Source organism: Chinchilla lanigera, unplaced genomic scaffold (assembly GCF_000276665.1).
Source record: "Chinchilla lanigera isolate Chin_1 unplaced genomic scaffold, ChiLan1.0 scaffold00002, whole genome shotgun sequence".
NCBI classification, from domain to species: Eukaryota; Metazoa; Chordata; class Mammalia; order Rodentia; family Chinchillidae; genus Chinchilla; species Chinchilla lanigera.
Genome location: NW_004955403.1, coordinates 12,373,459 through 12,445,547, shown reverse-complemented (window position 1 = coordinate 12,445,547; position 72,089 = coordinate 12,373,459).

The following is a 72,089-nucleotide window of genomic DNA, read 5'->3' as shown; positions in this document are numbered from 1 at the left end:
ATCAACGCTTTGTACACCTCAAGATCATGTAATTTTTTTTGTTCATTATAATTCAATACACCTTGAACGAAGAACTCAGATAACAGAAAACTAAAACAAAACGGGAGAGGTTTCTTGTGACACTGGTGAACCTGATGACATAATGTTGAGTGAAATGAACCAGTTACTGAAAGACAAAAACCACGTAATCTTTTCAACAAAGAATTCAAAACAGTGATCTCAGGGAAGTACATAAAATAGTGGCTACCAAGGGCTACAGCAGTGTTGGAAGTGAATACTAGGGAAATGTTACAGAGGTTAAGGTATTTAGCCATGCACACATTAAAGACATCTACTGCATGGCATAGTGGCTTTAGTTAACAGCTAAATACTGTATTCTTTACAATACTGAGAGTAGATTTTAGGTATTTGGACCACAAAAATATCAGCAAATTTTATTTTATTTTTTCATAAAAGTGAGCAGAGTTTTTAAAAATATTTTATTTAGTAATATATAATTGCATTACATTAAATAAAAAATTTAAAAAGAAAATAAAGAGAGCACCAGAACATAAAGAATAGTAAAGTTTAAAAGTCTTTTTAAGAAGTGACAACCATGTGAGGTAATGAATATTTGAATTAAATTCAGCCAATCTGCTAGGGGTGCATGGGTTCAATTATATAGCTATTTCCAAATGTCATATATTATGTGATAGACTTACTCACAATTTTACCTGTCAGTTAAAAATAAAAATAATGTTTAAATGAGAAGAAAAATTAAAATGTAATTTTGATTAAAGAAATGTTAAAAACATGTTCACTTAGTTGTTTAAAAATCAGTCTCAGAATTGAGCATTACATTTGATATTAAACACCTGAATTCACTAAATACACATGTCACATTAATGCTACTTAGCTTTAATAGCCATATTAATTTGGGAAAAGCAGTAGTTCTGAGTGAAATATTTCTCATAGAATAATAAAAATTTATCTTTTATTAAGGATTATAAGCAGAATAAAAACTGTGAAGTTTTACTACTTGATGTAATTTCCTTTAAAATACAGTATTTGAAATTTATTTGCTATCATTTTTGTTAAACATCCTTTAACAATATTTTCTATCATTAGAGTAAATTAATCTAAAACAAAATCTATTCAAATGTAACATAGTGTTTAACTAAACACATCTATAATGTTTTATCCCAACATAAACAAACACACACTCAAACAAAAATGTAAGGTAATTGTTGAACTTTACAGTGTAGAACATAACCTTTGAAATCAGTAGAATCATACTCCAATTGACACACATATCACCTTTTCACATACTCTAAATTAACACACATGAGCACTAGGGAGTGATTTCATTTTAAGCCAGACTTGGTGGGTTATGCCTGTAGTCCCAGCACTCTGGGAGCCTAGGGAAAAAGGATCATAATTTCAAGGCCATCCTGGGCAATTTAGCACTTTACTAAGTTATTATCTCAAAATGAACATATAAAATAATGGTGGGAGGACACAGCTGAGAGCAAAGGCCCTGAATTCAATCTTCACTACTGTTAAACAAACAGTTAATCATCTTTTAATTAGCAAAGCCTATGTCCTCAGATGGACGTGTAAAAGTAAAGGAAATTCAGTTATACAATTTTGATCATTATTTCATTTCTGTGTTTATTTAGCTATAATGTGTCTCATGTAAACAGCAATAGCTTTTCTGTTTATTATATTATAATTTCTCTGTATTTCACCTTTTACTTGCTTTTCAGAGCTTCTGTTCTTTCTTCTCTAGGAAAATCTGTTTGTAAGGAGATCTGTTTCTAGAGAAAGAACAGTATTACTAGGAGGTTTACAGTTCATTTTTATTGATTTAGTAGTCCTCCCTTAATTTCTCCTAGAGATTCAGATTAACAACACTTTGGGTCTGTAAATTAATATCATGCTCATCTTTCTCAGCAGGTTATATAGTTGAAGTTCTTAATTCCATTTTCTTCCCTGTGCTCCCCTTGTCCCTCCACAACTTTCAGTTATTGTGATGTGCAATTTGAGTCCCGTCTTTTGCTAAAGAGCCCTTCATTAGCGCTAATTATTACTAACGTTGTTTATACTGCACACATGCTTCGACTTAATGAGTTTTGTAATATTGTTAGGCAACTCTTTCCTGCTAGTCTCCACGTTGTTTTCTGGAATCCACTTCTTTGTACTTCTGTCTTTTTAACATTTATATATATATATATATATATATATATATATATATGCCTGAAATATCTTTATTTAGCCTCTGTCTTCAAATTGAATTTATCTGGTTTTAGAGGTTAAAAGATATTTTCTGTCATGTTCTGTGGCTAAGGGAAAGCTGGCTATAAAGTCAAATGTCATATTTCTGTAAGCAATGTGTTCTCCCCAACAACTGTTTGCATTTTCTCTTTTTAAATATTAATGCATGTTAACTATACAGAAAAATGAGCCTCACCATAGCATCTCCATACATTCCTGTAACATACATTGAGCATGTCTACATTTCTGGAGGGCACAGTAAGAGAGGATAACTGCTTACATTTTCTATTTGTGTTGCGGTTTTTGTCTAGATGATCCCCGCACCAAAGCTTCATGTAGTCATGGGGCAAGCTCCTAGAGCTTTTGACTGAGTCATGGTCCAATGCTGGGATTATGGGTGTGAGGGCTACACTCTCCCTGGGGCAGGTATCTTGTGTACAGTATAAGGGAGGGACAGAGGTTTGCTCACTCCTGCTGCTCCTCCCTTTGGCTCGTACTGCTTTTGCTGTTTTCTGCTTCCATGAACTACTCCCTTCTGTCATGTGCCACTCTGCCTTGGAGCCAGCTGAGTATGGACTGAAACCTCCACAAACTGTGAGCTAAATTTCCTTCTTTAATACTGGGTGCCAGGTATTTTGTCTTAGCAATGACAGAAAAGTAACCAAGACAATTTGTTTTTATATCCTGCAGTTGTACTGCAATGTACTGAATGGTGTCTGTCTCTGTTGTTTGAGAGAATATGCATTCTTTCTGCCTGAGAAGTTAAATCTCCATTCTGTCACAAATAAAAAATATACATCTCTGAATGTTGTGTTTGCACTTACTACTTTCCCTAAATATTCTACTTTCTCCTCTTGTTATTTCTTTGAGACAGATTCTGGGTCTTCTTTCTTCATCCTTCATGGATTTTAAACCATATTTAATTCCCTTTTCATTCATATCCTTCTTTCCTTCCTCTCTTCCTCTTTCTTTGCCTACCTGACTGCCTTCTTTCTTCATTTATTCCCATTATTTTATACCCTATATTATGAGGTATGTCTTTGTAGTTAAATTCCAATATATTAATTTTTTTGTCACTTGTTCAATTACATTTAAACAATAAGTTTTACAATTCTTTTTAGAATTCATTATATATGCATATGGGATTTCTTTCATATCCTTCTTTCTATTTTTAATATTTTTTATTTTTTCTTTATTTTACATTTAACTGTTTAATTATTCTTTCAGAGTATAATCTTATATTTCTCTTGGAGAATTTGGTTTCTTATCTTCTTTGCTTTGACCTCATCTTTCATTGAGGAGAGCTTAATTTAACTTAGGGAATCCATGTACCGGTTATCTTGGACATTATGCCACAAACTAGATTTGATTTTTCTTCCATTTTTAACCTGTTGATTTGCTGCTCATGAACAAGAGTTTATAATACTTTTTCAACATTCCATCTTGGTCTCAAAGAATTAGTGTGACCTTCTCATTTATATGCACAGTAATGACATTCAAATCTTTGTGAGTGACCATTTTCTACTACATTTTACATCAAAAGTATAAATTTTTAAGAGATTTTACCACTAGCTGTTTTTGTAGGGGATTTGCTTCCAACATCCCACATATACAGAAACTCCAGATTTACCTCGTCCCATCCACCAGACCTTGACAGAGGCGTCAGATGCTCAGGCCCTGAGAACTCTCCTGTCTGTAGGTTTTACTCACTACTGCGAATTTTTGCCCCCTTTCCCTTTCACCACTAAATACTTTGCTTCCGTGGGAACTCGCTTTGCAATGGTTAATGCTTTGGAAATGCAGAGCTGCTTGGTCTGCCATACACAGCAGGGACAGGGAAGTGGTGAGTGAGCAGCCTTCACACAGTCCTCAGTGTCTTTCATACAGCACACTATTTTGACACATTTGAAAAATGTACAGAAACTATTTACTCCTTGAGAGATATTGTTCTTTCTTGTTGTTTTTATTTAATTTTAATGGTACACGTTTGTAATACATAATGAACACACTCACCATGGGAAACTGGTACATGTACCCACTGAGTCTAAGTCCCTTTTACCGCTCCTTCCCCTCCTCTTGCTGTCTCTCCTTTAATACCTAGATCCCTCCCGCCTCTGTGGAAGGTCTTCCCTCCCTGCTCCCTGTAATACGTCTCTGTTTCACTCTTAAATTATTTATGTTTTGAGTCTCTATCCAATAGTTAACCTTCTCTGTCTGACTGCTTTGACTTAGCATTATGTTCTCAAGGTATATCCATTTTCCTATGACAGATCAAGTTTTTCTTTGTAGCATATATATATATATATATATATATATTGCATTCTCTTTATCCATTCATCTGTTGATGGGCACATATAGGCCACTTTCAAGATTTGAATACTAGACGTTGTGCTGCTATATACACAGGTACGCAATAAGCATGCATGTGTTGTTGTAATATGATGTGCTTTACTCCTTCTGGGAGACACCAGGAAGGGGAAGAGCTGCATCAAATGGGAACTGCTATTTATAGTTTTTTGAGGCATATTCATACTAATTATCCCAGTATCTTAGTAGCTTACATTCCTGACAACAGTGTAAAAGGTTTCCTTTTTCCCATATCTTCATCAGGATTGGTTGGGTTTTATTCCTTGATAATAGCTGTTCTTTCTGGAATAAGATAGAATCTTAATTTTGTTTCAATCTGTATTTCTTTAATGGCCAAAGACTGCGCGTATTTTCATGTATTTACTGGCCATCTGCACTTCTTCTGAGAAGCGCCTCCTCTTTGTGCCCAGTTCTTTATTATGTCTTTTATTTTGAGGAATCCAAGTTCTTTGTTCTAAATTCTAGAAATCTAATAGTGAGTGGATAACAGAAACAATTCCTGACCTCAGAAAGTTCGTATTTATTGTGAAATGTGAAAATAAAGAACATAAATGGACTTGTGGGAAGGGATACTCTCCCCACAGTAAGTAAACAAGGATTGCATTTGCTTTTGGTTTCTAGAAACACAACTTCTCCCTTATCCAGTGATCACCAGCATCACAGTGCCCCCAGACAATGGCTCAGCAGCTGACCACAGTTCCTCTCCCACCTGACTGTGGAGTTTGCTGCTCCACTGTGATGATAATAAACTTCCCAAAAGAAATGCCTGCTGCTCGAACTCATCAAGACATAGAAAAATGAGGGAATATTAGCCCAGCCACCCAGTGAGCAGAAGCATTAACTACTGACTCATAGGGTTTCTTCTCATAGCCCCTAATTTGCCAGATGAGATTACGTGTCTTTCCTCTTTCAGAAAGTCATCTCTGAGCTACCACCCCAGGCTCATTACCACAAATGACAGAAGAACAGATTGATAAAACTGTTATCCTAAAATAGTTTTAGAGATGTTTACAGAAGACACAAGACTTAGGTTGGAGACTAATGAATGTATTACTCTTGGATGAACATGTAACAGGAGTATCACCATCTTTCTTTGGAGCCCAAGCCTACTGAGTTGAGAGGAGTCTTAATCCCTGTTTTCAGTGGTCTGTGACATAACTAATGTACACTGAGTTTGGAGAATACAAAAGAAAGTTCATGGAGGCTAGGGATTTAGCTCAGCGGCACACTGCCTGCTAGACAAGCCGAAACTCCTAAGTTCTATTTCCGGTACCGGAAAAAGAAAAAAAAAAACAAAGAAAGTTCACGTCCTGCACTGGGAAGATGCTACATGGTAAGATAATTGATTATCCCTAAACACTCAATTTTATGCTGAAAAGATTACACCAGGAAAATGCTAAATAATTAGAGAACTGATTACCACTAAACAGTTTTCTCAGGACACTGGCAGTAAAAGAGGAGAGAGAGTTCACTTCTGATTAATGAAATACGCTTTCCTCTTATATCTGCCCTTTGTATACTTATCACAGGAAACAACATTATATAATTCATGTGTCACTTTTATGTAATTGTTAGCAAATACATCTTTCATTTAATTTGCTATAATTAATTACAAAATAAAACATTTTTTTTTTTTTAGACCAAGCGTTGGCAAAATAAGAAGCCACATACAAAATGTTTTAAGTTTTGCAGGGCGTGCAGTCTGTGCTGAAGCTACTCAACTTCTCTGTGGTTGTGGGAAAGCAATTATAGAAAAAATAAAGTGTTTAGCAAGATTAAGTCTGTGGGTCATAGTGGCTGACCTCAGCTCAAGAGGGTTACTCTCAAAATAACTTGAGTGACCTGCTCCCTGAAACCTAAGGCTGAATGTCATTGTGGTATAGAAGAAACAGGCCTAAAGGAAGCCCAGGAACCCCAAGGTTAAATGGACAGCATCCTTGGCAACTTATAAAGAAAATGAGTTCTTTGGTTAACCAGCCCCGTGCATGCTTGTTGTCATCTAATTCATTTGTACAGGAAAATAGAAAAAGGTACAATGAGTGAGGGAATCTGCAGTATAAAAACATGGGTAAGAAGAAAGAAAATGAAATTTCAAATTGAGCAAAGGGAATTTTGGCAACAGAGGTACAATTAAAATGACTTTATTTATCTCATATTTTAAAGAAGATACTACAATTACACACAAAATAGAATTCTAAAACAATTAGCCAGAACTAGAAGAAATACATGTAGATATTACTGGCCATTGCTAAAATTTTAAAAAATCAATGTTTGGAACATAATTTGGGCTGGGAATATAGCTCAGCAACACAAGCACCTGCCTGGCAAGCCCACGGTCCTAAGTTTGACTCCCAGTACCAAAAAAGTAAAAAAAAAAAAAAAAGAAAGAACATAATTAGGGTAAAAGTCTCATAAAAAACACAAGAGACATATACCATCAAAGAAAACTAAAATGACACTATCTATCCAGAAAAAAACAATGGAGAAAATTAGTAGGATAAATTTTTAAATAAAATATAGAAGAAAATTTCTCATACATGAATTTATATTTTTATGTAAAGAAGGATCTCTGAAAACACATTGTTAAAAAATAAATATTTTACTTAATCTATGCTTAGACAAGTCACCAATCAAGTGAGTCAATGAAATAAAGTCAATAGAATTCATTTATTTTTAATTAATATGGCCCTTCCTAGAAAATTATTTTAAAATATGCTACTAAAAAGGGGTGGGCACAGTAAAAAGTAACAATGGATTACACCAAAAAGATGTGAAATGTAGTTCCCACAAGCTAGCAAAAAAATGTTAAAGTTATAAAGGACTACATCTTTTGTACTATTTTAAAGAGAAAAAATAAAAGAGTTTCAAAATAGGCTAGTAGAAGCATAACAATAACTAATACATTGCATATTTTGTTATCTTCATAGTAGTTATTCAGATAGCAAAATATAGCAATGAAATATTGTCTAAACAAGAATTAGCACAAACCTTTCTTTGTAATGAACTAAGAAAAACTAGTTATATAAGTATCTTAACTGTCATATACATATATAATTTTTCTTCTCCCTTTCACCCTTTCCCCTTTTCCCCACTAAAGTTTCAGTTTTCTTTTGTACAGTTTCTTCCCAATTCACAATATCTATTGTACACTTTGGAGCTTATTTACTCATTCAGTTTCTCACACTAGTGAGACAATATGTGTAAACATATGGCTCTGATTTATTTCACTTATGAGTATGGTCTCAAGTTGTATCCATTTACCTATGAAAGCCTCCAGTTTATCCTTCTTTATGACTGAGTATCAATCCATTACACTGAAAAAAAATACATCTTTTTTATCTATCCCTAAGTGTATGGGCATTTGGGTTGTTTCCAAGATTTTGCTGTAACAAACTGCTGCTGTAAACATGGATGCACATGTATCCCTGTGGTATGATTTTTTATTTCTTCTGGGAAGATAACCAGAAGGGGAAGAGCTAGGTTGAATAAGACCCCAAACCCTAGTTTTCTGAGGAATCTCCACATCGATTTCCACAGTGACTGCACCAAGCTATACTACCACCAACAGTAGAGAAGGGCTCCTTTTGCCCCACAGCACCTCCAGCATTTGTTATTGGTTGATTTCTTGATGATAATCATTCTTTCTGGAGTGAGGTGGTATCTCAGGGTTGTTTTAATTTGCAGTCCTTGATAACCAATAATGTTGAACATTTTCTCATATATTTACTTGCCATTTGTATTTCTTCATCTGAGAAGAGTGTATTCATCTCAGATGCTCATTTTTGGATTGGTCTTTGAATTTGGGGGTCTGATTTTTTCAATGCTTTATATGTTCTAAATATAAGTCCTTTGTCTGGGGGACAACTGGTTATAATTTTTTCCCATTCTGTGGATAGTCTTTTCACTCTGTTGGTGATTTCTTTTGTTGTGTAAAAGCTTTTTTAATAAAGTAAGATCCCACGTGTTGATTGTTTGCTGTATTTTCCCTGTGGTCTGTGTTATGTTAATGAAGTCTGTGCCTACACCTATGTCTTCAGGATTTCCACCTATTTTCTCTTCTAGTAAATCACATGATCATCTCAATAAATGCAGAAAAAACATTTGACAAAGTCCTACATCTATTCAGAAAAAAAAATAAGAGAAAATGGGAATAGATGCTTTTTACCATCTATTAAAAAAGTCATCTATGATAAACTAACAACCTGCATCATACTGAACAGTCAAAAACTGAACACTTTCACTCTAAAATGGAGAGCAAGACAAGGATTCCACTATCACTCTTATTCTATATAGTTCTGGAAACATTAGCCAGAACAATTAGACAAGAGAAAGAAATAAAAAGAATAAGGATAGGAAAGAAAGATGTTAAGTTATCATGATTTGCAGATGACATGGTACTCTGCATAGAAGACCCCTAAAACTCTGCCAGAAGACTTGCAGATTAAATAATCAAATTCAAAAATGTGGATGGATACAAAGGCAATATTCAAAAATCAATAACATTCCAGGACACAAATAACAGACTGACCAGAAGAGAGAAATTAGAGAAACAAGCCCTTTACAATAGCATTGAAAAAAATAAATAAATACTTAGGAATCAGTTTAACCAAGGAAGGAAAAGATCTCTACTCTGAAAACTACAATACTCTGAAAAAAGGAGATCAAAGTGGATATCAGAAAATGGAAAGATACCCTTTGCTCTTGTGTACAAAGAACCAACATAGTTAAAATGGCAATACTTCCAAAATTGCAATACAGATTTAATGCAATCCCTCAAAATACCATTAGCATACCTCACAGAACAAGAGAAAATATTCCTCAAATTCATTTGCAAACAGAAGAGACCTATAATAGCAAAAGCAATTGTGGACAACAAAGGCAAGTCAAGGGGCATCACAGTTCCTGACCTGAAATTGTACTAGAAAGCAGCTGTGATAAAATCAGCATAGTACTGGCCAAAACATAGACCCGAGGGCCAGTGGAACAGAATAGAAGATGCAGACACAACTCCAATCACACTCAACCACCTCATCTTCTACAAAGCAGCTAAGCGTGTTCACTGGAAGAAAGATAGTCTCTTTAATAAATGGTGCTGGATAAACTGGCTGTCCACATATTGAAGACTAAAATTAGACTTAGGCCTATCATCATGCATTAAACTAAAGTAAAAATGGTCAAAGTTCTAAATATTAAAACAGAGGACTGCAATCTTTAATGAGTGTGGTGGTTTAATAAAGTTAATTGTACTCACAAACTCATAAGAATTACAAATAACTGATGGACATTAAAAAGAAAAATCTTGTAAGTTTTACTTAGAATCTTGTGTCTTAAAAGGAACCTAGGAAACCAGATCCAGGGGTTATTAAATTCTTCATTAGCAATAGCAAATCAATTTTAAAATGTGTTTGATAATAATGATAAATATTTTTGCAGTATGTGTGTGCGGTACACATCTACAGATCATCCTTGACAGAGTAACATAATTACTCTTTGGCATGTGCTGCTGTATGTAAAATGTTTCTGACACTCATAATCAAAGACCATGTAAACATTTTTTGATAATAAACAAACATACCTTACCCAGCAAATTATTCCAACAATACTAGTTGAAGCTTAAAGTGTGTATAAATCTCTTCAATGTTTTGCTTACTAATATAATACTGCTTTCTGACCAAAAATCATATAGTTCTGTCCAAAATATGGCCTAGAAACATGTTTTAATACACTGATCTCACTGCCTTAGTTTTCGAGCCTATCTTTGTTACATGTATCTATGTCCAATAATTGACTTTTCTTAAACAGGAGAGTAATTGCAACGTTGGCTGGTCTTGGCGTTTACTCATCCAAGTATATCAAGAGCATCATTTTTTCCATTAGTACACAAATTGCTGACAGTTTGGGGATATGTACAGCACTTCTTGCTAAATTTCATTATTTGTTCAGGTTTGATGAAGGAAAGTTGTTTTACTAGTATGCCAACAAGCTGACAAACCCTGCTTCTGCTCCTACGACTTTTTAATCAGTGCCGTAGTTAATATTCATGCAGCGTTCCTCAGCCATGGGCCATAGGAGGGCACACAACTCATTACACTTAACTGAGAAATTACCATGATGATTTAGACACATATTGGAAGAGATGTGTTGATGGTAGGAATGCATGAATTGATCCAAATTAGGAAGAATCTGCCACTCTTCCTCCTGAGGAATATGTAAGTGTGACAAAAAGTATTGGGTTGTTGTAGACTTTCACATTGTGTTCAATTGTTCTATTTTATTTACTTTTATTCTCTTATTCTCTCACTTTTACACACTGTTTTTGTAATTTCATGCTGAAACACAAAAATAATGAAACATTAAAAGATAATCTATGTAAAAACTTTAGGAATGAACACTGAATAACCTCATAGCAGTTAATTACGTTCCTGTATTCTGTCAATGTAAATATATGCAGTGAAGATTTCTACCATGAGATTTTATGCGACATTTAAATTGTAGGTACTAATTTTATAGTACTGCAAAGTTTTCCTGAAAGTTGTCACATTACTTTTACTGTATCTTGCAGAAGAAATCTGTGAAAGAGAATCAATAATTAATGTAATTGCAGTATGAATTTAAGTGGACTTTTTAACTTTAAAATCATTCACATTGCTTTTGCATTTACTTATGTCTTTTATACTATCATCTAGAATCACAAAATATTAAAATAACAATATACTTTACACTCATTTTCTCATTGAGAAAATTTTAAAAAACAGAAAAAGCAGCCCTATTTATTTTTTGTCTTAGGATAGTTTTTAAGAGTTTTAATAAATTTGGATTACCTTTTATATGTTCCCTTGCATGTGAAACCAAATTTCATTTGAACTCAATGGTATGATACAAAAACCTCATTATTTCTTAAAATATATACCTCAGCTTTATCTTAAATTTTTCAACCTGCACTGTCTCTAAAATAGATTAGGGCAATGAAAGAAAAAGTTTTAGTAAAAAAGAAATTGATGTGAAACACAGATGAAAATCAAGGATAAACTTGATAGAAACATAGAAATGTTAAAAATTAGAAGATCTATTCCAGAATCTATCATTTCCACATGTGCCTGTGTATCATATTGAGTCACACACTGCTGTCAAATTTGATTATTTGTTTACCTAATTGCCTTTTTACATGGCTGTGGTTATTTATAGCATAATACATCTTCTTCAACACTATATTTAGTACTAAATTATTAGGAAGGCACTTTTCTAGACATCAAAATTATACATATATAAATTGAAGAAAAATCTCTTATTTTCATTTTTACATCACTTATAATAGCATCAGTGAGGTTGTTGGGTATTTGCTGTATTCTCCATAAGAGGGTAATTACTCTGTTAATAGTTCTTGGCACTGCTGGGTTGTCTTGGTCCTAAGCGTTCTTTGAAGTCATTGACCTCTAGTCATAGTTTGAACAAATAAGAACTTTGGAATAGCGTTTAATGGAATAATGAATAAATGACACACAGCAGACAGTTCCTCTCTTGTCAGAACTGACCAAGTCACTCTGAAGAGCAGTTTTGAACTTTCGACCAAGGATAATATCATTCTGCCATAAGTGCTTGAAATTCAGCTTAAAAGTTAACACTGAATAAACGCACTGATGTATTTGCACAGAATAAGCTTAGCTTAAAGTATAAAATCAACACATTTTATCATAAATAATTTCCTGTACCCATCAATTTTATTCTCAGTCTAGAAGAATCAAGTAACATCTTAGTAAGGGTCTGCTTTTTCATATAGAGTGTAACCATTCCATATGTAACCATTTTCAACAAAATTTGAACAGCCACAGACATTGGAAAAGCATTTCATTAAACCTAATCTGCAGAAAAGACACACAGATCATCTCCAGGTTGTGCCTGAGATTTTATTTCTCTCTCACACATCTTTGTGTGTGCACAGTCTTCAGTGATCAACTGTGCGGGTGGCCTGAGCCCTCTCCTCTCTGCTGTGCCCATGCAGTTTGTGATAAACATAGGACCTGAGAATTGATCTCACTCCTCATTGAATTCTCTCTTTGATTCCCCAACCAGTCCACCATCCGTTGTTGAGCGGAATACAACCACAGCCTGAGGTTAGCAGGGTCAGCAGCCATCCTCACTTAACTGACAAGTGAGCTTCCCTGATGGTAGCAGCAGAGTAGATTATTTTACACCCTGTGCCCCTGTCTAAACAGCGTACTGACAATCCAGGGGTCAGTGAGAGCTTCTGTGCCTACTGGTATTTTGAAGGGTAAGCTAGAATCATCAGAGATCCAATGTTCAGTTAAATGATTCACAAATCGCGAGACACAGCTTCCACTGAGGTTAAGTATAAACATAAGCACATTTTCACAGGTATAGGAAAATAAAATTTATATTATCCATCATAGAACTGATAGAAATGAGTTGGCCACTCACTTCCTGCATGACTGTAGGACAAGAACGCTCTAAGCTCCAATTTCTTGGTCTGTACAATGAGATAAGTCAAAACAACATGGATAAAACAAGGTGGCCAGCTGTAAGACTGCTTGCAGGACAATATTTATAAGAAATCTTCACCAGGTCTGGTGGCACATACTGTAATCCCCACACTCAGGAGGTTGAGGCAGGAGTTTAAGGCCAGGTTAAACTACATAGTGAGACATGAGACCCTGTCTCAAATAATCCCCTCAAAAAAATATAAACTAGAATAAACCTTCATAACAGAATATGTAATAATACTTCCAAGAATAATCTCTTAACTTTAGTCAATTAGTTTCACTCTGGAGTTTCCAAGTTGTCCATGATGACAATGAACTTCAATAAATGTTTGATTAATTGTAATCAGATCAAGAGGATTATGCACAAAGTCCAGCAGAATAACCTTTCTGCATAGCTTTTTAAATGAACACAATACAACAGAAAAGTCTCAAATAAGATAGACCTTGTACTATGCACCTTGGGCCACATACCTCCATATTCTTTAACTGAAACAAACTTTTCTGATTATATAAAGTATATGCTTTTTTAATGGAAGATTTGGAAATTTTAAAAAAGAAAAACTGAATATAAGTATCATCATTAATAGTATTTTCTTTTTAAAAGCTTTTCCTTTAAGTACAAAATATAAAAATTAATTCTTTCTTAGCAATTTAAACTTTTTTCCATTTGCCTAAAACATTTTTGCTATTCCTTTTTTCTGAATTACTTTTTCAATTCTCAGTATTTTTGTCAAGCACCATATTTTGGCTTATTTAGAATAAATTTTTTCAAACAAATAAAACTTTAATAATAGAACAAGAAAGATGAAAAAGCTTTATGGTAATTAAGAGTACAAATACATAAATAAGCTTCCTAATGTACTTTCAAAATAAAACCATAGGCTTGAGTTTGTAATTTTCTATAAGGAACAAAACTCAAAAGCTATTAATGTCTAAAGAAGACAAAATTAAGTTATCTTTGATTTCTCACCAAAAGCATTCGCCTACATATTGTTTTCTACCACATAATATCTACTCTTACAGCCCTGTAAAATGTAATAATCAGTAGAAAACAATAAGCCCAAGATACCCGTATGTATAAAGAATGAGATAAACGTAAATGGGCAAGGTAGACATACCCAGCAGAAGCTGAGGGATTACGCAATAATTCTCATCTATTACCAACCTTGAACACTCTTTCCCTACAGTAATTCTTATGATTCTAACTCCCAAAGATTATAGTTTCTCTCAAAAGATTTTGTCCCATAATGTTTTTGTTCCTAAACAGGTAAAATATAATATTTAAAAAACATATACCTTCTCCCATTTATGGAGCTGAGCAACAACTAAGGTTGAATAATTAACTTATTTTTTGAGTTTTTATCATTAATATGAGAATGTACTTTAGAGAGCCTGTCTCAGTCCAGGAGATCTCTTCTTTATGATTACTTTCTTTTGTGATCATTTCAAGTTTGAGATTAAGAAATTAAATGCCAGAAATTTCTCTCTACCCGATCTCACCTGCTTCATTCACAAAGGAGGCTGGGTTCCTTTTTCTTTATGAACAATTCTAACAATATTCTTGATACATCAGGACTTTTCCTAATAACTAAATACCAGGACTATCTAAACCAGTAAGTAGCCAGCACACAAATTTATCTGACAAGCCTGGTGGGAATTAGTTTCATACTTAAAGTATAAACTATGACCCTTAATGGTGAATTTGTCACATTATTTAATGATATTTATTCTCAATTGCCTTATAAAACTTAAATAACATTTTAAAAAGTTTTCAAAAGGTAAACATCTCGCATATATGCCTTTTCATCAAAATTTAATTAGAAGTAAACATCAATAAAATGCTTCATAGAAATGTACAATGTATAGGTCAAACAATTTAATTTTAAACACCCAATGTGGTAAAGAACTTGTAAGGGACAACACAATTTCAATGACAATCAAAAAATAATTGATCAAATTTTGTGGGTACATTGTAAGCTGCATGTGGAAGAAAATTTATAGTTTTAAAGGTGTTAGTAATAAAGGTTCAGACTAAAGAATATTGGCTCCCACTGTACCTGCTGGAGAAAAAAGTAAAAATGTAACCAAATACATAGAAAAAGAAATAGTAAAGTTAGAAGTGGGGATAAATTAAAAGGAAACAAGCAAGTCAGCATGCACCAGTAGCCACAGAACCCTTAGGCAGGATGGTTACCATCTTAAGTCAAGTGTAGGCAATTTAGTAAGACCTTGTCTCAAAACACAGAAAAAGAACTGAGGATGTAGCTCAGTGCAAAGGCCCTGGATTCATTTCCCAGTAGAACAAGTAATTAATTAATTACTTAACTAATTAATGAGAATAAAAGAAAAGAAGAAGTAAAACAAATGAAAATTGTATGCTTCACAAATAATAGCAGAATTAGTAACCCTTTAGGTACACTGGAGAGGAAAATGAAAAAAGAGAGCACGGATGACCAAAATCAGAAAGGAAAAAATTGTCACCACTACATATTGTATGGATAAGAAATGGAAAGCAATGCTTTATGTTTAAGGATTTTATGCACAGTAGAAAAGAAAAATGTGTACAGTTGTATACACATCTGTAATTCCAGTACTCAGGAGGCTTTTTTTCCCCACTCAGCCGAGCTACTGAGACAGGTATTTATTTAAGATAGAGTAAATCTCACACCGTACTTGTACGTAAATGTTTGTAGTTGCTTCGTAAATTTTTATCTTAGTTCAAACTTTAAAGATCCAGATGTACGTCAACTGGTGAATATCTTTAAATATAGTGAACAAAAACTGATAAAACTACAAGAAGTGACAAGTCAGCTAATTCCCTTGTTCTAGTAATTTTAGAACAAATTTAAAGAGAACCAGTAAACATGTCAAAGACTGACATCGGTAACCAATTTTCCCTAATTGGCATTTTGATTATTTACTTTTCACCATGAATATCTTCATATAAGAAAAGTCTCAAAGGATACAAGATTTTTCTACTGCAAAATTAATGTTGTTGGATTTTGTAATTAATAATGGTAATTATTTTAGAGATGTATTTTGGGGTGAAGTAGTCAGAAGTAATCATGTGTTTCAACCATAAATATTAATTCATTGTGTTTTTTTCCTGAAGCTATTATTACTGTGATAGGCATCTAATTTTAAGAAGCATTTGCCCACCTTACCATTTATTGAATAATTTTGTTGATGTATTTCTATCATTATAGATTCATTCATATTTATCTTATTCTGTGAGTTCTACTCTATTTTTATTAATTACTTTATTGTGTAAATTTTTGCAAATTTGGCCTTTGGGAACCACTTCAAGTTAGCAAATGTGTACAAATTATTTTTATATTAATATTTCAAGCTTTTGCTTTAAGTGTTTACCTTCCACTAAGCCAGGTAAACACCTAAAAGTCTGAAATTTAGATGAAAAATATTACCTGAAATTTTAAATGAATAGTCATGTTGAATTTTTAGAAAACTATTAGCTCTTGCAAAAATAAGTACTCCTCATTTTAAATTGATATTCTTTACATCCACATTATCAGACAGCATACAGAAGTTAGATTGTTAATTATTGCACACAGATATCTGTAAATTGCATTTTCAATTCATAGGAATAAGTTTATCTAGAGCAAACAAATGTTAAAATTTATAAGCTTTGCTAAGATTCTCTATATCCCCACTTAAATTGCACATATATAATTGATTTCAACAAGATTATTTCATGTCTTATGTATGCTTAGTCTTGAGCAGCATGTTAAACGGAATACATTTTTAATATGTTAACTTTTATTAAAGAAGTTTAATAAAGTGCAATAAAATGTCATGATTGAAGACTTTTTCTTCCCTTATTAAAAGTCAAATGCTGCTATGAGTCTGGATGTGGTTCCATATTCAGTAAAAATCTATTTTCTAATAAATAAGAAAGGTCTCTTGATAAACTCCATGCTTGAAGTAAATTTCAAAAGCATTTATTACAGCACAGTGCCTTCAATGCCTTCAAATCCACATATAAATGTTAATTACACCCTTTTTGACTGCATGTTTTCACTTTTATGAACAATAAATACATTTAAAATCTAAATTATATAGTTAGTAAAAAAAAGCTTTGAAAATGGCACATAGTATTCAAAAACCTTCTATATAATAAAACAATGATATCATCAGACATTTGAATACCTCTAATTCTTTACAGGGTATTTTTTCTGTGTCCTATATATCCAGAGATACATACTGGGGAAAAACTCTGGTGATCAAAAAAAAAAGTGTCTAGATAAAATATATAATACAAAAAATACTTTTTGCTTTATCATTATTAATGCTAAAAGAATTATATATCCCCTGAATGTAAAGATAAGCTGTTGGTAATTTAAGCAAACCAAATGCTAGTTTAAGATGTCATATAAAAATTTTAAGAAAAGACTTTCTAATTAGTTTTCTTATAAGGCAGTATTTGGCTTCTTCCTAAGAAATGGTAAAGATCAAAGTAATCTTTAATATGATTGTCTTGAAAAATGATATTTTGTAATATTTGTCATTCACAGTGAAATAAATATATTTTAAAACAAATTTTTCCAAATTCTACACTTTGCTCTTTAAATAAATGCCTTGTTCAATGACATGAAATGGATCTATTTCTACAAAACACTGGTTTTCTATAGTTTCTTTGCATAGTAAGCATGTGAAACAAGGACAGCATACATACTGATATTTAATGCCATTATCCTTAAAATTGAATTTTAGAAAGTTTACTCACAGAATTAATATTTTACTATAATTTCTCGAGCATAGCTTATATTTATTGATATGTAATGATATTCTACTTCCAATTTTAAAAATGACTCATGACATCTGATTAAATCAGGTTTAGAAATAAAACTTATTGTACTCTTCTGAAGTATAAACTTCACATGAAACAATAAAATCAACCAAATTAATTCCACAATCCAAATAACAGGCAGAGAGCCTCATACGCATTATTACCATATAATCAATCGATCAAAAATGCGTGGGCTGGTAATCTGAGCAACTTGGTTGAAGATAACAATATGTAATATAACAACCACGGTTGATCCCTATCATTTTGTTCTGAAACCCTGTATCATTTTTATTGTTTGTGCTTTGTTTTGTTTTTGCTCTTTTTTTGGTGTTTTGCTATTGTTCTTTCTTTTATTATTCTCTTTAACATAAAAATTTTAAAAATGTATGAGCTGTAAGCAACAAATATTGGTTATGTCGCAGTTCCTGTGGTCAGGAATCCCGGCATAGCATAGCAAGGCTCACAGCGGCAGGGTCTGTCACGACTGGACAAGGTGCAGGGCACAGGTGGGATCCCTTCCAAGTTGCACTCAGAGGGACTTGGAAGAATTCCATTTTTCAAGGGTAGTTGTACTATTGCCTATGTTTTTCAAGGGACATTAGCCAAAAGCCTCCCTTAATTCCATGCCACATGGGACTCCTGTAGCTTATTTTAGGACACTTCAAATGAGTTAATTAGAATGATCAAATAAGAAGTCAAGAAGGAGTCCCAGCAATATGAAAGTAACATTGTTTTGTAAAGCCCACCATGATAGGGAATCCAATCTCTGTCGTCATTTGTTAGAAACATTGCCAGGCCCACACCACATTGAGGAGGAGAGAATTACACAGTGCCAGGAGACCATGATGTGGAAATCATTTGGAGCCTCGTCAGATGCTGCCCAGCTTTTTTTTTTTTTTCCCTTTGGTTTTTTTTTTTTCCGCTACCGGGAATCGAACTGATGATCTTGCGCTTGCCAGGCAGGGGCTGTGCCGCTGAGACAAATCCCCAGCCCCTCTGCTCAGCATTTTATAGATTCTCAATCACAAAATGTGATAAACCAAAGTCAAATCCTTTCCTCTGTGCCAAAATGAGGGAGGGTAGGAACAGCACCTTTGAGGACAAAGAGATGAACCGTCCATCTTACTGAGTTGAGAACAAAGGATGGGAGTTTTGGAGAAGCTAAGCAGCTGGAAGTTGGGTCCCTAGACAGGAGGAAGCTAGCAGAGGAGGCACACTGTAAATCTTCACAAAGGTCACCTTGAACCTGCAGGAGAATACAGACTTGAACAGAATGAATTCATTTTATGGCATTTAGAATTACCTGAGAAACAGTAAGGTGAGTAATCCTAAGAGTTTACCCAATCCCAGAATACTCTAAATTTCCAACTGATTAAACTGAAGATTCCTTTTGAACATTCAGAGAATTTAATGGATATTTTAGAAGAATTATAACATAAAACTAGGATAAAATTAGCACTATAATAAAAGCAACTTTTCACCACCTCACAAAAGAAGTTAAAAATAATCAAAATAGGGTCAAGTCTATCAATTATGTTATTTTATTACCTCTTAGAACAATGTTGACCCACCAATTTTGAAGAGAATTCACAAAATATTGCACTTAAAACTGTACAATTCATGGCAAATATCTTATTAAAATAACGACATTCAAATAAATATAACAAAATGATTGACATTTGTACTGTTTAAAAATCAGTAAATGTAATACTACAAAAGTAATCAAGCATAATACTTTAAATTATTCTAAAATCTTCAAATGCATTTTTGTATAACTATTTGTGAAAGTAATATTTAAAAACAATTTTCTTCTCTGGTAATATTTCTTATATTTCTATCAGTAATGGATGATTTTTCTTATTAGGGACCTACAATCAGAAGGAAATGGCCATTTATGTATATGATGTAAAGTTGAATGAAACTTTAAATCTACTTATGGAATTTAATCTTTATGCATGTGTTTACCACATGGAGCAAAATTTTATTAGTTTATAACAGCACAAAAAATAAAGAAAGCAATTACGAAGTGACAATATGATACTGCCATCTCATGGCTAAATATGCATGGTTTATTAATGGTTTCAGAGGATTAGTTATCAAAAGCCTGCTTTGTTCTTTTTAGAGAAACGTCATGTTTTACTTTATTTAGAAAGTATTTATGAGCCATAAGTCTGATGACAAACAAAATGTGAATATTTCTTTGTGCAAAAGATAACAGTTATGTTTAAATAGGGCATCAAAGATATGAAGTTACTTATTTTTTCATTTTTCATTTAGTACTTTTATGATGTAATAAAAATCCTGATCTTACACATATGAGTTCATATTTAATAATTTTATCAATTTCTAAATTCGTAAGGACTACTTTCAAAGGTAGATACAAAATTGAATTTACTGTTATAACAAATAATTTTAATTATATTCACACTTTCATATTCCAGGATTTGGATGGACACTTTTTATTTTTATTTTTATTTTTATTTTTATTTTTATTTTGGTTTTTCTCCGGTACCGGGAACCGAACTCACAACCTTGCGCTTGCCAGGCAGGCGCTTTTGCCGCTGAGCTAAATCCCCAGCCCCTGAGCTAAATCCCCAGCCCCTGGATGGACACTTTTTAATAATTCTTAGGTAGAATGTGGAAAAAATAAACTCCCAAGAATGTGCAAATAGGCAAATGACTTAAACCGTGTGTAAGCTAAAAAGCCCTTAGAAGTACAAAATATATTTAGTATAGTAGAACCTAAAATGACATGCAAACATCGGTAACATTTCTATACTGTAAAAATAAACAATTTGGAAAAGAATGCAAGAATACAAGCCCATTTGCCATAGCTACAAAAATTAAGGTAGTATGTTAGGGAATAAATGGGGCCAACTGAACAGCTGTACACACAAAACTATAGCGATTGATGAAAGAAATTGATGAAAACAAAAATAAATGAAAAACTACCCTGTTTATATGAATTAGAAATAATATTGTTAAGGTGCTCATGTCATCCACGATGATTTATAGATTTCATGTCCTTTCTATTCCTAAGCAGGAACAATGCTGCAGGTATCACACTACTTGACTTCAAAACATGCTGCAAAGATAACGCAACTAACACAGTATAGCAGTGGCATCAAAATCAGACAAGACAATGGGTTAGAAAACTCTTAAGTTATAGTAAAGAAATTTTTGACAAAGGTGCCAAGTACATAAAATGAAGGAAGTTTTTTCTCAGCTAATGGTTTTTGGGGAAGATAGATTTGTGGATTTAGAAAAAAGAGGTAGACCCTTACTTCACATCCTATAGAATATTAACTCAAGTTGTACTAAAATTTAAATATAAGATCCCAAACTATTAAATTACCAGAAGAAAAAAGGGTTAAAAAAGCACAATAATTTTGGGTTGAGCAATGAGTTTTGGATATAACCTCAAATGCACAGGCAACAAAAGTGAAAATAAACAAATGAGGTTACAGGAAACCATAGTTTTTATACAGCAAACAATGAACAAAGTGAAGAAACAACCTACAGACTTGGAGAAAAGATTCACAAACTACACATCTCTTAAGGGTTAAATCTCAAAATTTTAAGAAAAGAACTCAATGAAAAAGAAGAAAACCATATTTTAAAATGTGGAACAAATCTGAGTTGGCATAAAAAATGAATTACAAATGCCCAACAAGTACCTGAAAAAATGCTCAAAGTCATCATCAGGAGAATACAAATCCAAACCACAGTGAGATATAACCTCACTCCAATAAGGATGGTTATTATCAGACAAACTAAAGATCCTAGGCACTGGTAAGCATGTGGATAAAGAAGAAAACCTCTGCTTCAGTACAGGTGATACAGAAATCAGTATAGGCAATACAGAAAGCAATATAGAAGTTCCTCAAAAATTAAAAATATAACTATTATATGAACTCCAATTCTATCACTTAGTATATATCCAAGGAGATGAAATCAGTATATCAAAAAATCTGCATTCCCAACCTTATTGAAGCATTATTTACAGTAGCTAGCATAGGGAATCAACCTATAAGTCCATGAGTGAATGAGCGAATAAAATAAGTTATGCACAGCGTAATACTACTGTCAAGAGGAAATCCTGTCATTTGTGACAACAGGGATAAATCTGGAAGACATTTGGTAAATGCAACAACCTAAGCATAGAAAGACAAATGTTTTGCAATGCTATTCTTAGATGGAACTTTTTAAAAGTTGCTTTAATAGAATTATAGCGTAGAATGGAGGTTACCGAAGGCTGGGATAGTTATACGAGAGGGAAGGAGATGGGAAGATGTTGGTTGAAGGACACAAAGTTACAGTTAGTTAGGAGAGATAACTCCAGATCTGTTGCACAACATGATAACTGTAGTTGATGAGGATATTATATATTCTTGAAAAATACCAAGACAATGGATGTTAAGTGTTCATAACACAGCTATGATGAGTACGAGGTAATGCATGCATTAGCTGTATTTAGGCATTTGACAATGTACGTCTGCTTTAGTATGTCATGCAGTACATGATAAATATATAAAATTTTATCTGTCAATTGTTAAATAAATCAATAAATATGAAAATTTCCTAGAAGTGGAAAACAGAGTTATGGCATTTTCAGAGTCTCTAACTAAACTGAGATTCCAGTAGCAGAGTGGCTAGCAAAATCTGCCCTAAAAGGAAATGAAGGGAAATTGGACACTGGGCTGGAGGTTTAGCTCAGCCACACAGTGCCTGCCTGGCAAGCGCGAGGTCGTGAGTTGGATTTCCAGTACCAGAAAAAAAAAAAAAAAAGGAAATTGGACATAGCATTTGATTGTTTGTTTTATTGAGATGCATCTTTCATCTGATGAAGACCGTAATGCTTAGCTTTCCAACCTATCAGGGTGATCTCTTCACATGGGAAATTTGTTTATACTGGCAGATGCTCTTGTACCTCTTGTCTGAAACACATCCAAATTATGCCTAACTGACCATTGTGCTCGTGATAGGAAAATATCCTTGTGCTTTCTTTGGCATCCTGGAGAAAACCTGGGCTGGAGTAGCTCTTAGTTCTTCAGATGCAAGGCTCAAATTCAGCATTCCAGCACAATAAGAAAGAAATTCAAAGATTTTTTGCTTACAGATCTTGCTCAAGGTTATAGCAAATCAGCAGGGCGGCCTTCTTACCCTGGATCATATAAACTGTGAATAAAGAGTGAAACAGAAAAAGAGGAGCCCATGGCAACAGAGCTATACACAAAGGGTGTCTCTAAGTTCTTATTTTGGCCACGTGCTGGAGTCAGCTGAGTGTGATGTAGAAATAGCAGCATGGCAAGGGTTGATCCCTACTTCTACAATGAAAACATTAAACATTCAAAATGGATATTACATTGGTCCCCTTCTCCTTTCTGTGGTGAAATAGTAAGAGACTAGAAAACTTTACAATGAGAGAAAGTTTATCTTGGTTCCTGGTTTAGTAAGTACAATGTCAAGGGACCATATATGGGCATTGCCTTCTTGCTGGCAAAGTCCTGAGGTTGTACAAGACATCATCCTGGGGGAAACAGGGGAGCAAGCATGCATATCCTTGTGTTTTCTCTCATCTCTTTTCTTTTTTCAGTGGCTCCAAGATTAAATCATGAGAGCTCCAATATCATCACCTTGTCTAATCTAAGCCACCTCCGAAAGTCCCACCTCTGAACACCATAATCTAATTAAGTTTCAACACTCTACCTTATAATGGAGATAAATTTCAGGAAATAAAACCTCAGGAAATACAAAAATAATAACAAAATTGTAGAACATGCCTAGGTTTATAAATAATAAGAATTCACTAGGACTGATTACCAGAAGCTGGTATAGGGGAAGTGTTGATCAAGGAATACAACATTTCAGTTACACACAAAAAATAAGCTAAGAATATCTAGTATAAATCATGGTGAGGTGGCTGAGGATATAGCTCAGTGGCATAAGCTCCTGCTTGGCAAGTGCAAGGTCCTGAGTTCGATCTCTGGTACCAAAATCAAAAATTAAATCTTGGTGACTATAGTTAACAGCATTGTGCTGTTTATTTGAAAATCGCTCAAAATAGATTGTGTCATCATTGCATACAAAGTAATTAGTGTATAAGGAAAGAGAAGTTTATTACTTTGATTTAGTCATTCTAATACATATGTGTTTATATATGTATATAGATATATGTATACCATAAATGCACGTAAACACATACAATTTTATTTGCCTATTAAATATTTTAAATAATGTGACAATACATCAGTTGCATAGATTTTCTCAAGAAAGGCTGACTCCAGTACATATATTTATCATATATGTCTATGAGTGTCTCTTATAAATTGAATCACTACATCAGCAAGAAGGTAATGTCCAGATATGGTCCCTTGACATTGTACTTACTAAACCATGAACCAGCCACATTCCCTTCCATGCCTCCTGCCTTGGAGCCAGCTACCTATGGGCTGAAATTTACCCAAGGTTTGAGCCAAAATAAATCTTCCCTCCTTAGCATGGTGGGTGTCCAGTATTGTGTCTTAATGACCAGGAAAGAGGCTAAGGTAGCTGCATGGTAAATGGACATACATAGAGTGATCTACTAAATGGTGATCAAATAAATTGTAATCTACTAAGGCCACTAGCATTCATTAGGACAATCTAGATCAGTGCAAACAGATGATTCAGGTAACTTGGAGTACATGTATGGTGGTCAAAGTTTGGCATAGTTATTTTAAGAAGAAATTTAAGGTATTAAGAATCGGAGCTCCACCATATCTCTAACCACCGATTTGTCTTTCTGCAGTCTCAGCTAATGAGCAGTTGAAGGCAGAATTTGTTCATTGACTTCCACAATAAGTAGAAAAGAACAAATTAATTTGCAATTAATAAAATTCATATCCATGATTTAGTTGTTGTTTCATTTTATATCTTCACTGAGATATATTTCACATTCATTGAAATTAATCTTCTCGTTAGGGTTTGAGAACATTCTCATCACCCTTTCCAAATTATCATAATTATTTGAGCCTCCCTCTGTTTCTCCCATCCTCACATTCCAATCCAAGGAGTCCCATGCATACAGATTTACCCATCCTGGACATTTTTTATAAATGACCTCATACAATATGTGGATTTTTATAGCTGGTTTCTTTCCCTCAGCATAATATTTTCAAGATTTTCTCTTATAAATTGAATCACTACATCATTTTTCCTCATTGTCAGACATATACCTCATATAGATATATCACATTTTTTATCCATTTATAATTCATGAACATTTGAATTATTCCTACTTATCTCTATAAATAATGCTGGTACATACATTTTTCTAAAGGCTTCTGTGTGGATATAGGTTTTTATTTAGCTTGGGTATACATTTAAAAATAGCATTGCAGGGCTGGGGCTATAACTCAGGAGCACAACACCTGCCTGACAAGCACAAGGTCCTGAGTTCAATTCCCAGTATCAAAAAAAAGAGCATTGCAGCTATGGTTTATGCCTGAATTTTCCCCAAAGCTTCACACATTCATAGGTGGGGTTTAAGGGAGGTGACTGGGTCATGGGGGTGGTGGTGACACTCACCAGTGAAGTAGTCCAGTGATGAGTTTATGGCTATATATACTATAGGGAGATGAAACCTGCATGGAGGAGGTGTGACCTGGAAGGGTCTATCTCCCCCACTCCTCCCTGTATTTCCTTCCATCATGCCACGAGCTGTTTATCCTCAGCCACACTCCCTGCCCTGCCTCCTGCCTTGGAACCAGCTAACTATTGGCTGAAACTTACCCAAGGTTTGAGCCAAAATAAATCTTCCCTCCTTAGCATTGTGGGTGTCCAGTATTGTGTCTTAATGACCAGGAAAGAGGCTAAGGTAGCTGCATTACATGGTGACTCAATATCTGACACTCTGAGGTGCTGCCCAAGTGTTTTGAAAGCAGCTATGCCGTTCTAAATTGCACAAGGGATATATAAGAGCTTCAATATCTCCACGTCCTTGGTAACTTGTTATTCTCTGGTATTTTGATTATAGCCATCTTAGTTGATATAAAGTAGTAACTCATAGATTTTATTTATAATTCCCCAAGGAGTAATTATGCCATCTTTCTATGCTTAAAAAATATGTGTGAATCACATGAATTAAATCTTTTGTTACCTGTAGCTCATGAAAAAGTATTTTGAAGAGTTATACAGAATATGTATAGAAATGATGAAAATTACACCCCAAGTATTTTTACATACACCATATGCTAAATACAAACACACAAAACACTAACCAAATCTGATCTACTGCACAGACACACCTGATTGTCTATATATATTGCCACAATGGCAGGGAAAACAACCGTTTAATGTGAAGGTGGGTCCGGGTATTAGATGTTATTACAATTAATACAAAATTTCTATGAACACAATCTCATATCATCTGATTACTGAAGGTCACACTCCAAAGGAAATGAATGTAGCTGTGTAGTATATAATATAGTAACAGAATTTCTGGTCAAGGAAGAGAAACATAAAACATCTGGATTTTCTGCTTTACAATTTCCACCAGCCAATTATACAGCATTGGTCTGAAAGCAGATGGACTGATAGGCAGGTGGAATTCTCTAGAGTTGAACATTAACATAAGAAATTTATCAATAAAGAATTTCTTTCCATGAAATAAATTCTGTGTGGTAGCTACCAGTGTGCTATTCCTTAATTAAATGTTTTATCTCTCACTAAAATTAAACCAACTATCATCACCTACTAGAGTATTATATTGTTAACCCATTGCCTATATTGGCTGCTTCTCCTCAAGCGAAGCAATAGTTAAGTTTTCAGTGTATTGTTGTCCAGATGGAAATTAAATTGTCAAGTGTTCTGAATGAATAATGAAACATCTGTTCTCAGTATTGCTCTGCTCATGACAATTTCACATGTTAGTAGGCAGAGAAAAGTTCTTGTCTATGCATGGTTTCCTACACTTACATTTTGTAGATGGAAGGAGTAACAGTTGGAAGAATTCCTATGGAATACATACAAATGTATTTTACAAAATTTTTTCATGGCACTATAATAAATGTCCATTAAAGTGTCTCTGTTTATTTAAAAGGAAAATTGGTCATTCTAATTCTGATAAAATATAAGTGTTAAGATACAGCATATTGCATTGATTGCCTGAAAATTAATTCTAAAGCTAATCTGCAAATTTAGTTAGTCTCTTTTCAATTACTATAACACAATACCTGAGATAATAAGATTATAAGAAAAAAGGGTCATTTTGGAAGTTTCAGTTCTGGACTGCTGGCCTCATTGCTTTGGATTTGTACCAAAGCAGTACATCATTGTAGACAGAGCATGGTGGAGCCAACCTGCTCATTCTTGGCACCCAGAAAATCTACGGACAGGGAGAGGGAGAGAGAGAGAGGAGCTCTGAATCCAGCATCTCCTTGGAATACCCCATGCCTTTTGGATTTCTCACACCCATCAACAGTGCCCGGCTGAGGACCAAGAAATTAACACATGGGCCTTTGGGGGTCATTTAAGATCCAAGCTGTAGCACATGTGTAATAGAGCAGTGCCCAATAAATCAGGTTGCTGATTCTACCAGTAAGCAACCATGTCCAATGTATGACAATCTTCCACATATCTTATGACAACTATTGCCAGGGAATATTGGCAAAAACATGATACCTAGAGGACAGTTCAAAATATAACTCAATATTTCAGTGACATAAGTACAATAAAAAAAAAGAAAACTGATAATTTTACAGAATGTCATAGAATTTCTGAGTCTACTAAGGTAAATCATATCTTTCACCTCCCTTATACAGGTAAAATCTCTGGCTGTAACCAGCACACAAGTAAAGCAAGACTATGATAGATGTGCTAGAGAGGAAAATTAATATGAGGACTTTTGGACTTAATGAATAAGGAGATAAAGAGTTCTCTGTCTTTTCTTATTGCCTCATGCACTAGGGCATTGTGAAATTTAACATCTACAACATTTCAATAATCCTTATAGATGATCATATAGAAGAACACCTTCTAAACATATGGTAGGCAAAGAGCATAAAGGGGGTTAATCATAAGGGAAAAATGAGATTAAAAAAAAACAGAGCATTGAGAGTGAAGGAGAAAGGTTTAAAAAGATATTTATTGATCATGCAAAATATAAATTACTTGTACTCAGAAAAATGGACATGTAAATATTGATTTTTTTTAACACAGGAAAATTTTATAAAAGCTAAGTAAAGACATTTAAATTATATATATATATACATATATCAAAACTCATAATACATGCAGAAATACAAATTGAATTTCAATGAAATACTGTATCACAAATCCACCAGAAGGACTGACATACATATTTCATATGAGTCCTCAACTTGAAATAGTTTTATTGGATTCAAATGTAGATCTGAATGATAAACTGATTTTTACATGTAACTAAATTTTAGTCATAATTTGTAAATAAGGTTTGATTTATGCTATAATGTTGTTAAAATAAGTATTTCACATATAAATTTAAAATATTTCTCTCTATTAAGCTACATGGTGATTTCTCCCAAAAGGGAATTACTGAACATTGTAGTTATTTGGATGAGATCTGAGAAGACAAAGATTTAGCTAAAATTGACAACTTGACTTGGGTTCAACACTTGGTAGAAAAGTAGAATTTGAAGACATGAATATTTTCTTTTCTTGAAGCAACTGTAACTGAAGGTATGTGGCTTTCTATTAATAATGTAATTTTAAATAATAGAAAATTGATCTTATAGATGGATTGTACAGAACTAAAAGTACCAATTGCTTAAAAGCTGAGGTAAAACTTTTTTATGGAGGATGCCATATATAATTAAATTTTACAGTCAAAAGAAAAAGCTTTTAAATACTTTTATTAGTGTGATAACTGTACATGTTCAAATGGAATACATATCAAGCTTTGTAATAACATTTCTGTTTTTCCCCATGTAGAAAGCATTGCTAAATTATAGTTAATGACCCATTTTGAATCCCTCAAATTATACAGTGAATGATGAGAGTTAATGTGCTCTATTACCTTTTTAACATTTCTTAAGAATTTTTCTATGCCTTTTTAAAAGAGAAAATATGTTTCAGCCACATCAAAAGTTCTGTAAAACTTTTCCAGATATAGAGTTGTTTTTCTAGTTTTATTTTTTAACCACAGATTTAAAATCATAGATAAAGGACTATCTATAAACATACCACTTGATTTAATTCAATCAGGTAAACTAATTTCAAGAACAAAATCAAAATATCACAGTATAGAAGGAAAATATTTTATGATAGGATGTAATGATACGTTGAATTGATACTGTTCTCTCAAATATCATCTCTACTTAACTATTATGGTTATAATAAAATAAAACTTCTCTATTGTAGTGATACTGATAATATAAATATGTCTCTGTATCTTCCTAGCATCATCAGAAACTTAACAGAATTAGGTGGTCATGGGCATTAATTCATAATTAAAGTAAATAAATGTCTTACAGGGTGGAAGTTGGTTAGGTAGCCCTTAACTATTGGAAGCTGTTCATCAAAGCTTACCCCTAAAGTACAAAGGCAGCTGCTTAAGCATATAAATCCAAAAATCTATCATACATTGCCTTTGTGTATTTATAAAATATGGCCAAAGGGGGATGCGGAGCACGATGTAATAAAATTAGCAGACATTGAACACTTTCATCAAGACATGTACAAGTGTAATAGGCACACAATCAACTAAATTACTTTGAACTATAGGAGATATCTATATATTATGTATCCTACATATAGGTATATGATATATATGTATTCCTTTCTCCTCTATTAAAAATAATTTGAATAGTGAATATTGAATGCTAAATTCTCAATAAGTAACTGAATTAGTGATTTTAGAAAATGAAACATATTTCAAATTTGTACCATTTTGTTGTTTTCTGTCAGTGTCTCTATGTCACTGAGGTTGGTCTCAAATTCCTGGGCTCCAGCAATCCTACCTTAGCCTCCAGAGTAACTGTGATTGCAAATGTATACCACTGTGCTAGACCAGATACTCTTTAAATGATTTCTTAATGTAACAATGTTCCCTTTTCTTCTGTGAACCTAAACAGTGAAATATCTGCATGTGATTAGAACACAAAATCGTGCTAAGTGGCTTAAAGAGACTGATTTATGTAGAATAGTTGTGGTCATTATAAAATAGTGGATTAAAGGAATTTCAATATTCTTCTGCCACAACACCAGAAATCCTACATAAAACCTAACCGTTCTTTTTTTAAATTTAAATCTGATTTTGTCTTAAATAAAAGGAAGTTTCCAGTTTCTCAAAATAAAGTGAGTGATTAAACCTACACGGGAAAGCTAAGAAGCTGATGCTCTTGACCACATGTCTCATGGGACAGGAGTACACATTCAGAGGGGGGACACGGACACAAAGCCAGCAGAATAGGCCTTGTGTCCATGTCAGGTACAGGGCAGCAAATGACATCACAGAAAATAAATCAGGATCCTCGACTGTCTATGAACCCTGAAAAGCATGTGTCAAGAGAACACACAGAGGACACATGGAGACTAAGCTGTTCCTTATTTGCAGGTGTTTTCAGTGAGAACAAGCTGCTCATAAGACTTCAAACTGCTGGTCGGCTTCTCCTTTAATTTAACCTTCGTAAACTCCGGAGATAAACGTTAACATAAAAATTAGTCATTGGTTTTATAACTTCTAAGATATCCAAAACAAGTAAACCAAGTCTGCTGGGAAAATACAGTGACACAACTGAAACAAGAAGCTTACAAGCATCTCCCAAGAAAGAGGTCTTTGTGAGCAAAAATTATAAGCATATAAGGTAGCAACACCGGGCAGATTCTATGCTCCATATGTTGGAATGTTTTGTTTAAGTGAAACTCCTTTCTGTTTTACTTCAGAAATGTCAGCAAGTGACAGTAATGTGAGCAAAACTTAGCAAAACAATTTTTTTTTAATACAAGCTGCAAAGATTACACAGTATAACACAAACCTACATTATACAATGTACTAGTGTGATTAAATGTCCCTTGACATTTGGGTTTATTCATACAGGGCTAGTGGATTAAATTAGAACTGAGAATTTATTTTCCCCTTTCTTCACCTTTCCGAGAATGCAAGCAAACAGCAAGAATAGAAGAAAATAAGGTAACATTTTTTGGTCATTAATAAGCGAAAGCAAGATAAAAATCTGCCCATTGGAAAAAGTCAGAATTAAAAAGTGATTTGTATAAAGTACTTCTAGTGCTCTAGAAAACATCAGAAAATAACTCTTTATCACTGAAAGACAACAGAATAGAGCTACTTAATAAAAATCAATCAGAGTTCAAGTAGGGCCTGTGTCCTTTGGTTAAGCATGTAAGGGTCTGGTCAAAGGGCTGCATACCACAAGTTTCACTTTAGTAATTTCAGAGAATTTAGCATTCTTTCCGCTGTTATTGCTGTTAATCTGACCAGGTAATGTGAAATGAGTAAAGTTATACTCTCTATATAAATTATATTATGTTGTATTTAGTCTTAAATACAATTAGACAAACGTAAGGAACTTTTCTTCTAGCCTGTTCCTTTAAGGCCCAACTCTCCCGCTGTATGCTCTCCCCTCTTTCAGCTACAGTAGATAATAGGGCAAGGCAGCAGCGCCTTGCTCACCCATTTCCCTTTATGTCTGTGCTGCTCAGAAAACTCAAATAAAAAAGAAGTGACAAACACAGAGGTCTTAGGGTAATGGCAATAAAAATTTTAATTGGGGGATGAATCCTACAAAAGAGTTTGTTTGATTACTCTAAGTTTCTTCACAAATTTCTCAACTTTCCTAGAGTGGTGAATTTTATGTAAATGACCTGCCCAAATATTTGTTGCTTGTAAATTTCTTTGTTCTGTATGAGGTTTATATGTTTATACAGTTTTTATAACATTCACTAGGGCTTAAGAATCTTTCAGAGGGAGCACAGACAAAATTGTCCAGCCCATATATTTTATTAAAATCTTTAATTTCACAATTGATAATTTTAAAATAATCTGTTTGACTGCACGCTTAAATATAATTGTACTAAATATTTAATGTTTCATTACCCAATTTTACAACTTTTATATTTACATATATCTCTAATAGAGATATAATCAACTTGTCTGCAGTTATGTATGCCCCATAAATTGTTTCCTAAGTTTCTCGTAGTTTTACATAAGTTAGATCACTATTTTTATGCTTGTTTTATCATCTATTGGCTTTCAACCAAAAAACAGATTGTTTTGGGGATTTGGATAGTTTGCTTCTCTTCAGGCACACGAGGTGCCCCATTTCTTGTCACAATAAAAATGGCATATGTGGTCATTAATATAATGATTACTGAAGAGTTATCATGAAGTGAATATATAGACTTTTAATATGTATGTACTTGGAAATAGTTTTGATGAATACAGAAAGTGAAATTGCATACTGAGTATTCATTTTATTCTACAAACTAAGGTGTGTGTGTGTGCACGTGAATGAGACAGAGACAGAGAGAGGAGAGGAGAGGAGAGGAGAGGAGAGGAGGGGAGAGGAGGGGAGAGGAAAGGAGAGGAGAGGGAAGGGGAAAGGAGAAGAGGGGACAGGAGGAGATGACTAGGACGCATCCCAACACAACATTACAGTTTAGCAGAGGATAAGAATGAACTAATGTAAGGTACTATAAAAATATATCAGTCAGTATTTGTATTTATAATAGTTCTTGAAAGAAATTCAGCAAGATTAATATTTCTTGAGCCTAATAAACAGAGAAAAGAGATGGCTTAGTATGAGTTGAGGTTGGAGAATTGTACCGTACAAGGACTTAATCAGGATATGTTAGAGTCTTCTATTTTATTCTGAAGACATTGAAATTATATTAATCAATAGATCAAAATCACTTTTTTATATCATCCTCTTGGTGAAATTTGTATTATCGTACTGATACATGATATTAGTATAACAAAGCATGCATATAGTTTATATAAACACAAATGAAAGTAGCAAACAGTTCAAAAAATTTTGCTAGTACATATTTGCAGTACATGATGTGTGTATTCCTTATGTGGAGTTGGTACATGTCCATGACATATCTCATTTTTTTAAAACTCCTTTCACTCCCTTCCTGCCCCACTCCACATCTCATAATCTCCTTCCTATGTGAGAAAGATTTATCTCCCTACCTCTTCTTATCTATCTTTTATTTTGCCCTTTATTTATGATTTGTGTTTCTCATATAAGAGAAAACATGACATTTAACTTCATGTGTCTGATTTATTTCACTTAACTTTATGGTGTCACAGTTTATCCATTTTACAAGAAATTATTCAACTTTATCCTTCTTTATGGCAGAGTAGTACTCCATGGTATGTAAATAGCACATTTTCTTTATCCCTTCATCTGTTGATGGAAATATAGGCTGCTTCCAAGACTTAGCTTTAATACATTGTGCAGCTATAGACATGGGTAGACATGTACAATAATGTTTTGAACTCTTTTAGAAAGATACCTAAAAGGAAGAGATGGGTCAAATGGAATTTCTAGTTTTCATTTTCTGAGGAATCAGGTGAATTTGCACATATACAGCTGATTAAGTCTGGAGATCACATTAGCTTAAAGAAGAAGCTGAGAAATGGAACTAAAACATAAAAGGCAAGAAAGAGGAGAAAGCATTTACCTGAAGATGATAGCAGACTAAACCAAGAAAAAGCCATCCAGCCTGGTAATAGCCATCTTGTGATGCTCTGCGTTTCCGGATTTGTCCTGGGTGATTCCCACTCTCTCGCAAGACCTAGTGATGTAGCATCACATCACGCACCGCAGCACTCGCAGGTTAAATGTGTCGCGGCTCTTCGTGAATTTCAGTCATTTAGACAACACAGTCCGCAGTCTACCATTTCCACATCTTCCCAGCTACGTTCCGCCCCCACTGCCCCTGCTTTTCTGTGACTTTTGGGCCAGAAGAAATGTAGAGAAGATTCTCAGCCCTTTCTGCCTATCAAGTTAGTGGTGTTGCCACAGAGTACAGAATGGGAAGCGGGAATAAAATCTCTCCTCTTAGATGCAAAAACAATTTGAAACTTTTTAACGTCACTTCCCAGACTGTGCTCTGAGAGGGAGGTGGGTGGAGGTAGCCAAGGGGAGCTTTCTTTATTACGCTGAAGGGTAAAGAAGCAATAGCCAGTTGGCGGAGATTAAATACAGTACCCACTTTCAGAGTTTGTTTCTGTGTCGAGTTGTGTACCACACCAACCTCAGAAAAGCCTTGACAACTGTGATCAGCAACCTATGGCAGTTGTGTTACTGCAGTAATCCTAAGCAAACTGTAAGTAACCTTTCAGCCTTTCTATAAACTTTTTATGGAGAAACAAAAGCATTTGCTTTAACCTGACACAAAAAGATAATGTTGAACTGTCCAATAACTCAGTAAAGTAAGCGTGCATCTCAAATTTCCCATCACTGGGGATTACACTTGTCACAAGTACTTCCATAGGGCAGACGGTCCACAAGGCATCCGTAATAGAGGCCACTGTTTCAGTTCTCAATTTCAAGAAGTAATTTGGACTTTGACCATGAGGTCAAAAAGAACAAGCAGTGTTATTTTTTATTCTTTATTTTTTAACATTTTTTGAGTTGCAAATAGTGTTGGCATCTGTGTATTATAAAACAAAGTTGATCTTTCCATGCACAAGTTCCATGAAGTAATAGCAGTAACTCAAAGTAGTGCAGCTAAGAAAAAATGGATTTATTCAGTTTGTAATAGTAAACATGTAGCTTCGAGAAAATATTTTCAAAGTTTGCCACTTACTAATCACTTTGAAATTGTCTCCTATTATATTAATGACTGAATTAATTTTATTATATACTTTTTTAAAAGATTGAAGTAGACTAAAATTTTAAATACATTTTAAATGTCCTGATTTTAATATATCCTAAGGCAGAGGTAACAGAAATTTTAGAAAAACAATAATTGAAATGAAATCTATACAAAATCAAAAGCAACTAAAAATTAGTGAGTAATTTATTGTTCTATCAAATATTTCCTGAAGGATATGACACTCCAGGCTTTGCTTTCAGGTGCTACAAAATAGCAGTAGCATGGTAAATAAAGCTCTGCCTTCATTTATTTGTGGAAGAACAATAAAAATTATAAGGATACACATGTAAATTGATCAGACAGTAATATTCTGAGCTTTTAATTTATAGGCAATGTGAATCAGATATTAATGATGTATAATTTGAAATCACAGGGCCTCTCAACCATATGCTCAATAGTGATATGAAATCTGGTTAACCAATTAGACAACTAAAATATTGCAACACAAATAAATTGGAAAGGTCATAGCACTCTCAGAGTTTTGAACTTTGTTTCTCTAAAGAGTTCACATTCTCTTACAGGTTCCTCTGTCTCTTTCTTCTAAAATTAGCATTTTCTTAAAAAATGATTAGCTTCCAGTTAGATGCAGCTGCTATCTCTGTAGGCGTTTACAGGTTGAGGCCTTTAAAAGTGGTACATAAACAAATAAAATAAAATTGTTAGCATTCTTCAACAACTGTTACGATTATCTGAGGGAGATACTTTGCTGAATAGTATACTAAAGTGTGAGAAATGAAACATTTGTCTTTTGTCTTTGTTACCATTAACTATTGTTCACACCTGAATGCCAGAAAGAGAACAGGTTTAAAAAATAATGATCTAGACCATTAAACACATGATATGATCTTTTTAATTCTTCTGGAAAAATATCTGGAAGGGGAATAACTGGGTGGAATGGGACCTCTAATCCTAGTTTTGTGAGGAATCTCCACACTATCTCCACAGTGGTTGCACCAGTCTACACTCCCACCAACAGTGGAGAAGGGTTCCTTTTTCCCCACAGTCTTGCCAGCATTTGTTATTGATTGGTTTCTTGATGCTAGTCGTTCTTTCTGGGGTGAGATGGAATCTCGGTGTTGTTTTAACTTGCATTTCTCAAAGAACTAATGATGTTGAATATTTTTTCATACATTTACTTCAACCCAAATGCACATCAACTAAGGGAGGGACAAATAAGATGTGGTAATTTTATACAATGGAGTGTTACTTAGCTATAAAGAAAGATAAACTCAAGGCTTTTAAAGGTAAATGGATGCAACTGGAGACCATAGTCATAAGTGAAATAAATCAGAGCCACATATATAAACATCATATTATCTCTCTAGTGTAAGAAACTGAAAGAGTAAATAAAATCTGAAAGGTACAATAGATATTATTAAAGGGAAAGAAACTGCCCAAAAGGGAAGAGCAACTAGGATGAGGGAAATGAGAAAAGAAAAAAAGAAAGAAGGGGGAAAATTATATATATACTCACACAAGATAGCTAAGATAATTGTGCTACTAGTTTCTGTTGATTTATTGAAAGGAAGAGCTGGGCTTAATATTTTTGATTAATTTTGCACCCTCTACCTAATAATCTGAACAACTACCTTGAAGATAACAATATGTAATGTAACACCATTGTTGATTTCCTATCACCTTGTTTTGAAATTCTGTATCATTGTTAATGTTTTTTAAAATTTTATTCTCTTTAAAATAAAAAATATGATTTGTTCTAGCAAAGTTATACAAATGAATTTTATATAAATGCATCACATCTCAAAATGAGCCATTTATCGACCACCAGGGTAACTATTCTATCTCTACAAGAGCTGTAGTAATCTACCCTACAAAATATTGGTAGATTTCTGGCTATATTATATACAGTATACAGAAAAAAGAAAGTTTAGCTGATTTTTATTCTCAATTAAACCCCTATGGGAATCAGAGTTTGCATTTGACAAGAGTGCTTTTAATTAGAAAACCATTGCTACCAAATATTATGAGCACCAGTGGTTTTTATTGTAGATGAACAGTGATTAATGAAACGTAATTCTTATCTTGTATTTTTTGTATAGAATATTGCAGTGTAAAAGCTTGTACCACATACAAAATAATTTTCAATAACAGATGACCTACAAAGTTAAATAAACTCTGTAATTCTGCATATTGATCAAGTTCATCAATAAATAATCTACTAATGGCAATTAGATTAAAAACCTGGTTCTTAAAAAGCTATGTTAAAAGAAAAACATGTAAAATGCATACTGTCACTCTACGTGCTATTGCTTTCTACCTGTTGGGTTTTTGTTTGTTTGTTTGTTTGTTTTGTGGTGTTGGGGGTTGTACCCAGGGCCTTGTGTATGCAAGGCAAGAACTCTACCACTGAGCCACATCCACAGCCTGCACCACCCATTGCATTTTATATACAGCAGTAACACAAAATATAAAGAATCTAATGAACAACGTCTAAATGGTAAAAAAATGTGGATATGATCTACTAGGTTTAATTGAGCCACACTCCCATCTGATTTTTGAATTTTTAAAAGTAGACGTGATTCCAGTGTACAGGAGTAGAATGTCTACCTTGTGTAGAAATTAAGGACAACACGCACATGGCCAGAGCTTCATTTTGATTAAATTGTTTTCTGAAACAGAAAGAAAACCTACTGTTCCAGGCTGATTTACTTAGCTTGCCTAGCTAAGCAATAATTGTATATCTATCAAACAGAAACAAGGGAAAAAGCAGTGCTTTAATTCCACATATCTGTTTATTGTAGACTTTAACTGTATTGCAAGACCTTTCAAATCTCAAATAGAGTGAGACAAATAAAACCTGGGTGCCGAGCTCATTAGCATTTAATGAATAACACATTTCGCTTGCCTGGGCTAGTCCGCTGAATGAGTCTTTCTCTTGAGTTTTCACTTATGTTATCTTCTCTCATGCAAATTAAGAAACTACATAAACACAATTAGATGTGGCAGCTATCTCTGTAGCAAGCTAGAAGCAATGGGCTTTACAAAGCAAATTACAGATATATTTCTTTGCTTACCAGTAAAGCTAAAGTGCTACTGTTCAGGTAAATTTTAGACTTCTTTTTTCACCATCTTCTGCAATCAGAAGGTAAGACAACACAATGTGAATATTTTTAAGAAAATGAATGTAGTTGTTTGCACCGTTCTGTTGTTTCACATGAATAGCTGATTTTCTCCGGTCTTGAGGGAGTGGCATGTTGGAGAATTTCTGCTGGAGCTGAGGTCACTGCACTCACCTAGAATTTACAGCTTGCACCAGGCCAGGCCCACTAAGCATAATCGCGTTGTTTCTGCTTGCCTAAGTGATTTCGTTTTATGCCCTCAGACACAAAAGTTAGGTTCTTCAAACAAAAAATAAAATTTGCTTCCAGTTCTCTGACAATGCTCTCTTCAGACATAAATAAAAAGTGACTGCATGCTGGTGCAGCTGACTCTGGGTGAACCTGAAAACTAAGCAAAATCCATCTAGAGATATTGTAACATCATTTCTGGTCTGCAAAACCGGAGCAGGCACTAAACTTACTTCAGTTAAACATTAACTCATTTTCTTCTATTTAATAATTTAATTCCGTAAATAACTATTAAATAAGATTAGCTAATTCAGAAATTTTAATTCAGATAAATTAAATATATGGCAAAAAACTGCAAAGCCAGGAAATGGCAAAGCCATGTGCTTAAACACAAGTCTGAATAACTTTGTAAAAGGTGCTCTTGAGTATAACATGGTCTACCAGAAAACTGGGTTTTTTGCAAGTTTAAATGGGCTAATTTGACCTGGGGATGGCTTCTTGGAGTCCAGTTAAGACAGGTCATTGTTACTGGACCTACTTAAGTCCCCTCTCCTTTGAATCAAGAATGCCCAATAACCAATGTTAAGATCTGCATTGATGTAATATAGTTGCTCATTTTTAAGTACCCATTAGAAGTGGAGTATTATTTTAGCATCAAAGGACATAATTTCTGTTCTAAGGTAATTTGGAGTCCAGAGGGATACCAAATACATGAATTTCTGGAGAATGTGCTTAGTACCAAAGTAAAGGTACTCAAAAAGGGCTGTTTGCATTGTTTGGATATGTATGGAATTCATGGCCTCATGATATCCAGGAATGAAGCCATAAACCAAAGGAGGAGGAATGGAGAGTTTTACTGGAGATTTAAAAAAAAGAATAGCTCCTGGGTTTTCAGGAGGGGTCTTTGAGTGGGTGTCCATTTTGGCTGTTCACGAGACTGCTGAGACATTTTATCTGGCAAAGTCACAGCTTGGGAACTACGGGTCAAACTACAGCCAACCTACAGGATTGCAAGCATTGTTGCTTAGCCAATAAGGGTCCAATACAGAAATTAGGTATATAACCAGGGTATATAGTGAGAATCATTAACTTTAACTTATTTATAACTTTTAACTTAGAAGAGCAAAAGCATTCCTGAAAAGGGAGGGTAGTATGGATCAGGGCGTCCTGACTGCCCACCTATGTGTCTGATGCACTTGGCTCACTGGACCGGGGTGCTCATTACACTATAATCTCAAGCTGCTGTTCATCTTTAGGGAGGCTTGCATGTCTGGTTCTCTTTAAGTTTGCCTGCATCCACAGTTTTGATGTGTATCACATTTTGTACTGGCATGCTTGAGGGCCCAGTCCTTCTCTGACTGCCTATTAATTTCTATCTAACTTAGCTATATGAAATAGAGCTAAGGAAGAGGAATCTAATACTTTTGGTAGGGTTTATTAAAAGTTAAATATTAAATCAAATACTGCATATCTTTGTCATTGAAGATTATTCAATGTACATTGTCCTTCCTATGCTCTATATTGTCCTTGCTGTGTTACCTTCTCTCTCTTATCCTCAATCTTTTATTTTATTCTTCCAATATCTCTACTTCCTTGTTTGTGCTCCCAACTAGAATTCTCTCTCAAGCTGGATGTGGTAGCACACAGCTATAACCACAGCAAAGGCTGAGGGAGGAGGCTTGCTGTGAGTTGAAGGCCAGCCTGAGCTACACAGTGGGTTCAAGCCCTGCCTGAACTGCATAATAAGACCTCGCCTCAAAAAAAAAAAAAAAGAAAAGAAAAGAAAAAGAAAGAACTCTAAGTCCTTCAATCTTGCTCTTTCTCTCCTGTGTGTGTGTATGTGTGTGTGTGTGTGTGTGTGTGTATAGTCAATTTTACTTTAAAGGAGTAATAACCATATCTTTCTAAACACAAATGCTTACTACCTAGTAGAAACTTTGATTATATCCTTTGAAGCCATATAAGAAGGTAAGGTTTCTCAAACACAAAAAACAAAGGACCAAGAGCTATTGCATAAGAGTCACCCTTATATGACAGAAAAGATCTAAAATGAGCTTATAAAACTGAGCAGGAATTTCCAATCTGATGGGTTTAACAAAACCCAGGAGAGAAAAACCTTTCCAGAAGGAATATGAATAAACGGAGTTGAAGGCCAGGGAGACAAGGAGAAAACAAGTCATTGCCTCTGGCGCTGTGGCGGATATAGTTCTTGCTGATTCAGCAAGGACATTTCCAATATCACATGTAATGCTGACCAGGTGTTATATATATGTTCAACCTAACTTCTCGCAATGGTTGGTTTTCCTTAAAATGTTATATTAAAAAATGGAGCTTGCATAAATAAAATCTAAATGTCTGATTTTTATTGCTACAGTCTTATTTTTAAGAAGTTCAGGTAGATCCATAACTTCCACAGAACAAGCACCGACAGATAATCCCCATCACTGAAATAACTGCTTTTTACATTTGATTCCAAAAGTTATATTTTTAGAATTAAAAACCTTACTTAGATTTGAAGCATAAAAAAAAAGAATTGAAGTATAAAAAATGCAATCCTAAATGCAAATTAAAATCAATAGAACATTTATATATGGCTGCTATGATTTTCACATAGATTGTTCCCTGAATTTACACAAGACTACTCTCCAAAGTCATATATTAATGGTACTAAAATGGTGCTAATTTAATCTGACTGTAGTAGAGGGAAGAATTTGGACAAGTGATCAGGATAAGATAAGGTGATTACAATGGAGCCCCCATGACTGAATCATGGTCACTTCTGAAGGGGAGGAAGAGCAACCAGAGAGTCACACATGCTCCCTGTCTTCCCATGTAGTGCTATGCACCACATTCAGTCTCTGTGGCTTTGTAAAGTGCAGCTCAGCTGCCATGCAGTGAAGCATGCAAGGGTGGTCCCCACCAGACATTGTACCATACAATTTAAACATTCAAGGGGCTGGGGATTTAGCTCAGCGGCAAAAGCGCCTGCCTGGCAAGCGCAAGGTCGTGAGTTCAGTTCCCGGTACTGGAGAAAAGAAAAAAAAACATTCAACCTCCAAAATTCTGGACTAAATAAAACTGTTGTCTACGTAAAGTCAACCTGCCATAGGTATTTTCTTGTACTAGCAAAATGCTGACCAATACAATGTCAAATAAGCTGCTGATGTTATTCCCAATATAAATGCTACGATCATTAATAGTTCATTGAATATAATTAGTGTAAATGGTAATTTTTGATTCATTACCATGTCCACTGATTCTTCAGCATAATCATGGATGGTCAAGATGTGCATCAGAAGCTCTGGGAAACTGCCCAGTTTATATAAATATTGCAAAATGAAATAATTTGTACTGGGAGTATTGTCCAGTTATATGCATCAAGTTGTATGCTTTATTAAATTCCTCCTGCAATTTTTTGTTACATGAGTTTCAGTAAATTTATTTCTCCTGTCTTTCTTTCCTAATTTAATAAAGTACCTAATTATCGGTTTTTCTCCCTTATTAAACTGGATATGTCTTGTCTTCATTTCTTTCTCAGTTTTCTCCCATTTCCTAGTGTTCATATTGTAATATATTGCTATCATACATATTTTTTCTTGATTTTTACTGCTCTGTACTAATTGGCTAGGGCTACCAAAGCAAACTATCAGACATCAAATGGCTCACACACTAGAAATTGATCGTTACAATTCTGGACGCTCGAAGTCCAAGATGAAGGTGCCAGCATCATTGCTTTCTCCTAAGACTTCTCTTCTTCACTTGTGCATGGCAGCCTTCTGGTGCTTCTGCACGGTCTTCTGTCTGTAGAAGCACATTCCTGGTATCTCTGCTTTGTCCAAGGACCCCAGACCTCTTGGAGTAAAAACCACCTTTCTGACCTCATGGAAACTTAGTTACTTCCATTTCTCCAGATAAAGTCACACTGACTGGAGCTATTACTTTAAGACACAATTCAGTTCAAAACAACCTCACTGTATCTATGACACCTTCAGAATTTTTTCCCTTCTGCCATAATCTATCTAGCCTTTAAAAGTGAAGTATTGGAATATTTTAGTCACATATTCATCTTTAATATACTGTTTCTCATGAGATGACAATATGTTTGGTCTCAGGCTATAATTAAAACACCTTTGTATAAAAGTCTGTTTTATTTCAAGAATACATTTTAGTTTTCAACTTTTCCATGTCTATCCACTTTCTGTACAGGTTTACTTATTCAGTGGTAATGACCCATTCTTTTAAGTCACTTCCTAGATTTTTTAGAAATATATTAAATTTTCAATTATTATGAAACTATGAATGTTCATTAATGTTTTTGTTAATTGGATAGTATACATTAATCCCTGTCTCTCTGTCTATCTTTCTGTATCTGTACCTAGAGAATGCTGATTAGTACATTAGTGGTGAAAATAAAACCGGTAGTCACATGAGATCTAGATACTCAGTACTAAGGAAGAGCACGGCCTGTGACAGTGCAAAAGGACTGTTAGTTTCACTGGTTTGAGAGGCACCCAGGGAATTAGTGAAGCACACATCTGGGTGTGTTTGGTGGGTCATGGAGGTGTGGCCTTGATGTCTATTTCTGATCCCTCTCTCCTGCAGCTTTGGCCCTTTTTTCCTGCTCTGCTGCCCAGCCACGATCCTAAGCTCCTTACTCTACCACATCCTTCCACCATTATGTTCCTGTCTTGGAGCTGGCCGGATATGGACTGAATACTCTGAAACTGTGAGTGAGATTAAAACTCTCCTTTAAACTGTGTGTTGAGTATTATGTCCCTGTGAAAAGAAAGCTGACGAGCACATTCCCATGTTATACTTCTTACTCTATTAGTGTTCATTGGTAGCACAACAGAGTCACATTTGCTTGCAGAAACTGGCACACGTACTCAGCCTATCCTGCTGATTTCCAAGTCCTTTACCTTCACCATGTTTTCCCACTGCCACCTTCCCTTTTCCATCTCTACACATCTGCCTGTTTCCTGTCATCCTCCTTCATTACTCTTGTGTTCTGCCCAGTCCTCTGCAAATACTGTCTACCATAACTTGACTTGACCTTAGGGTTTTCTCCTTTTCTTGGATCCTTGAACTTTGTACCATTCTCAAGTTTAAGCGCAGAAATGCCTAACAATGGCCTCTAGCGAGAACCTGCTAACCACAGCAAAAATTTCTCTGTCCAGTTCCTTGATCCTGTCACTTGCTTACTCTATTTCTCATGTCTAGTTCTTTTTAACTTGTGTACACTTTTCCTTATAGAAGAAACAGACCCTTTTCCTTTCCCCACGAGACATTTATATATCGTATACTTAGAGCATCCTTCCTTTACAGTAGTGTTGCATTTGATGTCTTTCCTTATTTAAGTTTGATCTTGTTTGTACTTTGACACAGTAAATTAGTTTCGATCTTATGTTGATCTCGGCTACATTAGATGAAATATTTTTGAGGACATAGAGTTGGTTGTATTGGTGACAGACTTCATTACTACCTTGGAATATTGAATTTAAAAAGATCAGGAACTTCAGATTATGAACTAAAGTTGTAATGTTGAGAAAAACCAACTAAATAATTCATTTCGATGATTGTGGGGTATCTCATATGAGACAGAAAAATGTACTTTATATCTCCAAATTTTTTATCACCTTCATGTTTTCCCTTCACTGTATGAAATCTTCACTGACTTTCTAAAACTAGAAAATGAAATGGATATGATTTGGCTAAGGTCCTACATCTAGCAGTAATATGTATAGTTGCCCTTTGAATGCTGGTCTCATGATACCCAACCAAATGTTGTTTGCATACAATAGCTGCATCACAAAACATATGTGTAACCCATTTCAAAAAAAGAGAAAAGGGCTTTGTGTATAATTGAAATTTGAATCCTTTCAAGGTCATTTTGTATTCTAAAGACTTCTCACATGTTATCATGAAATGATCAAGCAAGAGGCACTGCAGAAAGCAAGGGAAATTTTCTAATACATACAAAAGACAAGCTTACTTAGATTGTTTGTCAATTTTTCCATATGCTGCTGGTATTTAAGAGAACTCGGAATCTTAATCTGAGTATATGAGGTATTTTGGATGTTTGCCATGTAATTATTCTTCCTTTCCTTGTGAAGAATGAACTTTATATACTGTCATCATTTGGAAAGAAAAGAACACATGAAATGCTTCAAAGTAATTTGAAAGCAAGTTTGAGCTATATTTGTTGATTTCAAAAAATTAATTTCCATACAAGCTCTGTGTGTGGGGGGGGTGTTATTGTCTCATGGCATTCTTAAATTTTCTTGAAGAAGATACGAATTTTAGGGAACTAACAAATGAACAGTTGCCATTGATAGTGACGAGACTCACCATAAATGTATAGCCTTTTATTCAAGGTCATGAGTTTAAATATGTCTTTGAGGCAATTTCTTCATTGTATGTGAGACTTGGAATTAACCAATTCATCTGGAATATAACTCTCGGACTCTGAATGCAGTGCTTTTTAAGCCAACATCAAAGAATAAAATTAGCTTCAGAAAAAACACTTATCAAAGCAGTAAGTCCGGAGTTTTCCCCTTTGTTCACTCATTTCATTGCTGTGTTTTCCAGTAATGTACCATTATGTTTAGAGCTTTATTTTTAACTCATGAAAGTACTATTTTGGTTATTTAGAAAGTTCTGGGTCCCAAGGCTCACATATTTCCATGAGGTGCATATTAAAATAGCTTGATTTTGTGATATCCTCAGATAGAAAATTATTTACTCTTTGAGAATATATCTCCCTTAAAATATCATTGTTTTTATATGTCCACCAATTTCATTGTACTTTATACACACTTTATGCTATTTCAGTGCTAACATTTTCCTTGAGTTGTGTTAGGAAAACATCTTTCCAACTACTTGGCAGTTCTCATGTCACAGGAAAAGAACAGTTCTTTCATTCATTTATCCATATAGTCACTCAGGAACTTTTTACTAAGAATTTACTATGTAACAAGAACTGTTATACTCACTAGAGACTGAATAGCGGGAGGAAGAGAGAACAGTGCCTATTCCCTTGAAGATTACATTCTCTTAAAAGAAAATAACCTTTGTCTTTTATCAGGTCATAAGGAACATCGTGTTAAGAAATAGGCGACAGAGATACAGTGTTCACTTTGTGACCAGGTGACAGAAAAATAGGTCAGCTAATGTAATTAGAAATACCATTGTCAATGAAAAAGTATTTGAACACTGATACAAAATGAGAGAGATGAAGGAAAATCATTCCAGACTGAGAGAACAGAAAGTGTGAAGGTCCTGAGGTGAGTGTCCCAGGGCTAATCAATGAATTTGGACCAGCTCTGCAAATTCTGGATGGAAAGAATAATGAATGAAAATGGAAGTCACAATGTGTGCCTAAGTAGGTAAAATCACCCATGCTATATTCTTCAGTTAAAATTATACAGATGCAAGAATATATTAAAGCAGTAAATGAAGAGATCCCAAGAGGTGCAGAGATTTAATGAAGGCAATCCAGAGGCCACCTAGAGCAAATCTAAAATGAAGGATGCTCTGTGAAACAAATTAGGACTTCAGTGACAGGATTTTGGTAATTTCAATATAATAAAATATATAACTGCAAATACCAAAGCAGGATATCTGAGAACACATGTAAAAGCATCATTTGAAAGTTTTGTTGTTGTGATCAGAGAAGCATAAATGAAATAGACACAAAAGAATAGGTAAAGCTTGCTTCTTGACAACTTTGAGCAAAAATGTCTTGAAAAAGTGTTCCATAAAATGGAACTGGATCAGAATATCTTTATTCTTTCTAATCACCATGTCAGTGATCTTCACTATGCATTGCATTATTTTATTTTTCTCCTATTCAAATTTTCATATATTTGATTATTTTAAAGTAATAAATTATGATCTTAATACAGACTGAAAAACATAGGTCTCATTTAGCATTAAATGATGTTTTTATGAATCTGTAATTTTCTGCTGTTTCTTATAGAAAATATATCATAAATTAATTTCTGATACTTTTCTTGGGTAGTCCAGATACACTGGTCTGCTTTACTATTGCCAGCATTCAAAATGGTTTATTTGGTTCATGGTTTCCGAAGTTTCAGTCCATGTTCAGCTGGCTCCAGTGCAGAAACGTGGCAGAAGAGCACAGTTAAACAAAATTGCTCACGCTATGGCAGTTGGGAAGCTGAGCAGAAGGGGAAGAGTGCCAGTGAAAGACATATCCTCCAAAGGAACACCCCAGTGACCCACCTCCAGCGGGATCCTACCTCCTGACAGCACACAGCTATGAGCATCAGTGGTTTCATCCACTGACAAGTGCAGCACTTCCATGACAATCACACCTCCAGAAGTCTCTTAATGCACTCAGTTGACAAGTTAAGATAAACAGTTACACCATGTCTTTTGCATATAAGCAGAATAAATCCTCACGGTGACTTTCAGGGACACCACTATAAATTAAGCATCATGAATAAGTTGGAAAAAACTTGTGAGTTAAAGAATACTGAGCTAAAGTAATAAGTAATTGACAGGATTTTGCATATTAAATGTGTCACTCTCATAAGCAATGAAGAACCAAAGTTTCAAATCTCAGTGAATGGTTCAATTTGCTCTAGGGTTATATAGTTTCAACCAGAACGGTGTCCGTCACTCTATCTTTTCCCTCACTATATCATTCTATTCAAAGGGCTGGAAACATAATTCCACTTGCAGCCAGAGTATGATGATGTTCATTTGGAACTAGGACACAGATGAAATGGAGAGCTGAATTCTCAGTGGGAACCACAGTTTAGCAGGATGGGAAATCATACTCAGATACCCCAATAGATATATTTAATCAAGCTTTTTTGATTATAGAAAACAGTCAAATACTCTGAGGAAATGAAGATTTTTGAATACAATTAGCTGAAAACTCAGGCTTCAAGAGGAGCAGAAAATTAATCTTTTCAAGTGAGTGGTCTCCTCCTAATATTTTCCTTTGATGTTATTTTTGCTTCATGTTAATCCATTGTCCTCTCACAAAACTGACTTTCACTTTGGCCACCCTTTCCTCACCAGGCATGGAATCTACACCTACCTGAACAGTGACACTGACTTTCATCTTAAAATTTTTCTTGCAAAGCAGGATCATTCTGTCACCTAGTATGAGGAGCAGGACCAGCCGTATAACTTATGAGGCTCAAAAACAAATGAACAAAACAACAACAACAAATGAAAATGAAGACCTCTTTGTTCAAAAGTCCCTAGATTTCAAGGTGACAGTGGCATAACATTAAACCGAGTGAGGGACCTTTCTGAGCAGGGTCTGTGACCTTATCAGCCACACACCCATGAAGCTGACCATGGGCAGGAACAGCATTAAATCACTCAAAGTCTTCCTTTATTTTCCACTGAATCCTTGATTGTGTGAGACTAACCAACAGATGAACTGACTCTAAGTCTAATGCCTAACTCTGAATGAACGTACCCTGATTATATTGCATATCAGAGGATGGTCACAAAATATACTATTTAGAGAAAAACTAGCTGTCATAATAAATTCACACAAAACATAAAATAGAATTAGCATTTACTTTATTCAGCTAATGATTCATAAATCCAGATTCCTTCTATGCTATCACTCTTTTCTTATGGTCCTGCTGTCACATATAGTCAGAAACAAGGTGGAAGTCATGGTAGACAAGACACAGCTTCTCTTCCAGGTATCAGCTCAGAGTGGAACATGAACATAACATTTCATTGGCTGGAATGAGCCACACTGGCAAACTTAACATCAGGTGACCAGAGGATATGGTCTAGGTACTGTGCCCTGGAAGAAAAGGAAACTGATTGTTGAGGCACTGCTAACAACCAATCCATTCCAAAGATGGCAGTAAACATCACCATTGAGACCACCCTCACTCACATGATGGGACTTTATATGGGGATTTCTTTCCAGATCCACCAATCTGAATCACCTTCCAGTGTTCCATTTAGAGACTTGTCATTTTCTTTCAACATAAATCTCTCAAGTAGCAATAATATATCCAGTATTGGTTGTATAATTAACATTTGTCTTCTCTACTAAGCATAGAAGTAATTGTATCATGTGTGTTATAAACCATCATCTTATCCATAACCCAGTGCTCAGAGCAGCCAGCCACATCTGATTGTGTATTTGAACCTAACACGGCACAACAGAACTTCCTTTGGACACTCTTTCAAGAACTCACATAGCTGAGCCTCTTTCACTTTTCTGCTTCATTATTCAGCATTAAGGTGTCAAATAATCTTAGAAACTGACATAATCAGACTAACCTTGGGCTCATTTAATGGAGAAATCTTACAATTTTACCATAAAACCAAGACTTACAACCTATTGCATTACTGCCAAATAAAGGTCTAAAATGATGGATAATACAAAAATTAAAATCTCAACACCTTTAAGATAGAAAAGGTATAAAATATAATAGATTTGAAATTGCAGGGATCCAGCAGAAATTCTGGCAGTCCTTTAAATTCTTTGCCAATAAAATAAAATAAAATAAAAAAGAAACTTATGAATTCCTGACAGACTTGGGGCCAAAGACTGTACATTACCTTCTAGTATAAAGTATTCCTCCAATATTTAAGAATATAACTCTCTTAGTTTAAGCCAAGTCAGATAGACTACTCAGGTGCCAACTGTATATTCCAGTCCTCCCTTATAAACCCATTTGGTTATATAATGTTGGCATGAATAGAAACAAAGCCAATGTTTGAATCCTGATCATAAAGCGCCTAGAAGATTAACATCTCTCTTTTGTCTTCAGAAAGCAGAAATACGAGAAAGTATTCTAGTGAGTCAGATTCCAGTCCTCACTGACCATGCAGAAATGGAATAAGCACATGTGCCTAGCCAAAGGAAGAGCAATAAGATTGAAGTAACTGGATATTTAAGTGGCCATGTGCACAAAAGAACCTGTCAATATGTCTTCACATAGCACTTCTGTATCTCTGGACTGGTAAATAAGAATAAATAAACCACTTGCTTGTTAATGATTTATGGTTTGGAGTTTCCATATAGTACTTTTTTTTTTTTTTTTTTTGGTTTTTCTCCGGTACCGGGAACCGAACTCACAACCTTGCACTTGCCAGGCAGGCGCTTTTGCCGCTGAGCTAAATCCCCAGCCCCTGCCGTATAGTACTTTATCATGTTCTTTAAACAGTAGAGAGGTGTTGCACCTGATAAAGGATAAAGAATAAGCCTGGTTATAGCTATTTATGTTAAACTGCTTAGGTATAAAATGCCAAAATAAGTACAGAAATGTCAAGCAAGATAGTTTAAAAACAAACAAAACAAAACAAAAAAAAAAACAAACAAAAAAAAAAAAACAAGAGAAAATAAACAATCATTGCCTCAAGTAAATCAAACTATTTATATCTCAGCTCATATGAGGTCGGGAAGTATTAAACATCATTTAAGTTTAAAGACTGTGCTGCTCCCACATGTTAGAAATCTTCTGGTTGTGGAAGACCTACTGAAGAAACAACAGACTACACTTTTTACAGCTTACCTAAACTGGAGAATTTTGGGAGCAACAGAAAAGCTGATTCAAAGTCACTCAATATCATAATTTAAACAAAGAAAATCCTAAGTAGACACAGCATTCACAATAAATCAGGAGATTTATACACAAGTCTTTAAATGTTATTTCCTGTGCTAAATATTCTTTGCATACTGATAACCTAAGCCTCTTTACTTTGTGCTATCCATAAGAAAGTAAGGGATAGATGTCACTTTGAACTTTGACTCTGCTTTCCCAATTTCTCCCCATGGAATCTGATGAAAGGGCAGCATGGTTCAAGGGATAAACAATTGTATTAAGCATTATGCCTTCTTTGAAGATGAATTTTCTTTTCTACTGGGGTAAATACTATTACATGTTTCTCCTAGTCTTGCTTGAGGCTCCTCTACTGTAAATTACGAACACCCTGCTACTTGAGCCGCCTCTTAGCTCAGGTGCATTTTTTCTTCACTCTACCTGCAGATACTTCTCTTTTAAGGATCTACCCGCTTACCAACTATTGAGACCTATGACTGGGGCGACCTGTTTTGACTTGCATCCTGCTACTCGCACTTACCACCCATTTTTTTTCACAAGAATATCTTGTTTATAGAGCCTTGATGTCTTTATTTTTGTATAGTACAGTTTGTTTACACAGCTCTGTGATTTTTGCTGATTATACTGTCTAGTGCGGTAGTTTTATGCTCTGATACACACCACAGTACTGTATATAAGAGTCAGGCAAGTAGAAGGAACATCATAAAGTTGAAGTTTCCTTTGAGCAGTTCTTTGTTCTGAATAGTATAATGTATGAATTATACACAAGTCCTCTCTTAGAAACCAATTTGTTTAACAACTTAGTTGCGGAAGACAACACAGTAGTTTAACAGGGAGTGTCAATATTCACTGTCTTCCCTCCATGGTGGGATATCATGGACACAGATGCCACCTATTTGCACGGCCCCTTCCCCCACCATATGTTGCAGCCCTGACTGCTGGTTGTGACTGTGCGTGCAGATGAGGGCTCTGAGACGCAATCAGGGTTAAGTGAGGTCATTAGTGTGGGACCTTATGATAGGATGAATGAATTTATTGGAGAGACATTAGAAAGCTTGATTTCTCTCTCTCCAGCTCAGGAGAGAGTACAGGAGAGAAAGCTACAGGGAGCAGTACACAAGTCAGGAAGAGACCCCCTCACCAGGAACTGAATCAGGATGCACTTTGATGTTGCACTTCCTAACATCCAGAATTGTGAAAAATAAATTTCCAATGTGTAAGCCACTCAGTTTAGGTTATTTTGTGCTAGAAGCGACAGTACACTAATAGCAAAGGCCGATGGGCAAACAGCAACAGTAATACCATGTTCCAAGTCAGTTTAAAGGAAGCAGGATGATAAGGCATTCAGGGCCATAAGGATCAAGATCTTTCATGAAAGGAATTTCTTTGAGATGGACCCGTTTTGTGTGTGTGTGCAGCTCTCTCTTCAGGACTTTGTTCTCATAAGATGGTATTAAAAGTACTTTGGAAGCCCTGGGTGGAAGAAGGGGCTAAGGAACTAAGTGAGGACTGATGTTAAGATCTCCACTCACACTCACCCTAAAAAAGAACAGATGATCTTAAAGAAAATGCGCGTGAATATAAGTAAGCTTGAATACAATATGTGGTCCTTTGAGTCTTCCTGTATTCTTATAAAGCAGGACAAGAGGTTAACAAGTCAAGAAAAGAGCCCCTGAAAAACAGAATGATCTTTGGCATTCTTGTAATACTAAGGAGAAAAGATGTAATTCAGGATTCACCAAGAATCAAGGACCCTGGTACATACAGCAAATGTATAGCTCTGCAATCGGAGCCTGTACTACAGGAATGATTAAGAGATAATCCAAGCTCTCCAAAAATGCAACCCCACCTGAAGTCCGTGTAGTCTGCACTTTGCAATGATGATGGAGAGAGCAAATGTGCTCTAACAGAAAATCAAACAAGTCATTGCCTTTAAAGATGGAGATAGTGCCAAAAATGTTATGAAAATTGTCACTCATAACAATGACAACAAGAAAGAAACAAGGGAAACTAGCTTACAGAAATAAATGTAAATAATTTATATATTGGACTTACACATTTTTTAAATATTAGTAAAACAGTGAAGAAAATAATAACAGCATGTAGAATTTTATCACAGACTTTAATACTATATGTAAGGATCAAATAGAAATTCTGAAACTAAAAATGTATGTGATATTTAAATCCCAATAGAAGAATTCAATAATAGATTGATCAAAAAAGAAAGCAAATTAACTGAATAAATCAATAAAAATTATTTTACTGATATATAAATATTTAAAAAGGAAAATATGAAAAACAAGCTAATGAACTGATTTAAGTTACTAAAATATATGTAGAGTCCTAGAAATGAAAGAGACAGAAGCAATCTTTGAGGACCTGCAGAATTAGAATATTAGCAAACTAATAAAATGCTTAAAGACACAATGTTGTGAAAGTCAAGGTAGAAAAAGACATGGATATCTGTGATTATTCACATGACAAAAAATCATCTCATAATAAAAATATAGAGAGAATCATAGATGAACCTAAAGCAAAGAAATATAGCATTTAAAATAAAAGTTAAATTTATTTCACAAGAAATTAATGGAAGATAGAGAAAAAGGAATGATGTTTTTAACGAGGGGAAAGAAAATAACAGCTAATTTAGAAAATATACTCCCATTAAAAGTATACATAAATAAAGGCATTTTAAGACAGATGAAAACAAATGCCTGATGCGAAGGTCAGCACCAAGGAATTGAACAAATCGAAACCATAATTCTATATAGATAGTATATATATGTATATAGAACAATTAATGCATGATATTGAATCCAAAAAATTGGAAAGCAACATTGTTTTCATGAGTTCTGATACAGAGATGTACTGGGAAGCAATGAATATAACCATTTTTATTAGCCTATCACGGATCACCTATGCAGGTAGTCCCTGAGTGTAGAGAGCATGTACTCTGTGGCTAACAGGATGGTGAGACAGAATGTTGAAAATCTCTAATTTTGAAAGCGATGGCAAGAAAGCACTAAGCAAGAATACAGTATACATCTGTTGGATAAAGTAGAAAAGAACTAGAAAGATATTAAGTACAAATCCCACCACAGTAACACATGTCTTAAGAAGAAACTCAATGTGCCAATTAAAATATGCATGAGAAAGCTGAGCTGCTCTAGATTTTTCGGTGTGCTTATGTAAAGACAAGGGATGTACAGAATCTATGTTTAGGACATTTACTTTCACTTGCATTGGAAGCATTTTACTTTTTATATATCTTCGTGCCTAAGTCTCCAATCATTTAGGCATTTGTCTACTTAATTACTCTTATTCAGCAGCACTAAATGGGCTCGGCCATGTTAGGTCCTTCGGTCAATCCCAGAAACAATATGTTTAGATCACTAGCTTCCTAGGTACAACATTCACACTTTAAAAGTACAGAATTCACACTTTGGAAGTACCTAGATCAGAAATCCAGAGTCACTGGATCTTTTTGCTGCCCATAAAGTCTCTCCTGATTCCAAAAGTTTAGGGGAAGAACTCAGTGTCATTTCTACTCCATGATAAATAACAGAAGTTCTCTTTTCTTTGAGGGTTGGTTGTTTTTATCCATCTTTCACCAATTGTGTCATATATGAGGCTACTCATGTCAGAGAGAGTTTTTCATCTAACTTCTATCAGGCTTCTGGTCACCTAGGCAATTTCAAGATCGATAAAAGGAAAATTCATCTCTATTTAAAAGAGACTTCTATCCAAAATAAGAATAAAGATCATTAAAAATAAAGCAATAGATGTATATACTATATGATGTATATCTAATGAAATAAAAATCAGATGTGCTCATACTAATATATAAACAATGGTTTTGTTTTTTCATTTTTTGGTTTTTGTTTAAGATATGGTCTCGCTAAGTAGCCCAGGGTAGGCTTGAACTCATTGTATAGCCCAGGGTGGCCTCAAACTCATGGAGATTCTCTTGCCTCAGCTTCCTGAGTTCTGGGACTACAGGTGTGCACTACCTTGCCTAGCCTCAATTATGTCTTAATGCAAAGAACATTCCTAGAGATAAAGAGGAGTAGACAGAGTAAAAAGGCCAGCTGATTAAAAATTAATCAAAAAAATTAATAAACATTGAAAAATATAGAATAAGAAAACAGATAAGTCTGCAGTTATAGATGCAGTACCTAATCAAATTCAGACAAAAATTTCAGGTACCATTAAGAATATCTGAACAATATTACTAACAAATTTGAGTTAAACAGCATTTATAAACAGGGCACTGAAAGTGTTTATTTTTTTAAAATATATGCAAATTGTACTTAATTAATCAAATACTAGAATACAATGCAATTTTAAAAATTCAAAAGATTTAAATCTTGCAGAGCATGAGAAGAGTGGAATTCAACTCAAAACAAACAATAAATACATAGCTAGAAAAACTAAATTCTTTAGTAATTCAGAAACACGTGTCAAGATAACTCATATGTGAAAAAGAAATCATAATCGCTTTCAGGCCTTTTGGCTAAGATCAAGTGTAAAAAAATTGCAATAAAAGTTAAAGCATTTCAAATGAATGGAAATAAGAAAAGAACACAAAAGAATATTTACAGAAAAATTAAGTACATGTAAAATATGTCATAATAAAAAATGAATAAAAACCAATACTTAAGCCTCTTATCTTATTAAGCTAGGCATATAAAAACAAATTAAACTTGACTTTAGTAAGAAGAAGAAGATAATAAAATCAGAGATAATTTATATACCAGGACCTTTGATTTAGTCATTTAGCAAAATCAAATCTGTTTTTAGAATTAATAAGATTTATTAGAAGAAAAGATACATCTAGTAATATATGAAAAAAAAGGCAATATTACCAATTACCATATTACAGAGTCTACAGGTATTAAAACAGTAAAAAGAGAACAATAATTTTATGAAAATGGAAGAATAACTTTAAAATATCTTCAAAAATGCAGTTTAAAATACACACAAAAATATGAACATCTGAATATAATTTTGAAATTCAATCTACAAGTAAAAGGTTTCTCAAAAAAAATCAGTCGTAAACCAGGTAGAGTGGAGCAATCCTGTAAACCCAGCATTCTGGGAGGCTGAGGTAGGAGGATCACCAGTTTGAGGCAGTCTGGACAATTTAGTGATTTACGTGAGACACTACCTCAAAATTAAAAAAAAAAAAAAAAATGTTAATGGCTGTATATATAGCTCACAGCAAAGGCCCCGAATTCCTTATTCAAAAGAGAAGCTACAGTTTCTTGATCAGCTATAGATGATTCGTGAAGGTTTACCTAATATTTAAATTTAAAAGAGAACCAATACTACAAAAATGTTTCCTGAGAAATAAAAAACGTTCACATTAATCATTTTGTTTTATACAGCTAACATAAATTCTATTCCTAGCAAAAATATTCCACAAAAAAGAAAATTAGTGACAGATCTTTCTGATAGTCATAAATGTAAAAGTCTCCAATACAGTTGTAGTAAATGAAACCTATCATTTTTAAAATGGGTAATATATCATGATAAACTTGGCTTAATCAAGGATATAAATTAGTTCAAATTTTTGAAATTAATATTCAGAATAAATGGGAAAATTATATGATCATATCAATAGACAGAGAAAATAGTTGATGCAATTCTATGCTTATTTATGTTAATACATTTAGCAAGCTGGAAATAAAAAGACTTTACCATGAACTTTATCCTCATGAACCCAGTGCATAAATAACATCATATCAGTATTACAATATGGAAAGCTTTTCAATAATATTGGAAGTGAGAAAAGGCTATTGTTATCAGTTATTTTTGACATTGCCCTTGAAATGCCTGCTAATGTAAGAAGGTAAATTAAAGAAAATGAACATGTGAAAATCAAAGGAGAAACCAAACTGTTGATTCTTTAAATATCTGGACATAATCTCAAATCTAGAAAATTCAAGAGACCTCCTACCTTAACCTTAATAAGAGAATTTACACAAATTATTAGGTACAAGGACAAGATAAATCTTTAGCAAAGTCAATGAAGGTTGCACACTGACAACTGGATCTACTGCGTAGATAAAAGGCTAATGACAGTGAGGTAGGGTAGAAGAAATTAATTATACAAAGGAAACAAGGAAATCACACTGAAAATTATACTTTTTAGAAGACTGCTACTTCCCAGAACAAATTGAGTTCTTACCCAAGGAGATCCACACCAGCATTCCTTAGTTAAATGTAGGCCCCCTTCCTTCCAATCCTGTCACTTCCCAAATTTCTCATTAATAAGCTAAGGCCATAAATTGGCTTAATTGAGAAAGCAAAGAGCAAAACCACGATCCTAAGCAAAAGCAACAGGTAGCGAGATTTCAAAAATGCTCAAAGGATGCTTAAATTAGCCATCTACCAAAAAATGAAACAAACAAACAGAAAAACCCAACTAGGTTCATATTTGCAATATAGGCCAGGTCCTTTCAGGGTGGGAGGAGGGGAGTAGGCCACATTTTACTGTGGTTTCCATGGGAAAGGATTAAAGAACGTGCATATAACATATCATTGCAACTCTTTATAGATCAGAGACACTATTTTGAAGCTGAGGGGTTTTTTATTTGGTAAATTTATAATTTAATTTCATGACATGTGAGAATTAAAAAGAAAAATGGAGAATAAGATATTTGTGAACAGTGTTCAAAGTCATATTATTAGACAAAGTATTTCACAGGAAAGCTTAGCACACTGATTCTCTGAACTTGCAGTCAGCAAAAATTTCTTAAGGACTAGAGAAACATCTTGAACTTAAGGAAAAAAAATATTATAGCAAAATAAAGTAAAATTTAAAAATTGTTCCTCATTTGAATGAGTATTAAGAGAATGAAATTCAACTTTCATAAAGGTAAAGGATATTTACATGTGTACAGTTTTTAAAGGATCTCAATAAACTAATAAAAAGCATACAAATAGAAAAATAGATCAAAGACTTAAACAATCCCCTCACCTAGAAAAAGAACAATAAACATACAAATATGCTCTGGGCCATTCATTCAAGAAAATTCAATTCTAACTGCAATGAAATATTATGATGCAAAAACAAGAAGGGCTAAAAGTTAAAAGGAAAAGAATGAGAATAAAGTGTTAGCACAAATAGAACAAGCAAAGCAACACACACAGTTAATGGAGATGTTCTAAACAGTGAAAGCAAAATTTCCCTTGCCTCTAGGATAGGTCAAGTGATTTTGGCCCCAGGGTAGCTTCCTAAAAAAAGTTCCCCATGTAGAACACAGAGAACTGACCAGGTACTTTATTGTGTACTGACATGTCAAAGAGAAATGAGGTCCGGGAAAGAGGAGATGCTTCTAGGTCTATCTGGCTCAGGAAGTGATTCTTTTACATAACAATATTATGACTCCTGAAAGTAGAGAATTTTTTTTCCTTATCTCTCTACTATTAATATAGGGGAAAATATAACATCCCAAAATAAGACACTTGCTAGATGTCAAATATACTAAGTTAGTGTCCCCTGAAATGAGGAATGAATTCCCAAGGACAAGGGAGATTAAGAGTAGGAAAGGTTTATTGAGCAAAAGGAATAGCTCTTGAGAGACATAAAGGGTCCCAGAAGTAGGTTGCCACCAAGGCCCTTTGTCAGTAATTTATATATAAAAGTCACAACATGGTTACGATGTGGATCAAACAGCCATCAACTACAGGATTATAAGTATAGATGCTTAGCTAATATTAGTCCAGTAGGCAAGAGGGTCACATAGCAAGAGTACATGGAAAGAACAAAAGCATTGTGGGGAAGAGATGGGTCCGATGCTCTGGTCACCCACCTAGGTGACCAACACCTATCTAGACTTCCTGGACCACAGGATAACAATTCCAAGACATTCATTATCCTTTAGGGAGGCATGTAGGCCTGGTAGTTGCATTTTTATCATTGCATCTTCTTCAGATGTGCCTCCAGTGACAGTTCTGCTGTCTTTATCTTTTTCTGCTGACCTTGACATCTGTTCTTGGATTTTTTTTCTCTCATTGTGTGTGACAAAATACCCAACACCCAAAATTAAGAAATGTTTATTTATCCCACACTTTATGGAGGTTTCAGTCCATAATTAGTTGGCTCCAAGGCAGGGTGGCATGGCACAGAGGCAGCAGACCAAAATGGTAGAAGACAGCAAAAGCCACAAGAGCAAAAAGGGGAAAAAGCAAGCCTCTTTTCCTGCCTTATATTGTAAGCGGGCTACCCACCCTCCAGGGCAGGTGTAACACACTATCCCCCTGCCTTCCTCTTGCACAGGATGAGGATGCTTACAAAGTGAGAACCCTGGCCCCCTGTTGAATCACTTAATTAAATGTCTAAACTCCTCAAGTTGACACAATGTATTAACCATTACAGCACCTTAGTACCTTTCTGACTGTATATTAATTTCCATCTAATTTATCTGCTTACATTACTATGAGGTGTGCAGCTCCTCATATATGATGATTGACCTGGCTCCCCTCACATAACCTTAGGAGGAGGTGCTGAGCAAAGGAGTCCAATGGACTTGTTTTCGGTGAGTTCTTTAATTAAAAAATAGATTTCTGATCCAGAACATCCCATGTGTACCTCCAGGATGCAATTAGTAGAGGTGAATGTTAAAACCTACTGACCACTATTGGAAATCTGTTTCCCTTGGAAGTGGTAAAAACACTATTAAACTTCTGGTGAGACTGTCAAAAGGACAATCATATATTTAAAATATAGCATAAGTATTTAATTACCTTTATTTTTATCATTAGGGATCATAAATAAAATTGTCTCATATTTTGATGACAAAACACCGTTGTTCTTTCTCTGAGGCATCCCTCCCCATTTCTTTTCTTTCACTCTCTCTTCTTTAAAACCTTATTTTACTTTACTTCATATTATAAGATTAGATTTTTATGTGAATAAGTGAGGAACAGCAGCAGTAAAGGCCTTTAGCTTTATAATGCTCACATCCTTGCTACATAAGGTTAAGTTATTCCTGAAAGAAACTCAAAAACCAATTGTAACTGATTTCTAGGCTGAGAGCAGAAGCAAGCACTTGATTAAACACTTAAATCAGATGGTTCCATTTTGACATTTCATTGTTCTAGATAATTTTTTTGTACAGATCACTGCCAAATGATCTTATTTTACAATAAATGTACGTGATTATTGTGAATTGTCATGAAATTGAGGCCTTAAAAGCATTTTACTAAGCATAAAATATTATAAAAGTGCACGGTTGCAATGTTAGTTTATAGTTTCAGATTCTAGAATTCAATTTTCCTGGAACTTAAGACTGGAGAAACAAATAAAAACTACATTCCAATATTTTCTGAGCTGAAACTATATCTTTCCTTGAAAACATGTAAATTTGATTGAGAGCTTTTTTTCCTATGGGTTTTTTAATAGTATATCTAAGACAGAAACAGACACACTTCCTAAATGTCTGTCATTTATTATCTGTGTCTGACACGAGCGTGAAAAATTTTGAAGCAAGGTGACTAACCGCAGTGCATGAAGGCTCTGGCCTTATCTATAATAGATTATAATAGTCATATGTGAGATGTTAATAAAAAATGAACACTGAGCAAGAAAAGGCTGTGTGGACTTAAAGTCTCTCTAAGGAACAATTATATTCCTAAATGTGTTTTCCTAACTTGAACAGACAGACCTCCTATTCCCTGACCTTTTCATGTATTAAATGTTTTCTTTAGAGCTTAGGAGTGTAAGATATTCTGAACTTAATTCAAACATAGTTGTGCTTAAGGGTGCAGTGCTAAATTGAAATAAGATGACTGCAGATAAATGCAGACCTACATCTCTAACCACCAGAGTCCTCCTCCCTCTCTGCTCAAACCCTGGAGCCACACATGAGCATTCCCAGAAATTGTGTTCAAGAATTCATTTGCCAGGGCTGTGGATGTAGCTCCTTGGCACAGTGCCTGCCTGGCAAGCATGAGGTCCTGAGTGTGATTTCTGGTACCAAAAATATTGACATATTTAACTTCGTGAACAAAACCCAAACTGCATGGGAAACACTTCAAAGAATCAACAACTGGGATCTCATCTTTTTGAAAAGCTTTTGCACATCAAAAGAAATCAGCAACAGAATGAAAGCAATCCACAGAGTGGGAAAAAATTTTAGCTAACTGAACCTCAGACAAAGAACTTATACCTAGAAGATATAAAGAGCTGAAAAAATTAGACCTCCCCAATTCAAAGACCCAATTCAAACATGGGCATCTGAGATGAACACACACTTCTCAGATGAAGAAATGTAAATGGAAAATAAATACATGAAAAATGTCCAACATTATTGGTTATTCATGAGATGCAATTTAAAACAACACTGAAAATCTATCTCACCCCAGCAAGAATGGCTATCATCAAGAAAACAACCAATGACAAATGCTGGAGGGGCTGTGGGGACAAAGGAATCCTTCCTTCTTCACTGTTGGTGGGAGTGTAGACTGGTGTAACCCCTGTGGAAATCTGTGTGGGGATTCCTCAAAAAAACTAGGATTAGAGGTCCCATTTGACCCAGCTATTTCCCTTCTGGGTATTTTCCCAAGAGAATTAAAAAAAGCATCATACAGATCATCTATTTGAACAAGTCTTCAGTTTGGGGAAGGACCACTAAACCAAATAAGGGATAAAAAGGAGTAGGTTTGTACGCTGGGTGAAATATAAATGGAAGGATTGAAGAAAGTCTGTTGACTGTTGACTCCTGCCTGCTATATCATTAACTGTTTCTCTTCAGCAATGCCCTTCTGCCGTGCTACCCTGTCTTGGAACCAGCCACCTTCGTACTGAAAACCACTACAGCTGTGAACTAGAATAAAGCTTTCCTCCTTTAGCTTGTGGGTATCAGGTATTTTGTCCAACCAACAAGAAAGTAACTAAGACATATTTTGGTACCAAGAGTGGGGTTGTTGTTATGACACTATGTGACCATGTGGTTTAGAAGCTTTGGGAACTGGCTTGGCAGAGGAGATTAGAAAGAATTGGAGATGCTGGCTGGAGGAGCAACCCCAGAATTCTGTGAGCCAAGCTTAATGGGAGATTTTTGTCAAAGGTCAGAAACCTAGAATATTGCCTCCAATGCAGTTGAAAATGACCAGGCTCAAGAGGTTTCAACTGGGAAGAAAGACTAAATTTGCAATTGGACTTCAGGCCATGTGTGCTGTGTGCTGGTAGAAAATTTTTCTGCATTTTGCTCATGTCCAGAAACTTTGCAGAAGACTAAGGGTAATTAATGTGACAGAAGAAATTTTAAGGCTGTCTAATGTTGATACAATTGAATGGCTGCCGTAGGGGGATTTCACCCAGATCTATGTTGAGAATCAAGGGTAAAGGCCCAGAAGAATGTCAAAGGTCCAGTAAAGTTGTGGACTGAAGGGATGAAATAAAGGAGAATTTTATTTCTGAGAATATTAGCAATAACATGTGAATTGGATCACACAATTATGGAAGCTGAGAAGTCCCACTATATGGTTTTTGTAAGCTAGAGATCCAAAAATTTGATAGTGTAAGTCATCATTTTCTTTAAATTTTATTTTACACATCTGCAGGAAAAGAAAATTACCAGCTACTCCTCAGAGAGAGGGTCTGTATCTGGAATGTATAAAGAAGTGAAAAAAAGTCAATCCCCTAAAATAAATGTGTAACTCATTTGAATCTACAGCCCTAGTAAGCATAAGAACCAAAGGTTCAACTCCCAACTTCCAGTCTGAGGCTAACCCTGGAAACTGGGAAGGGGCATATACTGATGTTTTAAGTCAGAAACAAAAGGCCATGATTCAGAAGCTGTGATGTCCAATTGCAGAAGAGAATGCATGCCCCAGCCTAGGGAGAGAAAGAGAGACAGAGACAGAGTCAGAGACAGAGGGACACGCAGAGACAGAGACAGAGGGACAGACAGAGACAGAGAGAGGCTTAGTTCATCCCTTCTCCTTTGTTTTTCTTCTGTTTGGGTCCTCATTGGATTGCAAAGTGCCCACTCACATTAAAAGGGTAGATCCTATTTAACCAGTTTACCGATTAAAATTCTAATCTCTTCCATAAACACCTTCACAGGTATATGAAAAGAATTTAGTGCCTATTTAAAGATCCCTTACCCTAGTCAATTTGACACACAAAATTAACCATCACAATTATCATATCTATTATCTTCATCAAATTCTTATGTTTCAAGTATTTTCCTTTTTGCATTCATATTGTCATGGTTACTATCTTCCTAGCCAGCTTTACCAAACATTTGGGATTGAACTACATGAATACCTTTTCTCCATATCCTCCTGTATATCTTAATACTGACTCAGTCTTTTCGATTCTTTTCTAACTTTATGTGCATTAGTTTTTTTCCATTTATATGCTTTTTTAAGCTAAAATCATTGCCAACTATTTTCCAACTCCTCTCTTATGTAGTCTATGCATGAAACCTCTAATTTTTTTCTAAAATGCTAAACCATTTATGTCACATTCCAGAAGAAATTTTTTTAAAGGTTTTCTGTTGTCTGCAGACGAAAGTATAAATTTCCTAACATATAATAGCAAACTCACAATCACAAATTTCTTGTCTAGTCCTCCAGTCTGTTATAGTATATGAGCTGCTGGAGCGAGCACCCAGTCTCTTATTTTTTATGTTAAAAATACAATGAACTCAACTAGCTGTTCTGTTATGCTGAGTACTTTCATACTATAACCTGGATTAAAGGAAAAAAGGCATATGGATCTTTAAAAGAGACTTGGATTTGGGGGACAGTTCTGTGGCTTGGGTTAAGTCTCTGATACTGAAACCTGATAACAGAGACTGATATTCATTTTGCTTCTCATAATTTTTTTTTAAATTTCAGTTGGCTGATGATTTTTTATAAGAATATTAAATGCTAAGTCATAGTCATTATTACATCCCCTGGTTCTAGAATTACACATTCCTGCAATGAAAAAAACAGCATTCTCTAGAGAACTTTCTGATCGGCACTTTTGGAAATGGTGCAAACTTGGATCACCAGCTTGACGTCTTCTGAGCATGGCAGAGACTGGAAAGTGCAAAGCAAGGTAGTGGTCCTTGGGAGAGTTAGCCCCGGGGCTGTACGTAGTGTTCCCTACTGAACAGAGACCAGGACAAATAAGACCAGGTCACTTTGTGAGCCTGATGGAACAAGACCGTGTTGTGCTCTTGCCCTATTCTAGGACAGAGAAAGCACCCTGCCTCAGCAAAATAACAAGCTCTTTATGTATCTAAAATGAATGACTGCTGTCTGCATATCTTGCTCCAACGGCTCGCTCACAGCTCCTAGATATGAACTAGCGTGAGTTCCAGTCGCTAGATGTCTCTCACTTTCCAGTAGCCCCGAATCCTGAACTCTCCTTCCAGTCACCTGACGCTTCCTAGTCTTCCCGCCTAGATGCTCCTTCAGATGCACCGTCCCACATCACAGAAGATCGATTCGCTTAACTCTGAGCAGTCAGATAAGTGCAGCAACCTTTGCACAACGAGCTTCATGCCTTCCACACCCAATCAGTCATTGAGTCTTTAATTTTTTTTTTCTAGGAAATTTCAGGTACTCAGTTTTTACATGGGCATCATAGTACCTGATGTATTTTATGTCTATTTATTTTCTAAATTATTAGCCTCTAATAAGATCTCCCAGACTCAGAGTCTGACTTCTTTGCCATACAAGTGATTTTATGTCCGTAGATTAAGTGATTCTGGAAGACAGCTTAAAAATCGAGCCTGAAAACCAGTTTGACTGGTGGTAAAGCTTTGTAACCCTAGCGCTCTGGGAGGCTGAGCCAAGAGGGTTGCAAGTTTGGTGCAACCTGGGAAGTTTAGGAATTTAGTAAGACCCTCTCTCAAAAATTAAAAAAAAATAATAAAAAATAAAAAGTGACCTAGGAATGTGAATCAATGTGAAAGCCCTGAGATCAATACCTAGAACTGGGAGGAATGGAAAGAACCTTAAAACCTCTAAGTTACTAGCTAGTAGCAAGCAATCCAGTTGTGACAGAGAAGATAGATGCAGACTTCTAGTACCAAAGCAGATTAATAAAAACACAAGGGACACATAATGCTGAGATGCTCAGGACAGTGTGCATTTAAATGCTGCATGGTGGAATTTAAATAACATAAGGAATGGCACAAAGCAACAGAGACTAATGATTAGGGGCAGAAGCACAGTTTTTGGTGAGACAAAGATGGCCCAATTTTAAGGTTTGTTAACTTTTATAAATTCAGTACCTAGTCACATTAATAGCCGTAGAGCAATAAAGCAACATGAATGCATAGTCCAAAGAAAGTGTGGAGTTAATACATCTAAACACGTCACCGTGTAGATAGATCTCTTACATGAATGTTACTTTGCCACAAAGAGACCTTTACTTAGGTTAGAGAACGATAACAACTAATAACGCTTTATTTTAACAAAAGCTTTTTCCATGCAAAGTACATATTTTCCTTCACTTGAACAAAACCTATCAAGTTGGTTTTGAAGATACTTCTCAATACAAGAAAGAGTATAGCACATAGGAAACAAATAGATTCTGCTAAAAAAAAAAGAGAAAAAAAAAAAAAAGACAAGAGGGGCCAGTGATATAGCTCAGAGGCACAAGTGCCTGCCTGGCAAGCATAAGGTCCTGAGTTCAATTCCCAGTACCAAAAAAAAAAGTTAAAAAAAAAAAAAACAAGAAAACACAAAAAGTTTAGAAAAGTTTGTGTACAAGAGAAGAATGTGAAGAATGAAATCCTGCTGAGAAACAGAAAACATGCAATTGCCAGTAATACAAACAAGGAATTACTGTGTATGAAGACAGCAGAGAGTGAGGGAGGTCTACATGAGATTATTTCTGAGAAAATACTGTTCTCACAGGACAGCTAGGGTTGCTATAGGAATAAGGATGAATGTTGTTCTGTGAAGAATTAGCTTATAGAATTTTTGCTGTGTAGAAAACACAAGGAGTGTCAACAAGCAAATGAAGGAAAGGGTGATGTAGGTGGGAAAATGGTTGTAAGTGACATTATGCGATAATATTGACTGGAATTGGCTAGAAGAATTTCCACTTTGGAGAGACAGTGATCCTCACTAGGAAGAGTAAGGTCACATAGCTCAATCGCATACACAAGGCCAAGATGTCATGTGAGGCTAATGAGTGTCCCAACTGCAGTACTGCTGAGGGATGTTTTGGAGATCATTAAAGAATTGTAGTATGAATTGATATAGAGACATCTGGTCCTAAAGAAATTATTTTTCTGGGCAGTGGTCAGATGAAATAGACTAATTCCAAGGAAATCCATGTCCAGAAAATTAGGTCCTTTTATTCACAGGTGGCAAACTCCTGATAAAAATCAGTTGGCTGTACTCCTCGTTCTTGTTTTCCATCTTTTTTCTCCTTCATATTATCAATTCTCTCTGAGTTAATAGTATTACTGCAGAGATGGTCCAAAAATGAGCTCAGAACTTTGCAGACACACAGTAAATTTATTGATGAGTGATTATTAAGGATGAGCTACTAATTCATTCAAAATGGGCTCACGAATAAAATACTGTAAAAAGAAATTCATGAAAACTAAGAAAAAAATCTTTCTGGGTTTGAACAATAAGATATAATTGTTATAATTTTTAAATTGTAATGAGTTAAGCAATAAAGTTAAACCTTTGGACAACTTAGTATATATTGTCTTTAAAACAATAAATTATTGTTAGTATATATTAACAATAGATATTGTTATAACTATATCAGCAATATATTGTTATAAATATATTAGCAATATCTATTGCTAATAAAATATTAACTAAATATGTACATATAAATTTCAAAACCTTATTTTAAGTATGTTACCGCTTTATTTTAACAAAAATTTTTTCCATGCAAAGTACATATTTTCCTTCACTTGAACAATATCTAACTTATAATATGAATATTTATAGATTAATTAATCTAACTGTAAAATAATTGTACATAATTTACCACAGTAAATACAAAGTCTTAAAGAATTTTCCTCTGTATTCCTATAAAGTTTTTATCTGTACACTTCAAATAGTTGACTATTGATAAATTAAGAGATTATAGTGATTAAAATATACAGCTTTGAAAAGAAAAGCTTGAGTTAACATTTTCATTAAACACAGCATTACACTGTTTCTAAGCACTTACTAGTTTTAATGATAAGTTTTTCTAAACAAAAGAATTAATTTCTTGGGCTGGGAATATAGCTCAGTGGCACAAGCGTGTGCTTGACAAGCACAAGGTCCTGAGTTCAATTCCCGGTATAAAAAAAAAAAAAAAAAAAAAAAAAATTGTACCTTTAAGAACTAATTCCTTGGTGCAAGGTCTATTTTATTTTAAAATTATTGTAGGTCTCTTCAACCATTTTCATCACTAGGAAAATGGTTTCTGTATTCAAAATATAATCTGATGGGATGTATTTATGATATAGTCTTCAAGAATAATTCAGTGCTTGACTTGTGTCTAGATATCAGAATATGATAATAAGTAAGAATACAAATAAAATTTTCAAAACTCACCATTTATTATGGTACACACCATTTGTGCCATTGTTCTCACCCTAGCTCTGTAAGCTGACATTTGGCTCCTGGAGAGATGGTATTTGGTATGAAATCAATACATTGTGTGAACAGTCACAGGCAATTTAACATTCTCAGAATAGAACATTTTTACTGTTGCTATAAAAGATCAAAATTAAATTCCCCATGGGGATTTTTAACTGTCATATGAGGATATACAAAGGTAATTTTCTCACAAAAGGGACTGCAAAAGTGAAGGCGAAATTTCACTTTGATTATGACAGATGTTTCAGAGACAAAGGAGGAATTCAAAATGAGCCTTGGATAATTTCATTAAAATTTCACTTGTTGCAGTATTAGAAATGTCTATAGTAATGACATGAAAAAGAGGATGTATATATTCCATACAAATATTGCATAAATCTTAAAACCTACTTTACATTTTACTAGCTAATTGGGTTTCCTCGTTAGCAATAAAGGTACAGTATCAGCTATTTATCAAGCAACATGAATGTATGAATCCATATGAACTAATTCAAGGCAATGTGGACATTTACTGGTTCAGTTTTTCACTAAAGACTTTAACAGGGGCTGGGGATTTAGCTCAGCGGTACAGTGCCTGCCTGGCAAATGCGAGGTCATGAGTTTGATTCCCAGTACCAGAAAGAAAAAAAAAAAAAAAGACTTTAGCATAACAAATCAAGAAAGGCAAGCTTTTGATACTTATATTTCCCTAAAAGCCATTATTATAAAATATGAGCACTTTCTAAACAAAATGTGTCAAGTTTTATTTCTTATGCTTCAGATTTGGTTTATTGTGAGTTTTTAAATCTTTCTTTCATCATAAAGGACTCTAACACTGTAATCTTCCAGATTTTCAGAAATCATAGAGATAGCCTATTCAAACACCTACAATTCTCAGAGCATTATAAGAACTCCAGGCACCACTGAAAAGAAAGAATCTGAAATGAATTGCAAAAACATCTGGGATGCTGATTCCACTGTCTCAGTTACTGTTGCTGCCCTTTTCTGGTGTCTGTAGGAGGACTTGTTCAGAAAATACCACATCAACCCTCCAGCCATAAGTAAGGCAGAAAGCACAAAACTTAGCTATTACTAAGAAGTGATAATTACTCAGTTTAAATATCACGTGTATTGGTTATTCTTTAAATTCTGTAATAAAAATAGTTCACTTACAAAAACATTACCTCCCTAGATCAGATGATAAGACATAGGTGCAATCAATACAGTTATATACAATTAATATAGAGTACAATTTCCAAATTTAAACTGCTCCCATGTATAATAGTACATTTTTTGTAAAGTACCATCCAAATGGCATTTTTCAAAGATTCCAGGAAAAAGCCCATCTAGACAATATCTCCCTTCTTACCATCTTGCTTTTTATTTGAAGTCATAAAATATATTAATAACATTCACAGAAGAAAAAAATTAAGGACTCTCGCAAAAGCATAAAACATTAGATTTATTAGCTTGCTGTAGGAAGAGAAAATGATCATGAACTATAGTGTGTCTGTGAAGAACTGGAATGGTTTGATTCTTGTAAGAGATTAAGGAAGTTGGAGTGAAGTGCCAGTCTGCACAGTTTCTCAAAGCAGAAGCATCCTCTTACTGAACAGAAGCTTTCTGCATGGCAGAGTATAAATTTCATAGTCACCAAGCATAATTTTCAGACACTAGCAGCAAAGAGTAAAGTAAAAGCTTTCACTCTATAATCAAGAACAAGACAGGGATGTCAGCTGTCAGCACTCTTATTCAATATAATCTCATGAACGTTGGCAGGAGCAATTAGACAAGAGAAAGGAATAAAAGGAATAAGGATGAAGTTAATTTATAATTATTTGTAGAAGACATGATACTCTATATATAAGACACCAAAACTTCACCAAAAGACATCTAGACTTAATAACCAAATTCAGTAATGTTGCTGGATACAAACTCAACACTCGAAATCAATATCCTTCCTGTGCACAAATAACAAATTCACTGAGAGAAATTATGGAAACAACACCTTTCATTGTAGCATCCAAAAATATGAAATTCCTAACCAGGGACGTAAAAGACCTCTATGGTGAAAACTACAGTGCTCTGAAAAAGATTGGAGAGGATATTAGAAAATGGAAAGATATCCCTTGCTCTTGAGTAGGAAGAACCAATACAGTGAAAATGGTCATACTTCCAAAATTCTTATAATTCTTTAATGCAATCACAATCAAAATTCCAACAGCATATCCCAAAGAATTAGAGAAAAAAAGTCCTAAGATTCATTTGGAACCAAAAGAGATGTAGAATAGCAAAGACAATTTTGGGAAACAAAGGTAAATTGGGGCTCTTCACAATCCCTGACTTGAAATTATACTACAAAGCCCCTGTAATGAAAACAGCATGGTACTGGGAAGAAAAAAAAAATGGACCTGAGGATCAATGGAACAGACTAGAACACGGAAAAACAACTCCAGACACACTCAGTCGCCTTATCTTTGACAAAGGTGCCAAACACATTCACTGGAAGAGAGATAGCCTCTTTAATAAATGGTGACAGTAAGAAATTGAATATTGTATTTAACTTTCAGTACAAAACTCTTGCACTGTAACAGCAGTATGCATAGTACTATATATACCATATACTAATTATAAATGTAGTACCATATTCTGGAATGCAACACACATGGAGTGCCATTCCTGGATTTAATATTTCGACAAAGTCCTATCACTATATTTTTAGGATAGTTGCACCTGGGTGACCTGCTATGCAGAAATAACAAGAATATTTTGTTCATGTTGTTATTTTCATACTGTCTAAAAATGTATGTCAGCATTATCAGGCATCTCATTGAAGGACATCACACATACCTATCAGGCCATTTGGAAGACTTTAAGACTTTAAGATATGCTGGCAGAAGTACCATACCAGAGGAGATAAAATTATGTCTCGAATAGATCTGAGCTCCAGTAACAACAAACTGCAACCCCCTTTGTAGTGTTAAAGAGATCAACTCTAATTCAAGTGGCACTAATGGCTGGCTAACAAGAGACAATGCTGTATCAAAGGCTTAGAATCAGGCTTTGCTTCAGGGATGCTGAGTACTTAGCATTCTCAGTAATTAGGTGACAGAGATTTCAGGATGCCTTTCCTGACTATTGCTGTATGAACAGTAGCCTCAAAATTAGTGCTTCAAAATACCAACCATTTTATTCTTTATTATAAATTTATTTCCACAATTTGCAAAAGTTTGCTGGACAGACTCATGTAATCTCATGACATTGCAGTTAGATGGTGTCTGCAACCAGAAAGCTATAATGCATACCTCCTCTCTCTCTCTCTCTCTCTCTCTCTCTTTCTCTCTGTACAGTGAGCTATATTGGTGTCCCGCAAAGAATGTATGGCTCAGAGAGATTGAGCTTTTGCTTGGCTGCTGAAGGCTTCTAAAGAACTTCATTGTAACAATATTGCTCCTTATCATTTAACCTGGAAAGTCCCAACTGCCACTTACATTGCACACTGTCTGTTGGTGCAATCAATTACAAAAATCTCACGGTTGCAAGGATTGTGGAAACAAAAATGAAGCAGAATAAAAATTCTTTTTGCATCTGAATTATTAAAAGATATTATTACTAGAAGAAAAGATAATACTATGGATCTAAACTATTAGATAAAGCCATGTATTATGTATTATGTGTATTTTATGAATATATGTACAATTTATTAAAGCATATAAATTTGAATATATTAAAACTGTTACAATGTTACCAAATTTTATCAGAATTTATCTATATCTGTGTCTCCATCCCTAGCAGGAATATGAAAACAAACATATATTATTGTTTCAATAACATTCAATATTTATTCAACAATTCCCTTAACAGAATTTAGTTGTACATAATTCATTTTTCTCTAAGTGTGAACAGATATGACATATTATGCTTAATATTATCACTGATTTATCTTTAAATACATACTAAAATTTCCTGATTAAGGGAAAATGTTCAACAGCAACGTTTACTTTCATCACATTCTTTTTAATGCCTCAAAATAATACAATGTGAAAATGTATTTTCACCCTCTTTTAGTTGATTTTCTCTTTTAAAAGATCACTGAGATACTATTTACAAGTTTCCATTTTATTTTCTGATATGAAGCACAAACATGCACCTGGTATTTTTGTACACTATGTTTCCCATGTGGGCCATTGACATTTATTCTAAACCCAGCGTGTGTTTTTAGTTTTAACTTTCTCTCTTGATGTTTTGAAAAGTTAATAAATTAGTCTCAAAATAGAAAAATAAAAACAACTAGAGTAAAGGGAAATTTTACAGTCAGAGAGGGCACTTTGATTTGTTTGTTTGTTTGTTTGTTTGTTTTGGTTTTTCTCCGGTACCAGGAACCGAACTCACGACCTTGCGCTTGCCAGGCAGGCCAGAGAGGGCACTTTGAATTAAATGCTGAAATGGATAAGTGATAGAAAAATTGTTGTGTTTGATTAGAAGGACAAAATGATAAATAATTCTAGGGAAATATTATGTGAAGAAGCTATTACTATTTCTCTACAATAGATTAACAAAATTCAGTAGGAAAATTTTAGAGAAGAAAGGATAAATTATAAACTTGCCAAAAAAATTACAAACTATAGCAAGGTCAATGCTCACATTATGGTAGGAATAATGTTGGTGTTGTAGCAAAGGTCATCTGGCCTTGTAGATTTGAATACCATCTACTTGGTGCAGTTTAGGTCACTTGTTGAAAATCCACTTTCTTTTTGCCAATCTGATACTCTATATCTTCAGTTGGATGTCTGTTAAATATATAGAACTCAATAAAACCGAAAGTTAAATGTCTTCTAATTTTTTTTCTAAATATTGAAAATTCCATTTTCTTTAATAGCTCTGGACTGTAATTTTAACTCTTTTATTTCTCTTACACTTTTTATCAGATTAATTTTAGGGACTAGATTGAAGTTAGGACAAAAAAGCTTGGTGTGATCTAAATGTAAGGTGAATGTTTAAATTGTAAAAAATTATTACAGTGAAAGACACTTTGGCATTATCCCTCTGAAAAGACGCTCACCTCTTGCTTTGAACACACTTATCCCTTCCTTCTTTCCACTTTCTTAAACGGTTCAGAAATCCCTGCTTTTCTTTATGAGGTGTGAATTTAAAAAAACATGGCTAATGGTGCTGCTGAGTGCCATCCAATAGAAAAGTGAGATTATAAAATATTATAGTGCATCTTCATCCAAAGTATCCACTGGGTCTGGCCCTGTATGACTTCTGGCTTTTTCCCAAAATCAAAGCATGCAAGACAAATGTTTTTACCTAATTCCAGACACCAAGGCAGCCAGGACAGTGCAATTAAAGACATAAAGGAAGATTTCCAGAACTGCTTCAGGAAGTGGCAAGAACTACAGCTAAGTATGTTTGGAGCAAGGGGGAGTATTTTGAGGTTTATTAATGGCATTGTATTTTTACTTAAACAATTTTAAAACACGTAAATGTTTTCTGTACTTTCAAATCAAATATTGTGTATCAAGAATCCTACCACTTCCCACCTAATGATGATCTCCTTGCGTAACTACCGTCACCGCTCACTTAGAACACAAAAATAGCATCCTTTCTCCCTGGTGCTGTGCTTCATCCTGCCCCACTCTGTTCTAACAGAAAATTATTTTAAAGTATGTCAGTTCAATCTCTGCTTCAGTTAAATAACAACCAAATATTTCCAGTCTCCTAGGGAGAAATCCTTCAATCTTACCAATTGGTTTTACAACTATCATTTTAACAAAAAGTTCTATGACCGTAGTTAATGTTGCATTCCGTAGTATCTTACTACACTTTCTCATGAACATTCCTTTCTGTATAGATTAATTTTCTC